This window comes from Pituophis catenifer, unplaced genomic scaffold (assembly GCF_029215685.1).
Source record: "Pituophis catenifer annectens isolate HBS135680 unplaced genomic scaffold, rPitCat1.0.hap2 SCAF_3, whole genome shotgun sequence".
Lineage (NCBI taxonomy): Eukaryota > Metazoa > Chordata > Lepidosauria > Squamata > Colubridae > Pituophis > Pituophis catenifer.
The window spans coordinates 68,944,922-69,017,010 of record NW_027256883.1 but is presented as its reverse complement, the minus strand read 5'-3'; the positions used below and the strand labels follow the sequence as shown (position 1 = coordinate 69,017,010).

The following is a 72,089-nucleotide window of genomic DNA, read 5'->3' as shown; positions in this document are numbered from 1 at the left end:
AAGTATTCCATTCCATTCCTAAATATTTCTTTTTTTACCCACCTGCTACTACTTGTATTTTGGGAAAAAGAAAAGTACAGAGAAAGTTTTTGCTAGATGGATAAGGATCTCACTTCCTAGATGTCCAGTCCTTGGGTAAATGAATATGGAATTTACATAAGATTTCATACTTCTTAGCATAGACTGTAAGCATGAATTACTCAGCCACCAACAAAACACATTTACTCCTTACTTTCTCCTCTGTACCATTCACTCCCTTTTTTGTTTTCCAACTCAGTTGCAAATATACTGTATAGTTATAGCAAAGAACATGTAGCATCATTTACAACAGCAACAATGAAATAATAGGTGACTGAATAGGGAGGACCTCTGTTGAAGAAGTACATTAGTCATAATAGGCTACATTGGATGGTGTATGCCTTCTTACACTGTTTTTATTATTATTGTTATTATTAAACCAAGGATAGGATTGCTGAGCTCCATTTTCCTTTAATGGACTCTGTCTACTATCAATCATGACCTGCTGGCCATGCTGTTTTTAGTAATGGGTAATGGAATCCAATGCTATCTGTAAGATGAGAGATTACTGAACAGCAAAAATATGAAAAACCCAAGACTGCCTTGTCTATTGTCAAGTGTGGTTTTGATTATTTTGAAATCACAGGCAGGTTTTCTGATGATGTCACTTGAGAACAGTTGAGCTTCCTCCCTCTTTTTCCTTTACAGTATTGTAATTCAGTAAGCCTCAGTATGGTCTATAGTATTTTAAAGAAGACAAAGGCAGGAATTCAGAAAAAAAATTACTGCAACCTGAAGCTATTGACCGGAAAGGTTTACTCTTTGATGTCCCTGGAACACAATAGGTCTAGTGACACCTGCCCAGATCTTTAGTAAAACTTACCCAGGCTTTACAAAACTGCAGCTTTGTGATCTGCAGACAGCCTGTCTTTTAGTTGGGCTGCCTATAGGAAATACTATAGGCACTTCTACCATTGTACAACCTCGTTGCATTTTTAGCAAGTCCTGATCCAATTACTCAAGAGCTGACAGGAGTCAGTCAAATGTCTGCCTCAAAAACCAAGCTGCTAACTTTAAAAGAGCCTTGGTAGTACAGTGGTCTAAGGCACCCTGTTATTAAGCTGGTTATTAAGACCAGCTGCCTGCAATTACTGCAGGTTTGAATCTTGCCAAGGCTCAAGGCTGACTCAGCCTTCCATCCTTTCTAAGGTAGATAAATTGAGGACCCAGTTGTGGGGGCAATAAGCTGACTTTGTATAAATATACAAAAGGATGAAGGCTATTGCTGAGCACATTGTAAGCCGCCCTGAGTCTCCGGAGAAGGGCGGCATATAAATCAAATAAAAAAAAAAAAAAAGATTCTGAACTCCCTAGAGCAGTGATGGCTAACCTTTTCCGGACCAAGTGCCCAGAGCGCGTGCCCGAAACCCCCCAAATGTAATGTGCGTGTGGTCCCCACACATGCCCCCCACTCCCCATGCATGCACGTGTGGCCCCACGCATGCCCCCTGTGCATGTGTGCCCTGCCCCTGTGCATGCCTGCATACCTTCCATGCATGCCTGCGCCCTCCCACACCCCCTGCGCATGTGCAGCAGAGACCCGAAGACCAGCTGGCTGGTGAGAGGCCCGTGCGCATGCGCAGCAGAGCTGAACTGGTACAACAGCTTGTGTGCCCACAGAGAAGGTGCTGCGTGCCACCTCTGGCACCGGTGCCATAGGTTCGCCATCACAGCCCTAGAGTATATGAAGCCATATAGGACCAAAGGTATTTTGCAATCACTAGAGAAGGAACCAGGGTCTTGTTTCAGTTTTGCAGGAATGTACAGCAAGGAGAGGAAAACAAGCAAAATTAAAAGGGAAATACTTTTTTAAATTTTTTTGTGTGCAAAGGATATCAACATTCATCCTTTGCAGTCAATAAAATGTGGTGATTGTTTACAGAATATATTCTCTGCCTCTGCATTTTCAACATAAGGATCTATTTACACAGGACTGTTTTAATTAATATGAAGCTGTTAACATTTTGCATCACAATCCCTTCCATACACCATAGCTGATCATAACTGTAAAATTATGTAGAATAAACTGATTGCAGGAAGATGGTTTATAAAGAAATGCCCGAAATGCCAGTTTTATGCTTCTAATTGAGATGTAAATGTGACTCCAAACAGAGTAAGGCTGGGTACTTGTCATTCGCCAAATACCAAATACAACAGTGGATTTCCTGTGGAAACAGCACTATTTTTCTGTTTTTGTTTTTCTAAGGTACACATGCATCCTAGGAAAATGCACTGTATTCACACCTTGCTCCTCTGGTTTTGGTGGCTGTTCTCTGGTTATTTCCAGGATATTTTCTTTAAAAAGTCTGTAAAGTAAGTTTATCTTATGTGCACAATGAGACCTATTCTTTACGTTCAAAATTAAAGTTGGTAGAACTCTGATTTTGGGGTGGGTGGGAGATAAAAGAGATTTGACACACCTCAACTCCTTTATCTATTGCTTATAAACCCTTTTTTGCACCTCTGCTTGGTATTGTTTCAACAAGATGGGTCCAGGAACTATGAGAATGACAGAGTGGTAAAGAGAAAAGTCTTCATTATAAGATCAAGATTATATAGATCAAACTCCTCTTGTTACTTCCTCTAAAATAAAGAGATAATACATATGCCACTACATTTGTGGTTTACTCATTCCCTGATTAATAGATTAGTCCTCCCATGGTTAGTGGATATTACACTTTCCATGGTTAATTGAAAGGAAGAGGATTTTGCTTTATTCTTTTTGTTCTCACTTTTTCTATGGACATTACTGTACATCTCTTGTCTTTCTCTCTATAAACTGCCAAAAAGTGGGTGAAAAGTCAATCGTTCTCCATATATGACAATGAAGAGGGAGATAAGTTTTGGATACTTGAAAATTTCTTAAGATATGTCATGTTCCCCAACAAATAAATAAGTACCATGTAGGGAAACAAGAACATAGCTGAAGGGGAATTTGCAAGAAGTGTTGTATAAGCAAAGAGGGCTAAAACTTTCCTTAAGTTCTGGGGGGAGGGGAAGATAGTACAGGTAGTCCTCACTTACCAATTCCTAGTTCAGTGACCATCTGCAGTTCCAATGGCACTGAAAAAGGAGATTTACAACCTGTTCTTGAACCTGTAGACATCACCGCATCTTTCAGAACTGGCTTCCAACAAGCAAAGCCAACGGGGCAGCCAGCAAGAGGTTTACTCCCCAGAGAACTTTATTTGGAAGAAACATAAATACCACGTCATGAGGGCTATTTTCATTTGGCTTTTAGAAAGCAAGGTTCCCTTTTGTATACATATTAAGCACTTCCATTTACTTCTCTTTCTGATACATCTCACTAAGATGAACACAAAATGATTCCTTCAGATGTGGAAGCCCTTCAGGAAATCAGACATGATCTCCCTCCCTCCCTCCCTCCCTCTCTCTCTCTTTCTCCTCTCTCTCTCCCCCCCCCCCTTTGTGTACACAAAAACACACACACTTTTTGTTTTTCATTTATTTTATACTTTATTCTGACTGGTGTGCATGCGTGACCAGGTATCTATTTGTCTGTATGAGGCTTTTGTATAGGGAAGCAGGGAAAGAAAAGAATACAGGCTAGAATAGAGTGTTGGTGAACCTTTTCAGCACCGAGTGCGCATGCCGCACATGCCGGAAACCAAAAAAGCAGCCACCCAGTGCACATGCCAGCCGGTCTTCGCATGTGCATGCGGGCCAGAAACTGGAAGACCAAGTGGCCGGTGTGCATGCACATGCTGAAAACCGGAAGATTATCTTTCCGGCGCGCGCATGTGCACCAGACAGCTGCTCTTCCGGTTTCTGGAACTCCCATGCATGTGAAGACTAGGTGGACGGCGCGCTGGAAACTGGAAGAGCAATGGGCGACAGTTTGTGTGCCTGGAGAGATGGCTCTGCGTGCCACTGCAAGTGCCATACAGTAGGTTCGCTATCACGGGGCTAGAAGATGAGAAATAGGAATTGATGTTCTTTATGCATATATTTAAAAGTTCAGTTAAATGTTGTCTCCACCCAGTTTTATCCTGCATTGCTCAAGGAGTAGTAATGAAGCCGCCAATGAACAGTCCTAGCAAGATACACTGAAAACGCAATAAAAACTGTCCGACATCTCCAATCCTATATTTCAGGATTGGGGTTTTTTTTAATGATAAAATAAAGTTGCTAAAGAAATAGTATTTGGGGTTGGTTGAGTTCATGTATGCCAATCTTTCTCAACTAAGTACCCTCCAGATGTTTGCGGTTGTTTCAAAGAATTCACTTGCTCTGCCATCAAGATCAGCAGTTTTGATTAGCAGTTTGAAAGTGATTTATAACTTGACAGCTCTCCAACTGTCAGCAAATCATTCTCTGTTGTTTCGGCTAAGGTGGTAAGTGGCACCACCTTCTCAGCTTTAGCACTTCCTCCGGAGTAATTAATACCAACACATTTCCAAACTTAATAGTTACTTCTTTTGTTCCAAGGTGTACAGAGTCTATACTACTAGTGTAGTCAAGCTTTCAGACTCTTTCACCAGGATGAACAGGAAAATAAATGTTAAAAAGTCTTGTGACTCCTTAAAGGTTAACTGATTTTATCACAGCCTGAATGAATCAGAACCTGAAGTAGCGTTTAATACGCTACAAGGCTCTTTCATGTCTGCCAATGCGGACTTAACGTTCCTGGCCCTCTGTAATTTAAAACAGCAAATTCAATATAGCTCTGGTTTTATTCAAGATAATGCTTACCTTCAGAATTTCTACTTAATTCTAAGGCTCTGCTCTGGGACATCACATCTGGAAAAGAAGAAAAATAGCTCTTTCAGAGTGTCCACAACTCTGTGAAAGAAAATAGACCACTTGGCCACCATAGATATAGATTACAGCCTTCCATCAAGCCTAATTAGCTCTTTGCCAGCGAAGTGGGAAGGTATAAAGAACAGAACAGAACAGAACAGAACAGAACAGAACAGAACAGAACAGAACAGAACAGAACAGAACAGAACAGAAATACAGGTAGTCCTCAAGTCACAACCATTAGTTTAGTGACCATTCAAAGCTACAACAGCACTGAAAAAAGTGACTCTTCACATGACCATCGCAGCATCCCCATGGTCACGTGATCAAAATTTGGGCACTTGGCAACTGGCATGTATTCATGATAGTTGAAGTGACCTGGGATCATGTGATCATCTTTTATGACTTTCTGACAGGCAAAGTCAATGGGGGAAGCCAGATTCCCTTAACAACCATGTTACTAACTTAACAACTGCAGTGATTCACTTAACAACTGTGGCAAGAAAGTTGTAAAAAGTTGGGACAAAATTCACTTAACAACTGTCTTGCTTAGCAATGGAAATGTTGGGTTGAATTGTGGTCGTACATCAAGGACTACCTATAATCAAGATTGCCTGTTGTTTATTAGACTAAACAGAGGACGACCAACTGCTTAATACAGTCTATGTTACAAAAACTCAATTGTGCTCTATGATCTTTTAATTATTCCCTAGGACAGTGATGGCTAACCTTTTGGCCATTGCGTGCCAAACGCGGGGGGTTGCCCTCGCGCGTGCCCACACCCATAATTCTATGCGCCCTACCCCCCGCACATGCGCGTATGATACCCCCCCCCGCTTTAGGCATGTGATGGCCCGGTAGGCCCGTTTTTTCGCCCTCCCCAGGCTCCAGAGACTTTCTAGGAGCCTGAGGAGGGCGAAAATGGCCTTCCCAACCTCCCGGAGGTCCTCTGGAGGCTGGAAATGGCCTGTTTCCCGACTTCCAGTGGGCCCAGAAGGCCTGAAAATCAGCTGGCGGAGCTGAGCTCGCGTGCCCAGCAATATGGCTCCACGTGCCACCTGTGGCACGCTTGCCATAGGTTCGCCATCACGGCCCTAGGAACTTGATCTCTTCAAGATCAAGATGTGTGGCATGTACTACTAGAGTTCAGTGATTCCCCCCCCCTTTGTTCTGTCAATTTAGTCTTTTTAGAGAAAGCCGTAAAGATATTCCTTATCAAGAATATCTCTTATTCATTTCATATCTTATTAGCAGGACAAGCTTTGTAACTAACTTCTGAACACCTGTTCTAAAATATGTCAACAAGTACTTTATATCTAAACTATAAACTGTGACCTGCCTGCCATAATAACGGCATTAAAATATTGGACAAAGTCATAATATGGGTCATGTGCAGTTTATAATCTATGCTTTGAGTTTTAGAACAATGTGCGGACAAAGCAAACCGTAGCTTGGTCAATTCATCACAGTAAAATTTATCATAAATTAGAACGGTGCCTTTAGCTTTACTTATATTACCTCATGTTCCCCAAGTCCCTCAATGCAACCTGAACTATTAATAAAAAGGTTGCAGATTGTATCTGGCAATTTTTTTCTGAGTTATACTTGAGGTATTAATGATTCATATTATATTCCCACCTCACAGGATTGTTGTTTTGGGGAAAATAGGAGGAGGGAGGAAGATTAGATACTTGGACTGCCTTAAATTCTACATAAAAAATAATAGAGGTGGGATATAAATTAGATATGCCATAGTAATTGGAATAGTAAATTCTCTGCACAAGCCTTTCTATATGAATTTTTAATGTAGTACATTTAATTCATTTTCCACAACAAAAACACCACGTGAATATTGAAAGCTTACACATTTATCAGATTAGGCTGTGTTCAATATACCAGTGGCAACTGTCATTAAATGCTACTGAGTGTTCACAGAGTTTTGTTATACTAAACCTCTCCACGGTAATGTAATTCATCTAAAATCCAAACATGCTTGATCTAGATTATTAAACGTGGTGTTAAAAAGTCTGCTGGTCTTTTTTTTTTTTTTTAAGGGATGTTCTTGTAATTCAGAGAAATCTAATCTCCCTGAAGCATCCCACCTGAGTTTGTGGCTGACATCACGTTTGAGTATTAACAGATTCATATGAACTAGGCATGATTAGAACTATGTAAATTTTACTAGTGCTTTTTGGAGACCAGTTAGAGGAAAGGCCACTGGAGATTAGAAGTGCAATTCTATACATGTTTATTCAGAAGTAAGACTCATTAGGCTTTGTGAGATTTACTTTCAGAGGAATGCTTTGCAGAGATGGACAGGATGAAGCCGCCAGATGTTTTGAATTATGATTTCCACAGTCCTTTTCCATTGGCCATACTTGCTGGGGCAGATGGAAGCTGAAATCCTAAGCACTTTGGGCATGGATTATAGTGTAGAAGCATTAACAGTCCTGTTCTTGCAACCTTATTGGTCATTGTGCATATATATATATATATATATATATATATATATATATATATATATATATATATATATATATATATATATATATGGTACAAATGAAGGGCAACAGTGATGGTATGATCCATTGTTAACATTTTTCTGGTCTTCCTATCCAAGGCTTTTATTTCTGCTTGTGTTCAGTCCACTATTCTAGCTGTGTATCTAACAACTGGAATTGCCTGTGTGTTAAGAGCTTTGATAGTATTCCTCCACCGAGTCTGAATTTTTATGATCTTCTCTACTCTCATGATATATTCACGCCTAAAGTCTTGATTTCAGTGCTTCATGTGGTCAGCCTGAGGATGATTTCTAGTGATCATCTTCATCCAGACCTGTTGTGGTCCGCCAGCAGCCTGCAGACCTGGCAGGGGAGTCAGACAGTGAGGAGGCTGGGGAGGACAATGGGCCAATGGAGTCAGAGGAAGGCCCGGACGAGGGCTCTGCATCGGAGGCAGAGATGGGGCCAGGGCCATCTGGGAGAGATGCGTGGACTCCAGAGCCTCCAGAGGCAGACAGCAGAGAGGCTGAGGAACAGGAGGAGCCTGTTCCTAATGCACACATGCGAAGAGCTGCCAGAAGGCAAGAGCAGCTGAAGCAAAAAGGATGACTCGGGAGTAAGGCCAGAAGATGATTGGCCACTCCCATAAGGCTTAAAAAAGCAGCAACGAGCCGTTGGGTTCTTTGTAGAAAAACAACGTTGATTCCAGTGCTTCTTGTCAGCGTCTCTTGAACTTTGTGGGGTTTTTGCCAAGAAAAGCCTTTGGCAGGTTGCCAAAGACATCAAAGGTTGGTGATAAGGCTGACAGACTGGTTATAAAGAATTAGTTTTGGACTAAGCTGAGAATGAATTAATTCTCAGCTGTTTTAATAAAATAAGTTTGTTCAGGACTGAATTGTGCTTGGTAATCACTACGTGGGCCTAGGTCACAACAAGACCCTTGATGTTATTTCCATACAGCATCTTAATTCCTTCAGTTTTCATTATTTTCCCCCTGTTGATAATGGAGTACATTTGTCCAGTCCAAACTCTTGGCCATGTTGAGCAACTATTCTATTTCAGATGGCGTTTTTCCATACAATTTCAAATTGTCCACATAAAGGAAGTGGGATAGCCTGGAAGATTTTTGGATGTTTGATAGCCATGGCCTGATTTGTTCAGTATCGTTGACAGAGGAATCAATGCACTAACAAACAGTAGTGCTGAGAGTGAGTCTTCTTGAAAGACTCCTCTCTTGTTATTAACCTCTCCCAGTTTATCCCCATTGACCAGTAACTGTGGTCTTCCATGGTGCCATTGCTCTTTCCGCAAAGTTTCTGATGTTTCTACTGATTAAAACTTGTATGCTCCATCTGCTGTCCACTGTCTACCCAGAATTCTACTTTGCTTTGACCCTTCGCATGACATACATTAAAAATTGGGAGGGGGGTTGCAGTGGTGAAATCCAAATTTGTTTACTACCAGTTCTGTGGGCATGGCTTGGTCGGTGTGGTGTGGCTTGGTAGGCATGGCTTGGTGGGCGTGGCAGGGGAAGTATACTGCAAAATCTCCATTCCCACCCCACTCTGGGGCCAGCCAGAGGTGGTATTTGCCGGTTCTCCAAACTACTCAAAATTTCCGCTACTGGTTCTCCAGAACCTGTCAGAACCTGTTGGATTTCACCCCTGGGTAGGTGAATTTTTGATTGCACAGCTATGACTGCCCCCTTAACTTTTTTGCTCCCCTTCCTCAGTCACTCCAATTTTGTGGCGAAATAGTGCCAATTAGTCTTGCAGGCTTATTTGGAGGGAACCTTTTAGACTAAGTGAGTTTTCATAACTGCGACAGTTGTTATATTATTTCCATCAAACTCTATAGAGTCTCAGCTAGTGGATCTCAAAATGAAACGACACATTCAAAATAATGTTGGAAAAATCAGCTTTGTTGCCCAACAAACAGTACTGGGCAAAATTCTTATCCTCTGATAGTAATGATGGGGAAGGGAAATCCAAATAGCCAAATAAGGACATTGGTTTCTACTTCATGAATGGGGCCTGTGGAAAATCAGTAATTTCCTTCTCAGCTGCTGGGAGCATTTAGTGCCAAGGTGCTTGTCAGTGGCTTACATCAACAACATAAACAAACATTTTAACAAGGGCTGCCAAATTAGGCCTCATCCCCACGTCCCCTTCAATCACTTAATGGAAGAAGACAAAGGTCAAGAAGATTAGATCACACCTTCAAGGAAGGACAGAAATTGTAAGGAAGGAAAGGAATTTGAGAGCATGTTAAGGCTGCTTTAAAAATGCCAGGAATGCAAATTAAAACCATACAGAGGTCTGCAATCAATAAAATAAGTTAAGCACAGTTCCAAAAGGTTTTGTCCTATCAGTAAATTAAACCCCAGGCAAGAGCAGCAAAAACTGTGAGGCATTCAGCAAGAAGGAAATGATGGGGCAGCAACAATGGGAGAATTAAACTTTAATATTTCCCTTATCAAGGAATGGAAATAGCAAGATACAATGTGATCTCAAAAGCTGAGGAGCTACTGATGGTCTATTGATCCTTGAAGTGAAAATAGCCACAAAAGCTGTATAAAAAAAATCTGCTGTGGTAAATAAATTCAAAACCAGAATAAAATAAGATCGTTCATGTCACATTGTGTGAATTCAGTAGAAAGATCTCTGTGGAAATCCAGCCTAATGTGAGATTGCTCATTTTTTAATATTTTTTTTAAAATTTGATTTATATGCCGCCCTTCTCCGGAGACTCAGGGCGGCTTACAATGCGCTAAGCAATATTGAAATTAATGAGACTTATCTCATTAATAAAACACAACAGCAATCAGATAAAGGGGCTACTAGATCTGGACTACAAAACTCTGCTTGGCCACAAGATGGCAGCAAAGATGGATGGAAAAAGCTTTGTTCAGATCCTACAGATTTTGCAGTCCCAATCTAGTAAACCTGAAAAGCTATCAGAGTTTGTGTTCATCCTCCTAGGTGCCACCTTACACATAGCTCATTCAGCTGGAAGCTGAGTGCCGGTTTCTCAGAACAGAGATGTCCGTTCTGTTAATAACAATCAATCATTTAATTCAGTGGCCCCCAACCTTTTGGGCACCAGGGATCAGTTCTGTGGAGAGAGGGTTTTCCACGGACCGGAGGGGGTGTGGCTTTGCATGCTGCCTGCATCCCATAAATGAGGTTTCACTTGTTTGCACGGCCCGGTTTCTGGCATACCCTGGCTTGGTGCTGGTCCATGGCCCAGGGGTTGGGGACCCCTGATCTAACTCCAACATTGAGAAGTACAAGACAAAAAGTCTGATAAGGCATGGGAAAAATGAAAAAGGCACTGGTAGAATAAAATTACAAGCGATATAAGGGGAGACCACACTGTAATACTGTCACATATTGATAGAGGATAAGTTGCTTTTTATGGTGGAAACATCCATCTAGGCAATCAAGCAATAAAAACTGAGTGGCAAGACTGGGAAGCTAAACCTAGAGAAGTCTGACATTAAAGTCTTCGCAAAAAAGTCCCCCCCCACCAAAAAAACCCATTGGCCATAATGAATTTTAAAACAAACTTTAGGCCACAGAATGGAGTCAAAAATTTTGAAACTATTGTTTTACCACCAACTTCTAGTGGTGCAATTACAGGTAGTCCTTGACAATTGAGCCCAAACTTTCTGTTGCTAAATGAAAAGAGTTTTGCCTCATTTTACAACCTTTCTTTCCACAGACTTTGCTTGTCAGATGGTCGCAAAAGTTGATCACATGACCCCAAGACACTGCAACCATCTTAAATCTGAATCAGTTGCCAAGCGTCCAAATTTTGATCACCTATGGGGATGCTGCATCGGTCATAAGTGTGTAAACGGGTCATAAGTCACTTTTTTTGAGTGCAGTCCAATGAACTGTTGTAAGTCGAGGACCTACCAGTATTGATCCCGAGTTGTATGCAAATCACACCCCGTGTTTTCCATTCATCTTTGTTTGCACTAAGAGGTCTGTGAGTTTTAATCTAATAGTATGTGAAAGCTCCAAATCTGTCGGTGCAAATCTTGCATCAACTTGATGTCTGCATATTGCCATCACAATCTAGCACCTCCAGATGTGTGGAAGCTGAGGTTGCAGCTCCCAGAATGTTTCTGGAGGGACTACACTTGCCCACCTCAAAAAAAAAAAAAAAGGGAGATTGGGCTCTTCAGATATTGAGTGGCAAAGACTGGAGCATTTCAGCAGAACTTGTAGCTACTCTGATCCTTGACTTTTGGAGGGAAGGAAAGTTTTCCATTCATCACCCGGCATATTCAGAACACAGCTATGTAGCAGCAGGGAATGGGAAAAGAATTCCTTGTGCAAATAACTCTGAGCACATTTTGCCTCCCTCCTTTATCTCTGAGTCTTGATCCCACAGCCTGTCAAAGGTTAGACTTGGGTAAAAGATTTTTCTCCCTTGTTCCATTTCTTAAGCTTCAATCTCAGGACCCTTCTTTTAGCTAAAGTCAAGGTTTAACCGCATCCTTATATAGAATTAATATTACTATATTAAGATGCTTAGCACAATTATAAAAACAAAACAAAACAAAAAAAAAAGAGTCCCAATCCTTGGAGCAAAGCCTTGCCTGATTGAAAAATGGAAGGAAAAAGTGTTTTCTCACTTAGATTTTCAATATAATGGTTACCAGAAGAAGGATTCTGACTGGGAGTCATAAAAGTGAGCTGTACAGTATTTACAAGAAAAATGCCCAGCACAAACTAGATGCATTGGTATGTTAACTTTCATAGGATGTGAAATTCTGCCATCTGCTGGTATGTTTTGGCATTGCTCATCATAGTCGGAAACCTATTCAGCATGTTCCAATTCCTTCCTCATCTTATATGGCTTAAATAGCTTGTGTGCATGCGTGTGTAATATAATAAATATGTAATATAACTATGTTCCTTATTTTCTTGTTGATAATTATTTTGAACATTGGTGTTCAAAACCAAAGGAGTGCAGTCATCTTAATTCCATATATAGTCATATAATGAAACTGGACCTTAAACTGGAATTCCTTTAGGAAAGCAAATAGTTAAAACAAATCCAAACAATATCTCAGCACTAACCAGGTAAAACCACATAAATTACAAATAATTTGAATTTGGATCACTACAATGATTTGAAACCAGCCTATAGTTTTTTCCCCAATTTGATACCCTACCAATTATTTGTTCTAAAATGCCCATTGTTCTTATTCAGCATGCCCACTCACCATGGTTTAAAACACGGGTGTCAAACTTAAGGCCCATGGGCCAGATCCAGCCTGTGGGGTGCTTAAATCTGGCCCGTGGGGTTGGCCTGGAAATATCAAAGGACCAGCACCTGGTGCTTCTGCCGGCTAAAACGGGCCACGTGGAGACCCCATGCGACCTCCACACGGCCCATTTTCAGCCTTCCCGGCCTCCAGCAGCAGTCTGCTGACCAAAAATAGGCCGCACAGGGCTTTTGCATGGCCCATTTTTAGCCCTCCGAAGTCAAACACAACCCTGATGCATCCTTCAATGAAATCAAGTTTGACACCCCTGGTTTAAAATGTCATGGGAGCTTGAAATACACACACACACCAGTAGTGGGTTTCAATTTCGTTTGCTAACAGTTCGCTCATGGGCGAACCGGTAGCAATCCACCACTGACACACACAAACAATAACCACAGATGCTTCCTTCGCTGTGAATGTAATAGAAGTTGGAGATTGAATTAGGAGAAACGAAGGCACTGGATTAGCTGAATAGGACTCTCATTGAAAACGGATGTGTTGATATGTGACCAATGGCTGTTTCTGCCTTGGTGTTTCCAATTTGATATATTTATATATAGGTAGTCCTTGGCCTGCAGCCAAAACTGAGTCTGGAATTTGATTGTAAGCCGTGCTGGTTCTTAAGCAGGTTTCCAGATGACCATGCCCGATTATATGACCTTATTTACAATGGTTGTTAAACAAATCCATTCTCCTCAATGGGCATTTTCTGCCTGAAAACAGAAGTAAATGCCAGTTTCCAGCAAAAAAAGAAAAGTCATAAATTGCCAATCAGATAACACAGGACACTACAAATGGACATAAATGTGGGCCAATTGTCAAGCGACCAAGATGGGATCACATGACTGTGGTAGGGTGGCCATGAGAACTTTGAATTTGAGCTTTAAGTGGTCCTGGGGAGGTCTGTTGTAAGTTCCAACAGTCACTGAGCAACCAGTTGTAAGATGAGGACTACTGTATCTGAAAATAAATAGCCATAGTTATGCTGATACCAATACTTGCTATTTAATCAAAGACCTGGTTGAAAAACTCAAGCAAAAAATGGGTTTATTCAGCAATCTAGTCAAGCATATTAGACAATTTATATCAGGTGTGTCCAATCTTGCAGCCTGTTGGCTGCATGCAATCCTGGACAGCTAGTAATGCAGCCCCACAAGATCATAAAATTTTAACATGATGTGATTTATATAATTAACTGTATTATATATATGGAACTGTCTCATCTAAAGGAGAACCTTTGTCCCATCTGGGCAGGTCATTTGAGATGAGAGCTTTGATACTTTGAAAGTAAAAATAATAGTTTAGGGAATTACTTTTGCTATTGTGATTGCAGCGTAGAATAGAATAGAATTCTTTATTGGTCAAGTGTGATTGGATACACAAGGAATTTGTCTTGGTGCATATGCTCTCAGTGAACATAAAAGAAAAGATACATTGGTCAAGAATCATAAGGTACAACACTTAATGATAATCATAGGGTACAAATAAGCAAACAAATCATATTAGGAAACAATATAAATCATAAGGATACAAGTAACAAGGTTACAGTCATAGAGTCATAAGTGGGAGGAGATGGGTGATAGGAACGATGAGAAGATTAATATGTAATGCAGATTTAGTAAATAGTTGAATGGCTGTTGAGTGTTGAGGGAATTATTTGTTTAGCAAAGTGATGGTGTTCGGGGGAAAAAACTGTTCTTGTGTCTAGTTGTTCTGGTGTGCAGTGCTCTATAGCGTTGTTTTGAGGGTAGGAGTTGAAACAGTTTGTCCAGGATGTGAAGGGTCAGTAAATATTTTCACAGCCCTCTTTTTGACTCATGCAGTTCCTCAATGGAAGGCAGGTTGGTAGTAATTGTTTTTTCTGCAGTTCTAATTATTCTCTGAAGTCTGTGTCTGTCTTGTTGGGTTGCAGAACCAAACCAGACAGTTATAGAGGTGCAGATGACAGACTCAATAATTCCTCTGTAGAACTGCCTCAGCAGCTCCTTGGGCAGTTTGAGCTTCCTGAGTTGGCGCAGAAAGAATATTCTTTGTTGTGCTTTTTTGATGACATTTTTTACGTTAGGTGTCCGTATTAGATATGGTAGAACCTAGAAATTTGAAGGTCTCTACTGTTGATACTGTGTTGTCTAGTATTGTAAGAAGTTATAGTGTACCATGCAGTTGTGTGAATTTTACGTGCATTTTTAACGTAACAAGAAGCCAAGGAATGCATGGAACTAGAATCTTTTTACAATAATCAGAAAACATACTTTGTGTAAAATAATTCTGAACAGTGTTCATGTTATAGTTTCCAAATGCCATTAGCATATGTGTAGAGCACTAGAGTATGAAAATGTGTAAGAACAATCTTTCCTCTAACATTAGGTACAATTCTGTTCCGGGGTGGGTTCTACTTACCTTTACTACCGGTTTGCAATGGGGCCGCACACGCGTGTTCACTTCACTTGCGCAGAAGCGTTTTGGTGACGTTGGGGTCGGTGGGCGGAGCCTCCTGCTGGTGTTACTACCGGTTCTATAGAACCGGTGCGAACTGGGGGCAACCCACCACTGTTCTGTTCCCTACGGCAATAGTCAAACTATTTGTGAAACTGAGCAGCTCTGTCGATAGGACTCCTTGAGCCATACCGATTTTATGAATATTTTAGTAAGTTCTGTTTCAGAACAGAAATCTTTTTAAAGGAATCTTTTTTAACTGAGTATATAATGTACCTTCAAAAACAAAACAAAACCCAAAGTGTGATGCAACAGTTTTGTTACAGTCAAAACATTTTAACAACCTATTCCCAATTCTAATAATTAATGCAATTTACCTTCTCCCTGCTTTTGGTTTGGGAATTCTTTGTTTATTATTTGTGTCTCACTGGGACCATTAGCTACACAGCGCTGTCTTTCACAAACTCCTGATTACAGACCATCTTCAACTTACACGGACTGGTATTGCTATCAGAAGTTGGTATAGTTGTAAAGTGAGATGTGATGTGACTGCCTGAATTTATAATGGGAATTCTGGCCCTCACAATTTTAGTCTTTAACCAAGAATCATCATTAAGTAGCTATCCACCCCAATCTAAGCCATTCTGGGCTTGGTCTTTCCCAAGTCAGGTAAGGCATGGCCTACAACTCCCCCCCTCTGCCTATTGCCTCCCAATCTTTGTCCTTTGGCTACTCTACATCCTGCCTTGTGAGAAAACAAGCAACCCCAGAACCACACCCCAGAATACCTCACCCACCCCTTTAAGTATCAATCCACCCCAGCATGCATCAATAAGCATTCATTCACCCATCTTCTCTCTCAGTTCCCCATATCAACCCTTCATGTTTTACACCCAACTGCCACAATCAGAGCAGAAGTGCTCTGGTGCCTTTGCTCTCTCCTTTTCGAACCCTTTGACACTATGTTACCCCAGGCAATTCAACTTCTCCAAGCCACAGTACCCATGAAGCCCCAGAAAGTGCCAGAAAACATTCCTTTGCTCAGCTACCTTCTCTCCCAAGTTGGTTGCCCACACCAACCTTTCACTTTTTGCATTTAGCCACCATGGCCAAAGCAGAAGCACCACACTGCTTTGCTTTGCTTCAACCCAGCCGCTTCATTGAACATTTACTTCAGTTGCCTCCCTGACCCGTGCTACTTTGGGAATGCTGTGCTGTGTTCAAAATGCTGAGCTATCTTGTAATCCACAAGAGAGTGACCTAATTTCCCTAGCAACACAGCCATTTCACAGGCTTCAACTCTATGTTGCCAGATCTCCAGGCCAGACGGCAGAGCCACATTTTCAGACCCTTCCAGAAGGCCAGCAGGATTGGATCCAGTCTGATCTCAGTGCAAATGATGTTCCAAAAGGTGGGTGCCACAGCAGAAAAACTGTCCTCATGCATCCCATCAGATAGCATTGCTTTGGGGGTGGGAACTACAACACAGCCTTCTTGCCGTATCTGGAAGCTACATGCTGATTGTGAAATCATAGCTACCCATCCCATTGGCAGTCTCTCAAATAACCTAGCTCCATGCCATGTAAAACTTTATAGTTCATTTTACCAGCACCATCAGTCAGACTTAGAAGCAAACTGGTAGATTGGGAAGTAGAAGCGTAATGTGTGTTGATCTAGATGCACACATCACTGTCTGTGCTACTGAATTTTGTACCAGTTGAAGCTTCCAGACATTTTTCAGGAACAATTTCCTGAGAGCATGTTACAGTAATCCATACAGGTCATAATCAGGCTATAAATAACTGAATGTAGGTCTATGAATCAACACAAGTTTATTAATTTAGTAAACAAATTTATATAGCCATCCGGCTCACACCTAGGTGACTCCAGGCATCTTAAATTGCACAAAGATCCTCTATTCACACCTGCTACCTGCTCATTGCTCTCTAGGCTTCCCAGAATGACTATAAAAAATGAATTTTGTAGTAAACCTGCTTTACATTCCCTAGAATGTTAAAAGAATTTTGGATACTTTTGATATGTAAGAGTTTCAGTGCTATGCATTGTAAGACACTGAACTGATACAAACCCAGCCTGGTACATGTTTTGTAACCATGGTTTATTTTGTTCAACTTTCATACTAAGCCATAATACAGTTTGGTTCAGCATGTTAGTATTCAGTCACTTCTTCGAATCAAAGGGGAAAACCTTTTTTTGTCTAGCTAATCTATACATCACTGGGGAGAGCAACATACTTACATATAGATTTTCCAAATATTACCAATACTGACTATACACATGCAATGTACTGAAGAAAGTTAGCACCTACCCTCCCCACTCCTAGAAGAATGAAATATTTTAGGAAATGTTGGAAAGGGAGAATATTATATTTCCCTGGCTGAGAAAGGGAGAAACATGTTTTAAAGACAAAGCAGCTCCCTGCCCCCCACTTCAGCTCCAGGGTGATAGGATTAAGTCATGGCCCTTAAGACATGATAGAATTAGCCCTCTACCCATTTAGCAACAGAACTCACTGCATGGCACCTGGGAAGATTACATCACCCAGCAAGATTCAACCAAGTTTGGGACTCAAGACACTACAAAGTTACCCCTGCCTGGCCCCATGGGAGTCTGACAACCAATCAGAATACATTTATTTCACAGGAACAGGAAGCTCCAAGGCGGGACCCAAGAGAGGGTATAAATCTCTCTCTCCCATGTGCTCATTTTGCCCAGGACCTCAAACCACGTGGTCCTGTCCACCATTAAATCATCTTTCCAAGCAGTCTCCATGTTTCCGATGTCTTTCTTCACACATGGAACTGAACCCAGATGGACATTTCTTCCAACGGTACTTATCTGCATTCAGGTTCCCCATACACAAGGTATTGGATATGAAGTGTGGCATAATTCTAGTTTTCAAATTTGGGCACAATCATAACTCCATAAAATGATAAACCTCACCCCATCTCTATTAATAAAACAACAGAGTTAACTGGAGTTAGGATTGAACAAGGAATAAACATGCCACTTAATCTGCACAATGTAGGACCTCTTAACTTTTCCAGTGCCACAATTCCCTACTTAAAATTTGATCTGGAAGCTGAGGAGTAAAGCCCAGAGTGAATTCAACATCACTCCTGCTTTGCCTGGACAATATAGTTATGACTTCTGTCAAAACTTACTCTTACTTTGCCTGGTATCTCTGCAGCTAGCCTGAATAGGCTTAGTGGCAAACAAAAATTTAGTCCTTCTACTTTGCCTACATAGGCCCGTTATTTTTTTTTAAAAAAACACCAATATTGTGGCCTTCCTCTAAGATGCTTGCAATCTACCGGTACCTGGAGAGGGCAAGACTAATAAGAGTTTGAAATCCTCTGCATAAGGCATAAGATAATGTGACCTTGTTGTCACATTATCCATTATTTCCCCAAGCATCAACTGGCCTGCCTGCCTATATCTATTAATGTTTCCATTTCCCTCAGTTTGTTAAATTCTCTATGGGTGGACTAAAGTATTTTTGCTATTTGTTTTCAAGCACCCTCGCCCTCCACGAACCAGAGCGCCATGTCAGAGGAAACGGAAACAAAGCCGTACTGGGGGGGGGGGGGGTCCTTGATGGTCTCTGAGCTTGGTTGTTTTCTTGCAGACGTTTCCTTACCCAAACTAGATAACATCATCAGTGCTAGCGACATTACCTAGTTTGGGTAAGGAAACACCTGCAAGAAAACAACCAAGCTCAGGTAGCATTAAGCTTCCCCAATTTCAGCTCTGAGCGAGAAATACTCTTCTTTATATTAAAGCAGTATTGGCAATTGTATAAGAGACGAACATGGCCTTTTCCCTGAAGTGGGAAAAACAAGACGCCGCATCAGAGCTCCGTCGCCTCATAACTGAAGTCTGAGGAAAAGCTTGGGTAAACGATCCTGTGCCCTACCCAACCCCCCACCACGCTGTCACCTCACACTCCAGCTTTGCCTCGCGAACGAGCATCGACCTCCACGCGCCTTGTCGCGCCCCCCCCCCCCGCCCAACTCCCTTACATAGAAGGAACCGCTGCAGGAGCGTCGCCTGTCTTATGGGTCGGGCGCGCGCGCGCGGGAGCGCGTGAGAGCTCCCCCGCCCGCCTCGTGTAGGGAGGTGACTGATTGGAGGTTGGGCCACGCGCGCAATCTTGCCAGGAGCAGCGGTTGGTCCGGCGGCTAGCCGGCCATAGCGGAGGGAAGGCGGTTGCTCGCCGGCCGCGTCTCGTGGGCGACTCCTCCTCCTCCTGCTGCTTTCCCCCCCCCTCCACTTTCTTCGTTGTCGGCGCGAGCTGCTGAGTGGGGGGGCCATGAGGAGGCGGCGGCTTCGAAAGGGGGCGGTGATGGCCATAGCTGCCGCCGCGGCTGCCCGGCACCTACCTCCGCCTCCTTTCCCCTCCTCAGCCCCAGACCGCGGGGCTCTGTGCGCCGGCCAGCCTTAGGAGGGCCGCGGCGTCCATCCACCACCAGCAGCGGTGGGAGGCGGAGAGCGAGCTAGCGCCCCCGCCGCCGCCACCTTGTTTGTCCAGCTGCCGTCCTCGATGTCTCCCCCGCCGGGGGGAGCTCACCCCACCCGCGCCCCTTCGGCCCTTAGAGGCCTCGTGGGAGCCCGGCCTCAGCCTCCCGTTTCCCGAGGCTGCTGCCCAAACCAGACACGACTCCCGAGGCGGCGGCCCAGCAACGACAGAACCGGCCTGGTCGTCTCCCCCGCGGCGACCATGAAGGCGGAGGCGGGAGACCACATGATAAACCTGTCGGTCCAGCAGGTGCTGAGCCTATGGGCTCACGGCACATCGCTTCGGCATCTCACGGGTAAAGGACGGGGACGGCGGGCGCTCGGTGGCTTTAGCGGGACTGGGAGGGAGGGGGGCGGGAGGGAGGGAGGTGATAGAGGGTGATCGGTGGGCAGCCTTTGGAAAGGGAGAGGGGCTTCTTCTCAACTGTAGACAATGTGGCGCTGCCCAGATGTTTAGGATAAGTCCCTAGGGTGCCAGTGCCAGGGGATGATGGGATATGCGACCTAAAAAATGGGAGGAGAGAAGCAGTCACCCACCCGTGCCTACCCATATTCTCAATCTGGCATGTAGCAGGTTTCAGGTTCCCTGGTGAAAAGGTGAGTAGAAGTGGCAGGTTGTGATTTAATAGCTGATGCTAATTTCATTATGGTTGGTATAGAAGCATTTGTGTGGGTTGAGGTGGGATGATTTTTCTCCCTGCCTTCGGCTTCAGTCAGTCAATCTTCCGGAAATTAGAAGGACTAGGTGAAAATTTTCAGGACTGATGTACCATTGCATTCTTCCTTGAGTAAGAGAGCGACTGGTCCAAGGTCACCCAATTGTTTTCCACGCCTAGAGTAAAACTAGAAGTTAGATTCCTGTTCCTAGCCCACCACCTTAGCTGCTAGACCAAACCTGGACTTAGATGGGATGAAATGATACGATTCTTTATAGATCATCATATTCTGTAGGAATATAGACAGAAAATAAGATGCTTTTTTAAGCCAATGTATGTTCAAGAAAAGGAATCTTAAAGCTTAGATCTGTAAAATGTTTCTGATGCCTTTTTTTATGTAGACATAACATTCTGACAATGAATTTTGATTGTATTTTGGTTTTACAATGTGTCCTGTTTACTAAAATATCAAGAGGAAATTATCATATATGTCTTTTGTACATTGGAATGTGAGATCTAATTTTCTGTTTCTTTTAATGCTAGTTAGTTAATAGTGCCTGTGGTATTCATAGCTGATCAGCAAATAGTTAGGAGAAAATAATGAGAAAAATAGCTAAAGATATGAGTTCCTAAAAAGGAAGACCAGAAAATATCAATACAAATAATTTCAGTAAAGGAAAAAAAATGAAAAACATAAAAAACCAGTGTGGTTACACAAAAAGAAAAAAGTGTAACAATGTGAGAAGGAAGAATGATGAAAGAAAAGCATGTGCAGGTAGTCTAGAACGATAAATTTAATATCAGGAAGCTAAAGCTCAGAATTAAATGAGATCATTAAAGGATACTAAGAGCAATGTCTAAGAGAGATACGTTCAAATACATTCAAATTACTAGTTGCTGAGTAAAAGTGGTGAAATTCTAACAAGTAACAAAGAAAAGACAAAGTTTCCCAGTTCTTTAATCCTCTCCACAAAGAATATATGTATGTATTGTATCCCATTAGGAAGTGGCGAAAAGCAAAATAATGGACAGAGTTAAAGCTTAGAGATTGATAGAATAATGGTCAGGAGCTATGTACTTTGAATGAGTTTAAATCTCCAGAGCTACTTAAATCGCATGCATGTTGGAAAATCATTGAATTGACATGACTGGTGATTGGCAAGTATTGTCTCTTATCTCCCAAATTGGGAAAGAGGCTAATCCAGGGAATTATTTATCATTCATTCTGTTGTTGATATCTGAAAACATTTCTAGAGTTCTTTATTCTTTGCATACAGTTAAAACAAAAATACGTACCCTAGAAGCACAAAGATACGTGGAAAGCTTGAACGATATATTGCATCAAGTGATACAGTTTCATAATACAATATCAGGTTGCAGAGCTATACTAAGAGCTTCTGTTTTATAGTAATTGTATTAAATATTATAGTTAAAAAGCTAAGAACCAGTACAAATTAAAAGAATAAAAATAACAAAAAGTATATGAAAGAAAAAGAAAGTACTTATCCTTTATAACAAGTATAAGTAACAGTGACAAATCACTGTCTCTTAAAATTCATCAAATAATCTGTTCTCTCATCTCTTTTCTAATGTCCTATAAAATGTGGTGACTTCTCATTTTTTCCTTGTCCCTTCTCACAATATTCAAAACTGTAACAACTCTCTTATTTATTTATTTATTATTTATTTATTATATTTCTATACCGCCTTTCTCCCGTAGGACTCAAGGCGGTGTACAGTCAAGAAAAATATAGACACACAAACATCATAAAATTGCTAATTAAAATTATTACTTAGTTTGGTCAATTAAATAAAACCCAGAATTAGATAACATTTAAAAAATCATTCACATGTATAACTCTTATAAATTCTTATAAATCCAGTATAAGAAAGTTATGCAGCTCAGTCTTTTGGTTTAGCAAGACATCAACCATTTGAATATCCTGTGTAGTATCTCCTTCCACATCATTCCCATAACCCATCATCTTTAAACCCACTTTTAAATCAGACTCAGTCTCATAAAGTTTGCTCTTTTTCCATATAATCTTCCAAACACAATCTGTATATAATGGCAGACATTTTTAAAATTAACTTCCGGTTCCATTGTTCATTAAAAAAAGTATTTGCTTTGTTCTGTACTAATAAGTCAAATTTAGATATTTTTCTCATTTAATTGTAATCTTTAATTCCTACTGGTTCCCTCTAGTGTCCAGTCTTCAAAATATATATATTTATATATATTTTATTAAGTATTCAAAACAAACAGCATTTTCCCATGAGAAGGATTCTGATAATTAATTCCAGAATATTATTTCAAATCCATTTGGGCCCTTAGCTCCAATGCTCTAGAAACAGCAGAAGAGAAGAGAAAGAACTGGAGAAAATCACAAAATACAAAGACCTACAGATGGAATTAGGATGACTATGACAAAAAAAAGCACAGATAATACCAATCATAATAGGCACCTTGGATGCCATCCCAAAACATCTGGAGCACCTCGTAAACACCATAGATATTGATAAAATCACCATCAGTCAATTGCAAAAGGCAGCTTTACTTGGAACAGCTTACATCGTGCAATGATACCTTTAGCACCATTGAATAACAACATCTGCCTTTCCCAGGTCCTTGGAAAGAACTTAATAGAAAGATAAGAATGCCAAATCCAATCTAATCATCTGGATGATTGTGTGACAAACCATATTTTTAAGTCCTTAAACTTGTATGAAACTTCTTTCATTAAAGATTGAAGATAACTCATGCAGTGTAGTAATACTTGCTTTCATTAAAGTACCTAATATTCAAAAAGTGGTTAACAAGCAATTTCTACTTTTTGAAGCTATTGAACCATGGTTTGGGTTAGGCTGCTTTATTGTTTTATTTATTATTTGCCTCCCATCTTACTATCAAAAGCAACTCTGAGTAGCAACTGTCTGGAGCACTTGGTCCTCTTCGTCCAGAGAGGAATAACAGAGTCTGTCCATTCACTGGCTTTTTATTCCACTACAATTGTCAGATCCACTCTCATGGAACTATCTTTAGTTTGCCATTTCTTCCTCAGAAGAGATGAACTATATGGTAAGAGCTTCTCAATAGTAATGACAGTGGAACAGAATTTGGTCTTAGGCACTGAATTTGACTAATTTAACAGCTGCCTGACATAGGATTTAGAAAATATTGGTCAGATAATGTAAACAGACCACTATTACAGGGATCTCTCGAAGCATCAAAATCAAAACATTTTGTTTCAGCTTTGCTTTTCAACATTTTGCCTATTGAAAAAGCAAAAAACAATATAATATTTACCATTTGTCAGGCTGGAATGGTGAAGAACAAGTATGGCTAAACTAACCTCTATTGGGGAGAGGGAATAGGTTCCTTAATAGAATATGAGAATGCCATAAATATAAAATAACATGATTTTAGCAAAGCATTTGATAAATTCATTCCATTAGGCTTGACATTCTGATTACCAAATTGTTAATTGTGAGCTGGATGACAAATAGATATATACCTGGTTCAAAAATTATATTCAAAAAGTGCTCTTTTATAATTCACCATTAAACTGCAAAGAAATATTGGTCTGGGGCATTGTGCCCTTCAGGATTTTTTTTTCTTGTAATGCTCTTGGTTATTTTGAAGAGGCAGAAGGGATGCTGATCAGATTTTCAGATCAGACAAAATTGAGAAGAATAGCTAAAAATTGAGAAGAGCGAACACAGAAATCAAAATCAAAATGTGGTGATCCATTGGAGAAATAGGCTAAGAATACCCAAATAAAATGTTTATAGTGCTAAGTACAAAAAAATTCTTGAGAAATTAAAATCAAATGCATATGCATAAAATTGGCTTGGTAATCATACTTTGGGGGGGGGAATCTTGAAATTGTTGTTGATTACCCTTTCCCAGTGGTGGGATTTAGCCAGTTCACACCACTTTGGGAGAATCAGTTGTTAACTTTCTGAGCAGTTTGGCAAAGTGGTTGTTGGAAGAAATCATTAGGGCAGAGAACCGGTTGTTAGATTACTTGAATCCAACCACTGCCATTTCCTTTTGTTAATTCAACTTGCAATGTGGCAGAGAGGCAAATGCAATTTTATTTGCATGAACTGAGATGTGTATCAACTGTATTAAAAATATAGTTTTCAAATCATGGGAAGTAATATACCTTGCACTGACTAACTGGTCAGGCCCCTGTTAGAGTACAGTTCTGTGCACCACTTAAGAAATATTAAGATAAATTGGAACATGTTCAGAGAAGAGCAAAAGTATGATTAGAAGGCCAGAAATGATGTCTTGTGAAGAGACATTGTAAATGCTAGACATATTTAGCCTTTGTGATAGCAGTACCTGAAAGGATATCACACACAAAAAAGATCAGAACCTGTTCTTTATTGCTCCAAAGTGCAAGAAAGATAACAATGGATTTTAATGGAAGTCAAATTCCAATCGATGTCAGAAAACATCTTAGACAAAAAGAGTAGTTTGAAATAAAACCAGTTATCCGATTGATAGTGGGCTTTCCTTCTCTGAATGTGAAAAGTTTTTGGGAGTAAATAAATGTGTTCAGCAAAAAGTGGAAAACATCTATTTTTGCACTAAGCAAAAGGAGTTTGTTTTAGTGGAAGGAGCCATTTACCAACTCTATACTTTTATGAGGTTTGGTATCAATTAAACATTTACCACGCCTGACAATGAGTTAGCAATCACTAATATTTTAATATAAAAACATTTTAAATTATAAAAATACATCTAAAAAGCACCATTTTAGAAAATGCATATCATTTCTATTGTTGTACAGTATGTCTGATGGATTGAAGTTTCATCAATAAAGCTGTTCTTCTCTTTAGAATGATTATTTTATACAAATAAAATGCAGAGATTTAATTTTTCAATAAGTAATTTGATGTATTAAATTTATTTAATTAAGTAAGTGATTTAATAATTAAATAATAGAAATGCTATCGAAGTTTTGATTTACCTAAACAAAATTGCAAAGGAGTGTTTTGTAATGGATTCTGAAAGGGGGAAAATGTGGAAGTGGAAAGAATTTTACCTGTATTGCTTTGTCTTTCTAGCTGTTTTTGAATGAACTGTGCAGTACTAATATATTTCTTAGGATAAGTATTTCACTTGCTGCTCTGGCTCTCAGCAATAATACATTCTCAGCACTTTTCTCAGCAGTGTGGGTTCAGAATTTGATTGTTGCCATTAAAATCATACATGGCAAGACATAGAACTTTTCCCTTCCGTTAAATCATGTCCGATTCTCAAAGACTACATGGACAAGTCCCTGCATTTTTCTTGAGATGTGATTTGACATTGCCTTTTTCCTAGGGCTAAGAGAAAGTGAGTAGCCCAAGACCAGCTGGCTTTGTGCCTAAACCAGGAGTAGAACCTAGAGTCTCGTCATTTCTAACCTAATGGCTGCACCACTACACTAAACCAAATCATACATTTCCTGATCAAATGGCCAAAGTGACATTGATGGATTTTCTTCATTGGTTTTCTAATTTGTTTTTCATTGATAATCATATTTTTGGTGGGTGAAGACAATTTTGTATACACTGGTTTTAAATAGTCATTGATTTCCTAAGTTCTTTTGCTAGATGTACTGCCTCAAAAAATGGGAGAATTTTTCTGCTTTTTTTGTTTCTGGTTATTAATATTACATATTAATATGAATAAGAAGAAAGTTTGATATATGAATCTTGGTAGTTATTGTTATGATAAATTAAGCTAACAAATTGTTTGGAAATACAATTATGTTTTTTTTATTCTGAAAATTTCATACATGAAGCCTATTTTTAAAAATTATGATCCTTGTAGAGAGGAGTGTTAAGATGACAATATGTGTCCTCTAGTTCTGATATATAATTATGTGACTATACTAAAAACAATAGGCTTTTTTTTTGAGAAAATCCAGCAAATAGCATCCTGCATCCCTCACTTGAGACCACTTGGGTAGTCTCATAAGTGTGTTTTTATGTCCTCCAATTAATATATTCAAATTTGAAACTTTGAATATTTCTGACCATATAGAAACTTACTGCTTTAAAATACTGGGTGTGTATTTTTGTCTTTTTAGAAATACATTTTTGCCTAGTATTATCAGATTTTACATCTGACATAGATATAAAGTGTGCAGTCCAGGGATTGCATGGAGCCACAAACCTTCCTCATAAATGGGTGAAAACGCTTAGCTTTTTCTTTTCTTTTCTTTAAAAAAAATACTTTGTGGAGGGCTATGAGATGGAAGGAAGCTTGCATAAAGAGAGGCTGCAAAATGTGAAGCCTTTTTGTAAGTGTACATATCGGGAAAACTACAATTGTAATAGATTGAAAAAGTACAGGGAATTTTGCCCCCTTGTCTTCCTGGCCTAGTGTTTCATACCACCATCATTACTGCTACTACTGCTACTACTGCTACTACTGTCATGTTAGGTGCACCAAAGCACTTCCAGATTGAAAGGATTAACCAGTGACATCACCATTGCTCAGGGGATGCCCAGTTAGGTGCTACTTTCATGTCTCTGTTAAGCTGCCCACCAATGTGGTACCCATCTCTCTACTCACAGTTCTGCTTTTGAACTGCTGGGTTGGCAGGAGCTGGAGCAAGTGACGGGAGCTCACCCCTCCTGCAGCATCAACTGGGTCTCAAATGTGAGCCTGTCAATTGCTAGCCCAGCATTCTAACCACATGAGCCAGTGGTGTTGTAGTATTTCATACAGAAGCCAAGCTTCTGGAGGATAGAACTTCTTCCCTGTTCTGTATATTCATAACTGTTCAAGCTCTTCACAAATGGCAGATCTCCTACAAGTGGTAAGCTAAGAACATACTATGTAAAAAGAGATGGAAAGTAAAAGCAGATTACAGAAAAGGAAAAAAAAATCTATGGTATTTAATAGAGTAGGAAGTAGGATGTCACATAAAAGCAGAAACCATATGTTAACAAACTACCATGAATAAATACAGTTATAAAAATTATCTGGAGCATATGTTTAATTAATTAATTAATTAATTAATTAATTAATTAATTGTTTCAATTTATATGCTGCCCTTTTCTGGAGACTCAGGGCGGCTAATTAAGTATTAGAGAAGCAATAAATCTTTACCTTAAGAAAATTTGAGCACTGTCATTGATTCCATGAAGCCTCAAATGGAAACCTTTATGAGTTCTGATCATCTGTTCTGCCTAGGTCAGATCCACCCAAAATGAATTTGTGACATTTCAGGTTGTAAGGCATTAACACCTAACAATCTCCTACTTAAGTTAATTTCTGGCCACTTTCACTTTTGGACTGAAGTCCTTGATATACTGTGCAAAGCCAGTGCCACTGTGGAATTGATGGATTATGTAGTCTGAAAGGCTATAATGTTTAAAATTAAATTTTATGTATTTTACTGGGAAATAAATTCCATTTTGCACAGCTGGACAAACTGCTGTCGGAGAGGTCTTTGGACCAGAACTGTCCTGTAGGGATGGTGAAGAAGGAGAGGTGCCTCGGATGACCAAGAGGAACAGGCAAGTTCCTCGAAAGGTCAGAGGCTGCTCTTCGAACCAGCGGCAGGGGTGGCAGCCATTGAAAAATGACCGCTCTGGAGCTGGGGCAACCGGACTAAGTTTTTTGTGCAGGAGCGGTGTCTGAACGGAGTACTGGTACCGGGGGAGTGATTGGCCAACTCACAGGTAAAAAAGAATTTTTTAAATAACTTTAAAAGGTGTCCCAGAGTGGAAATGAGTGGTTAATTGGCACTTGGGAAAGTTAATGGAGAGAGAAGAACAAAGAGGAGGTTAAAATACCAAAGCCCAAGAAAGAAAATTTTACACCTGGATTTAAAATTGGATCTGGAGAAATTAAAAATAATAAAAGAAACCCGAGGGAAAGTACTTTTTATGTGGATTAAAAATATTTTAGATACCGCACCTGTAAATATTCAATATGACTACATGTTGCCGAACCGTAAAGTTTGAAATGTAATATATTCTTTATTCAATAAAATTTCATTAAAAAAAAATATTTTTGATAGTTTAACATTTGAAGAAGAACAAAGAGGAAGTTAAAATACCAAAGCCCAAGAAAGAAAATTTTATAACTGGATTTAAAATTGAATTTGGAGAAGCTAAAAATAATAAAAGAAAAAGAAACCTGAGGAACAGTATTCTTTATGTGAATTTAAAATATTTTTGACAGCTTTGTCGTCTGAGAATGTTGTGGATTTGAGAGAGACATCTGCTGGCGGAAATTGAGTACTGCAATAGTGATTGGAAGATAGAGAAAATAACATCTGTGACCTTGACCAATAAAAGATAATTCGGAAATGGAGAACTTTTAAGGAGTATCCGTTTTGCTGAACTGCTTGGTTTCGACTCTCAACAGTTGTGGAAGATAACAAAGCTTTAACTTGGAGTGGATTGGATAAATATTTGAATTGGATACTATTTGGAATTAAAAAGAGACTATATGGACTTTAAAATTTTAATTAAATATAAATTAAAAGTTTTAATAATTTTTAAAATTAATATGGAGCCTTGGATGTGTGAGGAATTAATTGAGATGTTTAAAAACGTGTGAATCACTAAAGGGTAATAAAAAGTCAGAAATTTTGCTGGAACACACAGAACAGGAAAAAGAGAGCATAAATGAGCAAGAAAATAATATTGAAGGAAAAGGAATTGAATGCAAAAAGCAGTTAAAATGTTTTTACTGGGATTAACAGTGGCAAAAAAAGAGTGGATGGGGGGGAACATTCGATCCCAAAAAATCAATCAAAGGGAAAAGAAGGAAATAGTGGAAAGAGATTAGGAGAAAGCTTGGGGAGAATTAATTGAGTAATTTATTTATTTATTTTATTTTATTAAATTTCTATACCGCCCTTCTCCCGAAGGACTCAGGGCGGTGAACAGCCAGAAGATAAAACACAGGAAATACAAAATCTAAAATAAATTAAAACAAATTAAATAATTTAGGCTGAATTTTAAAATACCCCATAATTAAACAGATTAAAAATTTATGTTTAAAATTTAAATTTAAAAGAGGAGATGATTTAGGCCAGGCCAGCTTGATGAAATAAAAACGTTTTAAGCGCGCAATGGAAGGTGCGAAGATCCGGGATCCTCCGTATCTCCGGGGGGAGCTCGTTCCAGATCGTAGGTGCCCCCACAGAGAAGGTTCTCCCCCTGGGGGCCGCCAGCCGACATTGTTTGGCCGACGGCACCTGGAGGAGCCCCTCTCTATGGGAGCGTACTGGCCGGTGGGAGGCTATTGGTGGTAGCAGGCGGTCCCGTAGATAACCAGGTCCTAAGCCATGGAGCGCTTTAAAGGTAGTAACCAAAACTTTGAAGAGCACTCGGAAGACCACCGGGAGCCAGTGCAGCTCACGCAGGAGAGGTGTTACATGGGAGCTCCATGTTGCTCCCATAACCACCCATGCGGCCGCACGTAATATATTTAATATATTTAAAAGTGAGAAAAAGGATTCAGGAGAAAAGATATAATAAATACAAAAAGAAAAAGAAGTTAAAAGAATGGGATAAAAAGAGGAAATTATTAAGAAGTGGAATTTTGGAGAGACCAAGAGAAAATGGTTAAAGAGGGGAAAAATAGTGGAAAGGAGGAAGAGAAATAAGATATAGATTAGTATATTTAAGGGAACTGTATTAATATTATTAATTGTGGATGGTCAATTAAATTAAAGGGTTTTAATGTAAGAAGTGAATATGATAATGTATATTGCTAATAGCAAAACAGAATAGCAGATGAAATATGAAATGGCAATTGAGTTTAATTATGAAATCAAGTTAAATTAGGAGACAAAACAAATGTTAAAAAGTGGGATGGGGATTTTGAAAAATATATGCTGTAAATCGGGTGAAATCCAGCAGGTTTTGGAGAACCAGTAGCGGAAATTTTGAGTAGTTCGGAGAACTGGCAAATACCACCTCTGGCTGGCCCCAGAATGGGGTGGGAATGGGGATTTTGCAGTGTCCTTCCCCTGCTACGCCCACCAAGCCACGTCCACAGAACCGGTAGTAAAAAATTTGGATTTCACCACTGCTGTAAATGAAGAAATAAGATAATTGATGTTATTCTAAGAAATTAGGAATTAAGGGCAGATAGTGATACTGTTTATTATGTATTAAGAGATTAAGATAAGATGTGGATGGTTAATTAAGTTAAAGGGTTTCAATGTAAGAATTGAATATGATGAAGTATATTGTGTATAGTTAAAAAGTGGGATGGGGATTTTGAGAAATATATTCTGCAAATGGAGAAATATTATTGTAAGAAATTAGGAATTAATGGGTGGATAGTGATATTGTTTATGTATTATGTATAAGAAGAGATTAAGATAAGATAAAGAAATATGGAAAAAGAATATTATGGCTGAAATTGGAAATATGTAAAATGTACTTGGGAGAAAAAAAGATGAAATAACAAGACGTGAAAAATGATGAATTTGTGATAAAGAATTATATAAAAGGGATGAATATGGAAAAAGCGGGAAGATTGGAATAGATTATAAAAATGAATATATATATAAGATGTATAAGATGTAACCCGGTCAACACTCTGTTCATAAAATATGTATGATGAAAGAAAAAAATTAATAAAACTTGTTTACAAAAAAATAAATAAAACTAATTTAGGTGATTTGGATGGATGGATAGATGGATGGATGGATGGATGGATGGATGGATGGATGGGATAAAATAGATAGGCAGACAGGCAGACCCACTCAATACAATCTCTTGTCTCTGAGGGAAAATGTTAGAATTCAAAAAATATATGGGTTATGTAGAGAGATAGGTTTTTCTATTAAAGATCATAATAAATGTTTTGAAAAAGCATATGTAAAAAAGACAGATAGTCTTCTTACTGTTTCAGATAGTGATAATTCACGGTTTTGACAGTGATGAAAAAGTAACTTTGTGATCAATGCCATCTTATATGACCTTCACAGCATCTCTCTCTTAGTCATATGTGTTGGATATTTATCCTACGGTTGGGTAGGTAATATATAGAAAATCTATGTTTGTGTCTTTAAATGTCATAGGAAGAATGATTGGCTGTGCTATTATCAGGCAGCCATAAAGGAAGACAGGAAGCCTGGGAGCTCCTGCTCCTGCTATTTGATGATTGAACTTCTGAAGAGGGACTGTGTGTGACTGAAGAGAACTGTAAGCAAACTATGTTTTGTGTTGGAGAGTGATTATTCGAAAATGTGTTATCATTGTTTTGAGAAACCAAGTTTGTTTTTTTCACTAAGAATAAAAAATGTTTTTCTTTTTCACTGTTCAGAGTCTGTGAGTATCTGTGTGTTTAACCAGCAACGTATCTCTTTGCTGTCCGGACTGTTGCGTACTATGCAGAGGGAAGTTTTACCCTCAACAATATGTTCACCATTATAGTCAGTAGGCATTGTCCTGTGCTTGACCCTTTTTTTCTTTCCCCAATTAGAGAAACTGTGTGTGACTGAACAACCTTTTTCCACCTCGCTGCTCCGACATTCCACTGATTGGGGATACTCTCAGTCTCACTGGACAGCCTGGGTGCCACTCAAACTTCCTCTACAGCTAGGATACGCCCACACCTCCTGCGCATGTCCAGTCTTTTCACTCAGGCTTAGGTGATCAGACTGGTGTGCCTTTTGCAATCAGTCAAAACTGTCAGATTTGGTGTTTTAGTGAAATGTTAGACCAGATTTGCTATTAGGAGGGTTCCGTTTAAAATAACAAAAGGATTTAGCGCTGAGCGGTTTTCGCGTTTCCTGGCTGGGGTGCTAACCGCTTTGGGATAGATCTATCAGCGCATAAGAAAGCAGACCTAGTAACGGTCTCTAAGCAGCCGTTGGAGCCGCGAGCGGGGAGCTGGTTAACCGGCGCGCCGGGATAACCGCCCTCGTTTTAAAACCCTCCATAGCTTAAATTCAATTGAATCTATTTGTAAGCGGCTTGGGAGTCCCTGCGCTGTAGCAAACTCCGACTATCAGGAGAGTTACCGGCAATAGAAAGAGGCTGCAGTGAGGAGCGTTGCCTGAGGCTCCGATATCTCGCTGTTAATTGTCTGCCGTTTGAAGTGCCTAGCCGCCAATTGACAGAGCGGTCTGAGGGAGTGCCTTCCGCAGGAGCTGTTTTAAAAGGATACTAAGTAACGACCACAGACATTGTGTGTCAATTTCTACTCTCCTGAATTCATTCTTCAAAGGAAAGTAACAATTTATTCTTATTCTCAATTTTATTGTGTGGTTTATATTTATAATTAAAAAAAAAAAATGACAGAGGAGTTTTCCTCAGAACTAGATCAAGCTGTCTCACCTCCAAGAATGCCATCACCTAAGGGTATTAAATCAAAAAAAGGGAAGGCTAGAGCTAGAGAGTTTGTGGACCAACCTATGTCTAGACAGGTGGAAAAGCCTTCAAAAGAAGAACAACGTAGGCATAATGCCCTTGAAAAGCAATTTAATAAGGCCAGAATGGCTACTCAAATTAGACCCCAAAGAGGAGATACTGTTACCTCAAACTAGTGAATCTTTAATTTCTCCATTGGGAGAAGAAGAACAGAGTGTTTGGCAGAAAGATGAGTTTACTTCAGTTACTCAAGACATGCCTTTGTTAGCTAATGATTTGTATTCAAATACCCAGAGCAGGGTAAATGTGGAGACTAGTAAACAACCTTTAATTCAGCATGCTCCTGAAGCTACTTTCACCCCTATGGCCGCTGGCCTCCGTGTGGGAGAAGGGTCAATTCAAGGCCAAAATTTAGATTTTCAGGCCTTACTTTCACAAACCTTTACACGCATATTTCAAGCAGGGCTACAACAGTCTGGGTTCTTAGCAGAACCAATACCATCGACATCCTTTAATGTTCATCAAAATCCAACTCACCATTTGGTGGCTGAGTGTGGACATACTGAGGAGGAACATCCAGAGTTAGATTGTTTGGAAGAATTTGAGTTGTCAGACGATGAGGAGATGGAGGTCGATAAACCTGCCTTTCAAGGTTTATTTAAACCTTCAATGTTTAAATCCCTTCTGCGTAAAGCAAGGATAGCAACAAATATGGAACTGAGTAGTGATAAATCTTTGGATTTAAATTCACATGCCGGAACTTCTAGCAATTTATTTCCAGTTCCGTCTAAGGACTATGATTATGTTCCTTTACCAGAATTGTTTTCTCAAGTCATTAAGAAACCCTGGGAGAGACCTGGATCTATATTAGGTCCTAACTCTTTTGATAAGAAGCTTTATTGTAGTTCACCTGAATTGGAATCCCTTCTTCTGTTACCTTCGGTTGATGAACCAGTGGCTAGCCTTACCTCACCATCAGTGTTGGTTAGTGATGCAGGTGAAGGTCTGAGACTAGAAGACAAACGTGCAGACATGACTTTCACAAAAACTCATCAGGCGGCCGCCTGGGCTATTAAGGCAGCAACGTCTGCGTCATTTTTTAATAGAGCTTCGTTAACTTGGCTTCGACAGTTGAAAGAGAGGGTGTCTCCAAAAGATGCAAGAACCCAACATGATCTAGCAAAGCTAATTGCTACAGCAGAGTATTCGGCTGATGCAGCTTTGGATGCAGCCAAATTTGCATCCAGAGCGTTGGCTTCCGCAATAACATCTCGTATACTACTCTGGTTGAAACAGTGGAAAGCCGATATGAAATCAAAATGGCGTCTTACAGCTGCACCATATCAAGGCCAGTCTTTATTTGGTTCTTCTTTGGATGCAATATTAGTGGAAGGACGTGATAAAAAGAAGGTGCTACCGTCATCATATAGACGTCCAGATCGTCGTTTCTCACCATATCCAAGGCAGCCCTTTCGGCAAGAGCAGGGACCTGGCGGTTCCTATTTTCCTAGATCATCTTTTCAACAATATTCCAATTTTTCGGAAAGAGCAACATTCCGTGATAGAGGAAGACGCCAGACAGGTTTCAAACGTCCATTCAGAGGAACGAGCTTTCACTCATTCCGCAGGGGTAAATGACTCATTGACTCCTCGTCCCATTGGGGGAAAAATCCAGTTGTTTTACCACCAGTGGGAGATTTCGACAAAGGACAACTGGATCATTCGCACAGTATCGGACGGTCTACAACTGGAGTTCACGTCAACTCCTCCAAATTGTTTTATACAATGCCCCTTTCCAAAGCATTTAGACAAACAAAAGCTCATGGATCTGGAAATTCAACATTTACTAAAAATAGAAGCCATAGAATTAGTTCCACCGGACCAGATACAAAAAGGATTTTATTCAATAGTATTTCTTGTGCCCAAGAGCTCGGGAGGATGGAGAGCCATCCTCAACTTGAAGCGGTTGAATCTTCATGTGAGATATCGCCGCTTCAAGATGCACTCCCTCAGGTCGGTATTGGCTTGTATCCGATCCAACGATCTGATGCAATCCATCGACCTGAAGGAGGCGTATCTACATGTACCCATATACCAGGCGCACAGACAATATCTAAGATTCGCTTATGCGAATCGACATTTCCAATACCGCTCTATGCCTTTTGGCCTTTCATCGGCCCCACGAACTTTCACGAAGTTGATGGCAGCGGTTGCAGCAACACTTCGGGAAAAATCAGTAAGGATTGTCTGTTATCTGGACGACATATTGATACTGTCGTCTTCAATAGACCGAGCGAACGAAGACAGAACTGTAGTTCTCAAAACATTGGAGGATCATGGATTAACTATCAATTGGGACAAGAGTCACCTTGTACCAACAACAAGGATTATACATCTGGGAGCAGTAATAGACTCCAGACAGGGCTTAGTATATCTATCGCCAGAGCGCCAATCCAGCATTCGGAGTCTGATAGTTCAGGTTCTATCACAAAAGACTGTTTCATTGATCCTACTGTCTCAACTGCTAGGAAAATTAATCTCTTGTATAAACATAGTGCCTTGGGCCAGACGTCATTCTCGACAACTACAGTGGCTAATGTTGCCTTTCCAAAGGCAGGGCATAGCGGATTCTCAAAACAAAATTGTAGTTCCTCACAAAGTGAGACTATCACTAGAATGGTGGAAGTCTTCTGCAATAAGTGCGGGAACTCTTTTTCTAGAGCCAGTCAGAATCAAGTTGACCACAGATGCCAGTTTAAGTGGATGGGGGGCCCATCTGGGATCTCAAATAGCACAAGGCACTTGGTCTCAGGTGGAGAAACAACAAAGCATAAATTTGTTGGAATTGAGAGCGGTCAGATTGGCGTTAAAGAAATTTCAGAGACAAGTAACAAAAAAACATGTGTTAGTTCTAACAGACAACATGACTACGAAAGCGCATCTGAACAGACAAGGAGGAACAAGATCGAAAATTCTCATGGACGAAACAGAAAGACTAATGGAATGGGCAGAAAAATACGTCCTTTCCATAAAGGCAGAACACATATCAGGATCACTAAATCAACAAGCAGATTGGTTGAGCAGGGGAATCATCGACCAATCGGAGTGGAAGTTGCACCCGAGTTTGTTTCAGCAGATTGTCAAGAGATTCGGAAAACCAGAGGTAGATCTATTTGCAACGGAAAAGAATGCCCAGCTACCGAGATTTTTTTCCCGATTTCAAGTTCCAGGAGCAGAAGCTCTGGATGCGCTGAGAGTTCAATGGCCTCGGGGGCTACTTTATGCATTTCCTCCAATTCCCATCATTCCACATGTCATCAGGAAAATGTTAGAGGAGAAAGCGGATCTGATTTTAATAGCACCATATTGGCCGCGCAGAGAGTGGTTTGCAGACCTGAGGGATTGTTCGATCCAACAGCCATGGAAGCTGCCAGTAAACAAAATGTCACTGAGTCAAGGAGCAATTTATCATCCAGAGCCAGAATGGTTCCAGTTGACCGTCTGGCGCTTGAAAGGATTCATCTAAAAAAAGACCAAATACCAGATGAAGTAATTTATATTATTCAAGCTGCCAGACGACCAGCAACCATACGTATTTATAATGCGTTGTGGAAAAAATTTGCCAGATGGGCTTTGGATCATCATACAGATCCTACTTCGGCGAATGTTCAAGATGTTCTAAAATTTTTACAGTCAGGATTTGACAAAGGTCTGGCTCCAGCTACATTAAAACGTCAGGTAGCAGCACTAGCAACAGTGTTAAATACTGACAAAGGTCATTCTTTATCTCAAGATCCTAGGATTAGATCATTTTTACATGGAGCAGCAAATTTACGACCACCAGTGGTACACAGATATCCAACTTGGGATTTAAACTTGGTACTACAGTCATTAACTTCGGAACCATATGAACCTATTAAAGATACGGACTTACGTCATATTACAATAAAACTAGCCTTTTTACTAGCCATAACATCAGCTCGTAGAGTATCGGAATTGGCAGCATTGTCTATTCGTAAAGATCTATGTATATTTTTTCCAGACAGAGTGGTGATGAGACTGGATCCAGTATTCATACCAAAAATTAATTCGCTATTTCATAGATCTCAAGACATTGTACTACCTAATTTCTGTCCAAATCCTAAACATCAATTAGAGAAGGCTTGGCATACATTAGATGTTCGTAGAGCATTGAAGTGTTATATTACAAGAACAGCATCATTCCGTAAGTCGGAAGCATTGCTGATATCATTTTTACCATCGACGATGGGAAAAAAACTACCTTCAGCTATAATAGGTAGATGGCTTAAGGCTTGCATTGCTTCAGCATATAAAAGGAAAGGTTACCAGGTACCAGGAGGCATAGTACCACATTCTACTAGAAGTGCAGCTACATCAGCTGCTTGGGCCACACAGGCTTCTATAGAAGATATTTGCAAAGCGGCCACATGGTCATCAATATCGTCATTTATTAAACATTACCGAGTGGATGCATATGCTTCAGCGGATGCATCATTCGGTAGAAGAGTTTTGCAATACGTAATTCCCAACAGGGGCCAGGGGATGGATTCAAAACCCTCCCATTAAAGAAAGACTTGGGTATGTCCCAATCAGTGGAATGTCGGAGCAGCGAGGTGGAAAAAGGGACGTTGACTAACCTGAACGTCCGTTTTATCCTGGCTGCGACGACATTCCGTCCCTCCCTGTTGAAGTCCATCGCCTGGCCAAGGTTGGGGGAATTTGTTTTGTTTCCTCTACAGCTACAGTGATGGCAGTCCGAGATAGAATATAGTCTGAAATTGAGGACATAAGCAAGAGATCAAGGATATGAAGATGAAACTTCGTGAAAAGACTGGACATGCGCAGGAGTTGTGGGCGTATCCTAGCTGTAGAGGAAGTTTGAGTGGCACCCAGGCTGTCCAGTGAGACTGAGAGTATCCCCAATCAGTGGAATGTCGTCGCAGCGAGGATAAAACGGACGTTCAGGTTAGTCAACGTCCCTATCTCTTCCTATGCTGCTTTAATCTGGTTCCAAAAATGCTAACCACAAGTTAACAATCTCAGCTCTTTGACCTAAATTAGTTGATTCTAATCTTCTATTGCTGGCTCACCTGTTACAGAATAGGTACAAGACCCTAATAAATTGCACACTGAAGATTTTTTTATTTCTAAACAATCTCTGCTACTCCATTTCTCTGGATATTCCCCAATAAGCAATAATAATAAATTGGTTTAAACAAAACACTGTTATAACAAATTCTGATAAAGCAATTGTTGAATATTGGAAAATGATTAAGAGTGCAATGAAAAGCACAACATTTTGGAAAGAATTTGATGAAAAACAAAAGGAAGATGTAGTGAGAACAATAAAAATGATTCAGATGCAACTCAGAAATATATAGAGATTAACTGCATGGTTTTTGGCTCTAATCTTGACAAGCCTACACTCCAAGCTAGCAACATAACTGAATAACCTTCTGCAAACAACAATAAAATGAAGAATGAAAAAACATTTCTAGTACCAAAAGGCAAGGGGAAAGCAAAAGATAACTCTAGGCCACGTGTGTCAAACTTGATTGCGTCATATGACATATCGTAATGGTTTTTTGCCTTTGTGGAGTTGGGGTGGATGTGGTCTGCGTGTGACGCATCCAGCCTGTAGGCTGCCAGTTTGACAGGCCTGCTCTAGGCCTATAAATTGCTGGCTCACAACCCTGAAATTGTTAAATAGGATTATGAAAAATCTACACAAGTTTATTTGAAATAAACAATAGAACAAAAGAGGTTTCAAAAATACATGTAGCACAAAATAGCTACCAATTGATAAAATGATCCTTCAGTTGCCAAAAAAAGAGAGAGAAACTTGTATAGATTTTCTAAAAAGCATTAAAATCATTGCTCCTAGACCATATGATGGCTAACCTTTTTGCCATTGCGTGCCAGGAGGGGCACAACCTGTTTCCCTATTTCTGGTGGGCCCAGAAGACCTGAAAATCAGCTGGCCGGCATGCACATGCGCGCCACAGCTGAGCTCGTGTGCCCACTGATATGGCTACGTGTGCCACCTGTGGCATGCGTGCCATAGGTTCGCTATCACAGTCCTAGACATTGAAGGAAGAAAGCTGTGTTAATGTATGGTAGCCAAAAATCAGGAGATTGGTAGCAACTTTTCTGACTAATAAATTTTATTAAAAGACAAGCTTTTGTAAGCTGCAGCTCACTTTATCAGATGCATAGAGTGAAATACAGGAGTAAGAGATGTGCTAGTTTGGCACTTAATGAAGATAAGAATAGAAGATGGGTTACAGCTAAGGAATGGAAATGCCATTAGACACATGGAACCTGAAGGATATCAATACTGACTATTAATGAAAACTTCTGATTTACTGCATGACTGAGATTTAAAAGTCTGCTAGTTTGCATTATACGAAAATAAATCCATTTGCTAAACTTAATATTTAGTTCTAATACTTTCCAAAATAAATAACGCCCACTAATATAGCATTTTATTCTATTTAGGTATTAGTATGCTGTCTCATAAATTCTCTGACTTATGATCAACAAAAATAATTTGATTAAAAATAGAATAGTATAAAATAAATAACATGAAATATGGTGGAACAAAACTCCAAACCACATGCTGCATTAATTAATTTTAATTCCTGGTTGAACAGAAAGTTCTTCATCCTGATGAGCCAGTATCCAGCTTTTCCTTTTTAGGGGAAAAATGTGGTTGTGTAGCAGCTTCAGAGGAATTTGAATGAAGCAGATTATCTTAATCCTTTTCAGTCAGATTTATATTTGAATATGGTATGGAAATGGCGACGGTCACACTTTTGGATGGTCTTTGATGTGGGCAGGATAGTTACGGTGTGTCATCCTTGCATTAGTTGACATCTTGGTGGTTTTCAATGCCGTCAACCATGATAACCTTCTGGACTGACTCGGAGGATTGGGGTGGGTAGTATTGGCATGATCTTGTGCTAGTTCACCTCCTTTCTACTGGTCAGTTCCAGTTAGTGATGATTGGGGAAAAGAGATTTCAGCTTCTACTATGTGGAGTGCCACAGGGGCCATTACTCTTCCCTCTTTCATTTGCTTATCCTACTGGATCCAGCAGTGGGAGGCATGTTACAGATTCTGTTGCCTAGAGATCAATACTTAATGGGTCTTAAGCAGTGGCCTTTTATGCTATGGAATCTTCTCTCTGCTGAGATGAGATTGTTTTTATTATTGTTGAGCTTCTAGAACAGGGGTGTCAAACTCAAGGCCCGGGGCCAGATCTGGCCTGCAGGGTGTTTAGATCTAGCCCACGGGACCGCCCTGGAAACAGCAAAGGACCAGCCTGGACCAGCGGTGCCTCTCCCAGGGAAAATGGAGCTCTGTTTTCGCTGGCAAAGGGTTGCAGGAGGCCGTCGCAGCCAAAAACGAAGCTCGGGGCGCCACAGGCGCCCCTGACACATGTGATGTCAACCTGGCCACACCCACCCAGGCCCCCTGAGGTCAAACAATCCTGATGCAGCCCTCAATGAAACTGAGTTTGACATCTGTGTTCTAGAAGTCCCTCAAGAACTGGTTATGGTAACAGGTGAACTGTGAAGTGGCTCTGTTACGTTTAACATTCCTTTGTCTATTATTCTTTATTTTATTTTGGTTTTTATACTTTTTAATGTATTTATTAACTGTTTTAGCTCTCCTGTAAGCCACCCATTTACTGTTGTGAGATCAGTGGTTATATAAATGAGTTTAATACCATAACCAGATCTTGAGGGCCTTATGAAAAATCAAGAGGGATGGGGCCAAACGAATTTCAGTGAAAGGATGTTCCATAAGGTAGGCACTACACAGTGAAGGCAAGCTTCCTGGGATTCACCAGATGTAGATCCCTAGCCGATGATACCGGTATTACATTCTCTGCAAAATGTAATGGGGTAGACTGATACAACCAGGGAGAGACAGACCCTCAGATAGCATGGTGCCATGCCATGAAGCACTTTAAAAAAGATTTTAAAAGCACCTTGAATTAGACTTGGAAACAGATTGGCAACAAATGCAGCTCATGGAGCAGACTCTTAAGAGATCCCCAGATTGTTCACTGGGTCTGTCTCAGGGAGTGCAATCCCATACAATACCAAAGATGGCATGGTATCCAGGCTCATTTGTACAGTGGCACCAAGTGACCAAAGTTGTTTATATGATGGTCATAAAATGAGTCAACACAGACATTAAACAAATCACTTATTAAGTGAATCACATAGTCATTAAATAAAGTTAGCATGTCCAATAGACATCTTTGTTCCATTTCCCACCAGAAAACGGGAAAATGTCACAAATTGTGCCAAGTGACCTTGGAATGCTGCAACTGCTCAGAAATGCAAGCTAGTTACCAAGAGTCCAAAATAGGATCACATGGGGGGGGGCAATTTCAATTTTGATGATGGATTATAAATAGCTTTTGTAATGTCCATCAAAACTTTGAATGGTCAAACTATTGTAAGTTGAGAACTTATATTGTTATTGGATTCTGGTTTAGTTGCATAGATTTATATGATTCAATATATGTCTCTTTAAATGAAGGAATGTTTTCAAATTAGTGATGAAAATTAAAAACAATAAAGCATACTGTGGTATTGCACTGTAAAACAGCAGTTTTTGGAAATGAATGTTTGTATGATAGAAGTATATTTTATTAAAGCACTATAACTAGTATGTGTGGTGAAATTCTATGGTTTAAAATATTATATTTTTGAATAATCCTACATCTGCATACCAAGTTAATTCCATAAATTTAAAGATTTGTTTTATTTACTTGAGTATTTAACATCTCTAAATAAACAGAATTTTAATATAACATAAAGCATTGAGCAATTCAAAAAATTAATATTCTGTTATTTTACATATCTCAGTCCTATGTAGCAGACATTCAGTCCTCAAATAATAAGAAACCTCAGTCTATAAGCATCCAGAAGCAATGTATTGATAACTGAAATAATATTAGCTTCATTAGGGGGAAACCCATCATTTTGCATATTGCCCATTTAAGCAAAGCAAATACCTTAAATACTTTGAACAGTTAGTATTCTGTATTTTGGTTCCCTTAAATTACATTCTTATTTTAGCTCTCAGAGTATTTTAAAAATAGAGTGTGTGACTTTGTATGAGAGATATTTATATGCACACACACACACATATGTACAGTATGTACCCACATACATACAAAATAGATATCATAGACACAGTAGCATAACTGAAGTTTGTTTTAATATTTAATTTTTCATATAATTGTTTTGCAACCTGTTAACAAAAAAAGTCTTTTTGGTAGCTTACAGAAAAGGAAAGGAAACAAAATCTAATACAGATGTATGCACAACCCTATTGAAAATGGGTAGTGGCAGAATAATAAAATGAACTGGTACTGTTATGTGATTATGTTATTTCCATGACATAATATTTACTTTTTTATATAATTTGCATATTCCCCACTGACAAAAATTGTCCACTAGGTAGTTTTTAGGAAAAGGGGAAAAAAAATAAAAACATTGAGGTGTACATAATATTTTTAAAAATGGATAGTGGACAAGATAATAAAATTAACTTGTAAGTGAGTTACTTTTGTGCATGCATTTATATCTCTATCAATTTTCAAATACTTTAGTATATATATATTTGTTGTAATCAGAAAGAAATAAGAAATATTAACCTGCTGTTTGATTACTTTTTTCCAGAAATGTGGTACTGGGTTTTCCTATGGGCTCTCTTCTCTTCTCTCTTTGTCCACGGTGCTGCAGGAGTGTTAATGTTTGTCATGCTGCAAAGGCATAGGCAAGGGAGAGTAATCTCTGTCATTGTGGTCAGCATTGGATTTCTGGGTTCTGTAACTGGAGCTATGATAACCAGTAAGTCTTACATGTTCAAATATAGTTGTGGTTCTTTTTGAAGATTATTACTAGCAATTGTAATAAATGTTCATGTATTGCTTCTGTTCATATTTTTGGAATTTTATATTGGCTTGCTATTTATTCTCTGAAAGAAAAAAAATCACGTAAGAGATTGTAGCTATTATATTATTATAATAATATCCTAGGCATAATTCTCTTCCAGTGCCATTATCTGATAAATGACTGCAGAGATAACCACAGTTCTTATTCTCAAGTTACATAATGGCTTTATATACATATTTTGTGAATTTCTGATAATATACTTGGATCATTTGTGTGCCAGGTCTGTTCCTTAACCTGTCCTTTTATCCTAGTATGGTTTTAAAAACTCTGCATTTTGAAGTCTAAAGTAGGTGTGCCCATTTCCACGAGTCAAACTGATAATAAAAATCTGGATCTTTAAAAAAAGGGTTCTATATTACCTTCTTATTGCCATTCTAGCTTTGGTGAAAATAGCAATAGCTATTTTTTTAACCTTCCCTTATAAAAGATGTCTAGTGCAACTATGGCAATAAAGGATGGGAGATTATGACAATGCTTTGTAAAGCACTGAAAGATCATCTGTGATATACTGGAATTCTGGATAAATAATAATAGCATAACCTTCACATTGTATAGTAAGTTTTAAGTTGCCAGCAGAACAAATTTGCATAAATTGCTGGTCCACGTTAATGCAATGAAGCACGTTAATTGCAGTGAAGTTTAGTAAATAGCAACTAAAATCTGGCATTTTTATATGTTAATGCATGTTTCTTATTGTATTAAAGATAATGAAGGTTCTAAAGAACCATTTAATAACTTGACAATGAGACTTTGTCCAATAAAGATATTGTCTGTGTATTCTTAAGACAATTTTGCACTTTTGCAATTAAGACAATCTGTTGCACTTACATTCTCTTCAAGATTTTGCTACAATCTAAAGTACTTTAGGAGATAGCTACTGAAATAGTTATAACTAATAAGAATAGCTTCTCAAAAGAAAAAATGTTATCTGACCCTTTATAGAATAGGTGCACTATTTTGCTTATCATAGCAAATTAAGTTTATCTTATTTCAATTCAACAAATTGTTTTTTATATATAAATGTCAGAAATATATATGTGTCACTCTGACCCAAAAAACCAAAAAAGCACAATTGCTTAATGAATGTGGAAGGTACTGTACTGTGGTTCTCTCTTGGGTCAAGTTAGACACTTGCTGCATCATTAGCTTCTTTCCATGACTTCCAGATTCCTAAAAGATATACTAATGGCATATGAAAAGGAGCATTGTTTGGAGTTGTCAACCTAGTGCTTAGTGATTACAGGAGATGCTCAGTCATCCCTCATAAAACAATTGGGATCTCATGAGTTTTTTACAATCATTTTTTGGGGAAAGCAATGCTTGGACCCATATATGAGAATGTATGATTTTGTGTGTGTCTGTACCTGTGTGGTAGATTTATATTCCCTATAGAAATTTTCATAAAGTTGTTAGGAGCAACAATCTATGGAATGCCTTTGTAACCATTTTGTACAGTATAACTTGCTGTATAGATATTAGCTTTATTAACTGTAGATGGTAGAATTTTTTCATTATGATATAGTTATGATTTATTTAGTATTGGGTTTTCCCCTATGCACAGATTTTGATACATTCTTTGAGATATCCACAGAAATGTAAAAAATACTTTATAACATAACTTTAAGCAAGCTATTAATGTGCAGTCTTTTTGCTTTCGGGATTTTTGTCTTCTACTGATTTGGAGTTGTGATATTTTGGTTTAATAAATTAAGCCATCAATTAGATTTGATATGAAATCAGTTCTGTCTTTGCAGTACAAAAGAATGATGCATTTAGTTTGTTATAGGAGTCATTTCATTAACCAAGATTTGTTCTTATTATTTTTATACTTGACTTGTATGGTTCTCTTACAAAAATTAGAATGATAAAAATGAACACATTTGATTTAATTAAATAATTATGTACACATACACACACACGGTAGCTTTAATATAAAGACTATCAGATCTACACTACCTTATGAGGACCCACATATTATGATTAATGCTACTGCCAGCTGTTGTTTTAAATAGGAAGCGGTGTCTGCTTTAAAAAATAACCAGTACATACAGGATTTTATTTACATATAATAAACTTTCTATATTTTTAAAATCTTCATATCAAAAAATAAGCTTAAATCAGAACATAAACACCTTATAGAAAGAGTTAGGTAAGGTAGAGTAGAGAAAGATGGTAGATTAATTTTATGCTAATGATAGAATAATTTATGGAATAATTTATGGAAGTTTTCTGTAAGGAATTATCTGAAAACTATTTTTCAGATAATTGAACACTAACTATTAGAATGAACCCTATTTCTTTAAGAAAAAAAATCAATAAAATATTCATTTTTCTGTGGGGGGGAAATCAGTTTATTTCAAGTAGAATACAGCTAGTCCTCAATTTACAACTACAGTTGGGATTGGAGTTTCGGTTGCTTAGAAATGTAGTTGTTAAGTTAAATAAGTCATTATGTGACTGAACCTGATTTTCTGACCGTTTTTATAACAATCATTAAGCGAATCACATGGTTGTTAAGCAAGTCGTGCGATTGTTAAGCAAATCCTGCTTCCCAGGTTGATGTTGTTTGTCAGAAACTGACTGGGAAAGTTGCAGATTGCAATCATGTGACTGCAGGAGGCTGCAATTAGTTGTAAATGTGAGCTAGTTGCCAAGTACCCAAATTGGATCATATGACCATGGGGGTGTGTGTGCATCAATTGCAAATTTGAGGACAGGTTATAAATCATTTTTTTCTGAGGCTGTTGTAAGTTTGAGCCATTATTAAATGAAATGTCATAAATCAGGAACTATCTATAGTTTGGTTACCAGCTTTGAACCAAACTACGGTCTAAAGTTGCTTTTGTGATTCTTCCTTGATTTAAAGTTTTTTTTCTGCTCAGTTGAAATAGGAAACTGATTAAATTGAAATACTTCTCACAGTTCCAATTCATTGCAAAAGGTGAGAGTAGAGGTCAGTGCATGCCCTGTTGAACTAAGCTATAAGTGGAATAGGATTCAATTGGAGCAGGTGGTTTACTTTGCCCCTGTCCTCTAGGCAGAATGCTTGATAAGGTTTAAACATTTGAAACAATTAGACAGTGGATCAAAATTCAAAGGAAATTGGTCTAGACTGTATATAAATAAAGAATTCTTACAACAGTATCATTGCAGAATTGAGTTCTATTTTAGGATGTTTCATCAGCAGTCAACAATCAGAAATTAAACCTTTATATTATTTGATTACCGGTCTTGTGTAGGCTTTTAATTATTAGTTTCTTACATGGGTTGGGAACTTTTAAGTCTCACTGAATGGGGAAGCTGAACACATATTTAGATCTCTCCCCAAATGAATGGGAAAGAAATGTTTGACTTTTGCTGGATCATTCCTTAAATATCCTTAAGAAGAGTGTCCATTTACATTTTAGTAAATTATAGAATTATACTGTACTTGCTATCCAGTGTGATAAGAGTGGTAAAATAAATTGTGTATGGAGCAAGGGAACATTACATATTGACTATGGTGATTTTTGAATAAAAATCTTTGGTTCTAATTATAGTTGTCTTGTCCCTTTCAGGTGCAGCAGTAGCTGGAATTTACAGAGTGGCTGGGAAAAGCATGGCTCCCATGGAAGCATTGGTGTTTGGAGTTGGGCAGACTGTACTGACAATAATTATTTCATTTTCAAGGATTCTTGCAACACTTTGAATCTTCTTGCTACACTTTGAATTTTTTACAAAAGTGCTGTGCATAAAAGGAAGCAGTCTGCAGTGAAGCTTTCCAGAAATGGCTTCAGTAGCTGATGGATTGGAATTACCAGGGAAATGCATGGTATGTGGACTGCAAACTAGAGGTTCTATCCATTTGGAAAATGCTTTCCTCTAGAGTCCAAAAATGACACCCTACTGCACTGTACCTAATGTGCCTCTGTCATAGGCAAGGTGTGACCCATTAAGGAGAAGCTTGAGATAAACCACCTTGTGAAGCTGCTAATCAGTCAAACAGTTGGTGTTGTGATCATTGTTTGTGATGGTATTGAACAAAATACAGGGGCATTTCTGAAGAATGAATAAATGTGCCAAATGTGAAATTGATTAAAAAAAAGATTTATAATGTGACCATTTAGATGTGTAGTAATTGAATGCTGCAGACATAGTTTTAAAAATTCAGCAGCTAGATATTTGCTTATTAATTGAATCCCATTCAGTACAGAATATTAGCATGGCCGTGGGAACAAAACAATTGTGAACTGATATTATATGTGAGCAGATTCAGTAGCTGAAGCAAAGCTCTAATAAGGATATGAATGCTATTGATTCAAAATGAGAGCATTTTATGAAGGGTTTTATTAAGATGCATTGTATTCACTAAAGCCAGTTTCAGTTATTTATTTTTATACATTTCAGACCTTATAATTTATGGTACATGCTGTAGTCACACTACAGATTTTGAAAAGTTGTATAGGTCAAATAATACAAAATGAAATGTCTTTAATGAAATGATCCATTACAAAGCCAATTTTAATGTTCTCTAAAATTAAGGATTCGCTAATATCATTAAGACCAGTGGAAACCATAGGTTTTGAAAAACTCATGTTTACCAGATTATACTGTGACAGATACAAAGAAAAGAAAGAAAGAAAAACTTTTTTGTATGTGATTCAGAACAAAATTATTCTAGTAAACACTTATAATTTTTAAAACAGGACAGTTTAATTTCCTTTTCAATTTCCTAATTTTTATCCTAAAGGTGCTTTTCAAAAGGTATCTGGACTTTCTTGGGGTTTTCAAGGAAAAAAGAAACCCAAGAAAGGCCAGTTGCCTTATGAAAAGCACCTTCGGGACAGCCATGATCTGGATAATTGAGAATCTCCATAGAATTTTCCCAATTTTTAGATAGCTTGGGAGCAATTATATGTGACTTTTATCAACTTAGCTTTGAATAGATACATTCTGTTTGTGTGCTTCAACAAAAGCAATAGTGGTGTGACTGCAGCTGTCTTTATTATAAAATGTTATGAAATGAATACCAAGAACAGAAAGTACCTTAATGGGCCAATGTGAGTATTAGGAAGAAGTGACTAAATTGTATTTTATCCTAACTCATAGGTCTCCTATGCAGTCAAGCGTGCACTGCATGTGCTGGTATTTCAAAAAACTTTTGGAAGCAAATACAAGTAACAATGGCTGAAAAATACACTGTTTTACCATAGAAGCTTAGGTACTTTCATTGCCCAACTGATTCATCATTCATTCATGCTCCTTCCTTAAAAAGTGGGATTTCTAGCTAGAAATTGGAACAAACAACCCTGATATATTAACAGTGGAAGTCTGTATGTGTGTGTTTTCCTCCATTAAGGAAGTACCGTGTGAATTTAATCTTAAAACTAAGATTAAAGTAGGTATTGTGCCTATATATAAATCTTTTTAAGAAAGATTAAAAGACAGCCACATTGTCATGATAATAGAATCATACCCATAGCAATAATAATTAGACAGTACAATTCTTTGCTCCAGAGCTTTTCTAAATGTTGTGGTAAAAATCTCAATTTATATTCATATGTATTAATATATTGATTATCAAGGTTATCTTGCTCTAAAAGAGTTTAAAAGAGATTTATTGTTTATCTTTTTGTCATTCTTATAATCGCAATGGTAGGCAGTTCCAGCAAGAATGAATCAATCTATATGGAACTACTTCGTCATTTGACAGCAGAGCTCTCTCCGCAGTAGCCACAAATATAAATTTTGTGCTCATCCTGCACTCTGAATCAAGGTCATAAGGCAGTGGAAATAGCATTAATACTGAGAATTTAATAAAATATATTTTGTTGCAGCTAATTTAAAGTTAAATACCAAGGTACATTTATTTATTTATTTATCTATTTATTTATTTATTTATGTATATATGTATTTATTTACTAAATAGACAGTAGTATAAAATGATTTCCGGGGCGGTAGTGCCTTGAGTATATATTAGAACTAATTTTTTAGTTTCTCCCTTTTTCTGCTGTTCTGTGTCTATTGATGGATTACTGCTTGGCAATGTTGTAATGGATGTGGTAAGGAAGTTCTTATTAAAAAGACAATAACAAACACAATTGAAGAATATTACCCCAATTCAAGCCATGAGGATTTTTTAAAGAAAATTAGTTCAGTTTGAGAAAGATTATTTCTTCAATATTTTATCATAAGAATCCTGCATCTTAATTTCCATATTTTATTGAGCACCAAACATGGTATATGTAATGCTGTTGTGTTTATATGTAAACTGGTTTAATATTTAGTGTTACTGTACAAAACTAATGGTTTTACAAAACAAACGTTCTCAGGCCCCAGAACTAAAGACAGTTATATAGATTGTATTTGTAAATTACTAATTATAAAGATTTTAGGGCTATATGAAGAAAGATTGTTATGCTGGAAACTCAGATGCTTCTTATGTTTGTGATTGCCTCATCAGATGAAACTACCAACAGTTTTCACAAAACAAATTCTATTGATATTAAAACTAGGCTGGGAATAATTTATATGATAGAAATGCACTTTTTGTTAAAATACTGCAATACATTTATTGTCCTCAGAATATGTTACATATTATTGTAACATTGCCATCTAAAAATGGATCTACTGAGAAAAACAAGCAAAATTACAACAGGAGGCAATCATAGATAACCCCTAGTAAGATTAAACTGATGAAGTGTTTTGTAGATAAATCACTGTATATGATTATTATTATTATTATTTTGTATAAAAGAATGGTGGATAGAACTTCTTACTGTTCTTGTTTAGTAATGGATATTTAAATACACATTTGAACAGACAATAGATACCATTTAGTGAAGACATCTCTGGCCTCCCATGCCTTTGAACAGAATACATCAAACTTGTATTTTAAAGTGACTGCAGTGATAGTTATTTATTGCTTTTAAAAATGGATTTATATATTAAAAACAGGAATGAAGTAACCAAGGAAGTGTGTTTTATAGCAATATTCTTTTATATTCAGTCTTGAAAATAATATATAAGGAAAATGCTTATATACTAGGACAAATTATCTTCTAAAAAGGTTGAGTGTGTATGAATTCCTGTAAGTTTATGTTAGAGTGCTGTAGTTCAGGGTGAAATGTTTTTTGTATGAGTGGTATTATAATTTTTCCCGCTGCTAAAATAAGTCAAAGAACTATCTTTGATGTTCTTCAAAAATGTCTTTGGACAATTGTTTCAACTTGGACCAAGCATTCTTAAGAAAAAAATGCAGTGTAACTTTTCAGCAGTACCAGTATTTGAACATGAACAGAGTTATTAACAACAATTGGAGAACAATTGAAAAATTCATAGAATTCAAAATAAAACTCTTCCAGGCCTTCCTTTTTTAAAGTAAATAACATAGCTTAAGTTTAAAGAAATAGTATCTAATGGCATTCTAGATATTCTCTTTAATATTCCTTAGATTAACAGGTTAAGTTGGTTTGTTTTATAAACATATGGACCAAAGAGGTGATTCAGTCTTTGTTGTATTTATTTGTAATATAGCATTTTAAATATATTTTTCTTGAGTAATTTGAGGAAAGCAGCAGTGTTTCCTCTTTAGTTTGCACTTTGCTATATTTTGTTCCAGTATGATAAACTTATTTCTACTTGAAGCTTGCATATTTTTGTTGTACTATAGTAAAACCAAGCAATCAGCTTTTGGTATAATTAAACGGATTTTTAAAATTAGTTATGGTTGAATTTTGTTATCCATTTAGGTGACTCCATGTCTCTTTTCCCTCCCCAAAAATGGTTTAAAATTAACATTTTAAGACATTAATTTTGTATATGTTATCAGAATCTTGCATCATTGCATAAAATATTCAGAGGGACCAAGCTTGTTTACTTCAGTAAAGGTTTTTTTATCTCCATTTTCTGGTAAAGTAATGTGCCTCCAAGCCTCGCTTTTACTTTCAACTTGTGTTGCAAGGGTAAGGATTATATAGATTTCATGAATCCATAGCTGGATTTAATTTATGATTTTGTTAGAGACATGTGGGAGAGGAGTTTTTAAAGAGCAAAACAATTGTGTTAAAGCCCACAAAACCTTAATACAAATTTCATTTCTACTTTTGGGAAAAGAAGGAAAGTTAGCAATTGCTCCTGAATTTTAACAACACAATTTGTGGCTGCTTTGGAGTAAGAAAACAGTATTAGAAATGACAATTCAGCTATGAATTGAACTATGAACTTCAGATGCAAATACAGTCATAGAAAATAAAAGTTGCTCAGTATTTTTTAAAAAATGTGTTTTTGTAGGGGGTCTGGCGAAAATGTTTTTCTTTTTCATTAAGAATTAACTGAAAAGAATAGGATTAACATATGGGAAGGTGCTGTTTCTCCTTTTATTATAAAATTTGGAGATTAAAATTGTAGAAACCATTGAAGATCCAGCAAATTGTAGGATTTCCCTCTCACATACAATTCAAATTAGTACCTCATAGAATTACAGTAAATGAGAGCAGGGCCTCAGTGCTTACACAAATGTCTGGCCAGATGAGTGATATTTTGCTTTTGATTAATGCCATTTAAAGTTTAAGATCTTCAGTTAAAAAATTGAAAGTCAAAACCAAAAAATTATCCATGAGAAGGCTACATCATTAGATTTTGCCTAGATGTTTTTAGATTTTTTTTAAAAAAAATCTGTTTTGAAGATGTTCTAGATTACACGGTTAGTCATTATAGAAATATTAATTTATTTCTCAGAAACATTCCTTTGTATAAGTGTAGGTACATTTTCCATTTTGTTTATTTGCACATTCATACAATGTGCTCCTGGAAAAGATAAGAGAACCTTGTAACTTGTTTTTGAGAGACACAGATTATCTTAATAGCTTCAGAAGTTGTTGTTTGTGCACTATAATTTCTGCCACCTTTATGTTTACATAACTGCTTGTTCAGTTTCTTAAAGCACAAATAATGGAAGATTCTCTAGCCAACTGCAAGTTCTTTATAGTGTATGATAGTATGAAGAAAATCTGTGATCTGAATTGTAACCTGGAAGATTCCTGTTGGTATTGCATGGGAATGATAGTCCTCAACCCCTATTATATAGGGTACTCTCTCCACTCCTATTTAACTCTACATAAAGTGGTTGGGTGAGATAATCTGTTGCCGTAATACGTACTCAGTTGTATATCTCCACCCTAAGCAATGTACTAAGCATTGCTGTTGATGTTCTGTCTTGATGCTTGGAGATTGTGGGTCTGGATGGGGAACAACAGACATTAACTGAACCCTGGCAATACTGACCAGTTTTGAGTCTTGGGGTTTTCCAAATCTGGAGATTTACCATCTTTGGGGCACTGCCTCAAACAGACCCCGGGCACAATGTCAGGGTCCTCCTGGATTCACAATTCCTGCCCAAAGAGCATGTGGCAGTCATGGCTAAGAGACCCTTTGTGCAACTTTGTATTGTGTGCTAGTTGCAGCAGTTCCTTGATCAGGAGGTTCCACTGTCAGTTACTCATGGCATGTTCACCTCCAGGAACAGTATCTGAAAGCTTCAGCTTGTACAAAATACAATGGTGTGGCAGTTATGTCTGCTCCTAGAATGCTACACATTACATTTCTTGTCTGCATTAGCTGCCAGTCTGTTTCCGGGTTCAACTCAAGATTAAAACCCTATATGGCATGTGGCTGGGTTCTGTATACCTGTCCCATCAAGGGCAGCAGGACCTAGGGATCAAGCTTCTCCGCTGTGGGACCAAGCCTTTGGAACATCATTTCCTCTGAAGCTTCAGTTCTATTGACCTTCCAGAAATCCCTTGAAACCTGTTTTTGTCAGCAGACTTGAGGATCCCAGGGAAATAAGAGTCCTGCAAAATGGCTACATTGTTTGTAAGTTCTTGAATATGGTCTCCCATAATTTATATTTCATGGTTTTTATTGTGTATGTTGCCCAGAGTTGTGTGTGAAATGGGAAGCTATATAAATTTTATTAGGAAACAAATAAATCATACATACATACATTCATTCAACTTGGTGCTGTCCAGAGCCAATTGACTCTAGGTAATTCATAACATAAAAACAAAGCAACAACATACAGAATACAGTACAATACACAATACAGATAGTCCTTGAGTTACAACAGTGATGGAGTCATAAAGCACAACACAATGTCATTTCATCATTTAACAACAGCAATCCTGGGAGTCCTCATTGCCTTCATTAACCAAATTCCACTGGTCGTTTTCACTACACGTCTAGACTTGGTGAGCATCTTGAGAACTTTTTGGAGAGATGTAAAAACTGGAATGATTCATATAATTGATGGTAAAATAGGACAGTATCAAGACAGTATGAGCATAGTTCAGGGCATTGATAGATCTAGCCTTCGAGACCGACTTCTGCCACCAACAGCCTCCCACCGACCAGTCCGCTCCCACAGAGAGGGTCTCCTCAGGGTGCCATCGGCCAAGTTATGTCGGCTGGCGACACCCAGGGGGAGGGCCTTCTCTGTGGGAGCCCCAGCCCTGTGGAATGAACTGCCCCCGGAAATACGTAAGATCTCCGACCTCCGGGTGTTTCGCTGCGCACTGAAGACCCTGTTGTTCCGCCAGGCAGGGCTATCAATATAATAATTTTAATTTGGGGTATTTTAAATTTCCGGGATTTTAATTGGAGCCTAATTATTTAATGATTTTAAATTTTAATCGTTGTTTTGTTTTGTGTTTTTAAATAGGCTGTAAACCTCCCTGAGTCCTTCGGGAGAAGGGCGGTATAGAAATAAAATTATTATTATTATTATTATTATTATTATTATTATTATTATTATTATTAGCCCTCAGAGTGATCTATTTAATCGTGATTATAACTTATGATGGAGAACCAGTTTGGTGTAGTGTTGAAGGTATCAGGCTAAAAACTGGGAGACTCTGAATTCTGGTCCTGCCTTGAGCACAAAGCCAGCCAGATGGCCTTGGGCTAGAGCTAGACACTCAGCGCTAGAAAAGAGGCAATGGCAAACCACCTCTGGAAAACTGCAAGGACATGTCCAGGCAGTCTCCAAGAATCTGACACAATTGAACAGAAGGGGAAAAAATAGTTTAAGTTACATTTCCTTTCTTTACAAAAGTTTAGAACCCATTCCTTATTACACAGATTAGATCAGATCCATATGTGTTTAAGGGAATTTCCCCCCCCCTCAAGTATCAGCGCAAAGAGAGTGGTTCCCTGCAGAAACCTGGGCAATCCTCTCAAACATGGAAAGGTAGGGTTAGAGATAGAGAGTGGGAGGATAATAATAATAACTTTATTGTCACTGTACGTATATACACAATATAATCATACAACGAAATTCACTTAACATCCAAAGACCAGGTCCAACACACATAACAATCCCCAAACACACCCCCACCCATCACAAATTCCCCACCCCTAAACCAGGATACTTGCAGTGGCAGCAATTCTCTCTGAAAGTCCTAAAAGCCCTATTAAGGGAGACTGGATAGAACCATGCCCACTATCTCCTAATCAATGCTTCTGAAATTATTTGTAAATTGTCTTGTGGCCTAAATTTGTGTATTATGTAAAATATTCTTTTCTTAACTGTCAGTGATCCAATGACTCTGTAGCACAATCATTGTGTTCAAAGAATAAATCTCGACAAAGGACCTGATAATCCAATCCCAAACCCCACTATCTGTTAGATGTATTCTTGTTTTAAATGTTCTTCATCAGTGAGGAATATCTTTGGTACAGAGGTAGATTGCGAGTTCAATTTTAATATATCAGATAATCAACATTATGACTGCAGGATATCTGTTTAGGAACAGTTCATTTTTTATACACAAAGACCAAGTATAAAGCGAAGTCCTTTCCATTTTTTGTCTGTCTGTGTGTGTGTGTGTGTGTGTGTGTGTGTGTGTGTGTGTTAAGTTACAGTGTATCTTATGCACTGATGCAATATGCATTTTCCTTCAGGAAAGTGATTTTTGTTTTTTAATGTGAAGAAGTTGTGTACAAAAAGCTTTAAATGGAGATTGTCCATTACTAATACTTTAATGTAAGGTGTTTCCATTATCTGTTCCAGCTAAAAGAATTAATGAAGTTAAATTAATCTCTTTTGCTTCTTCTGTTAATGCTATAAAGTGGATAATAAAAGGTAGTGTGTACTATTTAGAAATATTTTAGTTTGTTTTTTTCAACCCAGTTTTGTTGGGGGTTTTTCACCTTTGCTTAAAAGGTATTTGATCCATTTCAGTGGAAAGAGTAGTATTAAAAGTTTAAATATTGCAGTTGCCAATGCAAACATGCAACTATGAACAAGATAATTTTTCTATATAAACTGACTTGATTATTCAAGAGTCCTGTGGTCAGTGGGAATATTTATGCTCTATATTGAGCAAAGTTAATGTGCTTATTAAGCTCTATGTTACTTAATGCATTATACTGCATGTTTTATTAATAAATTTAGATTGGAGGGAAAAGATAAGACATTTGTATATAATATGTAAATAATGTGTACCATTTTCATTTTATATAAACTGCTTTACAATTTCTCAAATTATGTACAAAACCCACTGTAAATTACTTGTACAATAAATGTTTTCATTGAAATAATTGATTTTTCAAATCAGGGGAGCAGCTTTTATATATTTTTCCATAGTGCTGCATTTCAACTGCAATCCTATATATAATTCACTGGACACCTAATTCATTTCATTGGAATATTAATTTGCATTGTTACGTGTATTTGTCCTGAAAGTCTCTGCATGAAAGTTGATTCAGAAGCTCAGCATCCTTTCAAAGTTAACTTTATTGGCAATATAAATCTGACTACTACTCCTCTTCATCCTTACCCTGAGGAGTGTGTAACAGCCTATTATTTATTGCAGGGATCATTTTAGTAGCCTCCCCAAGGCTTTCCAGAACAACTAAGTCTTAGCAACTGTCCTAAATGCCAGCAAGTAGTGCAGATCTGCTCTTGAGTAGGCACTTAAGAGGGCCTTAGGACTTGATCTCTCCCCACCAACCCCAGTAACTGGAAGAAGAAGAACCACTGCAACACAGAAACCTCTCTCACCCCAATGGCTGGAAAGAAATATACCATCAATCAAAAGACCAGAAGGGCTGAGTTACTACTATCATAGTCACAGGATTAATCTAAATATTAGAGTAGGATTCACATTCTAATACAGAAGATTCTTAAAAGTAAATGTAAAGCTAAAACCAAAAACGTTTCTTTTGAGTTTCATGGAAAAAAGACTTGGGGAAAAATTGGAACTTTGATGTTATATATGTTGATGGCAATAAGATTATTTTTTGCACAAAAATGGAAGGATGCTTCAATCCCTACAATGGATGAATGGTTACAAAAGCTGATGGAGTTAGCAGAGATGGCTAAACTGACTGCTTTGATAAAAGAAAAAAACACTACTTTTGTTTGTACTAGGAAACCGCATCTGGACATTGTGCTTGATGTGGAAAAAAATGAAACCTATGATTTTAGGTTTTACTGATTAGATACGGTAGATCTGTCATTATAGAAATGGCTAGTTTATACTATTATGTAAAAATAAAAAGTTGAGGTTTGACTATTTTATTCTACTGCACCAAAGGGAGTCGGAAGTCAATGCCTTTTCTTTTTTCCCTTCTTTTCTACACTTTTCCCTTTTTCCTCCCCTACTCTCCCTATTTGTTTTTATATTGTATATTATAAACTAATAAAAAGGAGTTATTAAATATTCTCAGTGCCATTATCATACCTGAATGCAGTTTCAAATATATGTAGATAATCTAGCTCAGGGATGTCAAACTCGCATCATCAGGGCGGCGTCACAACATATCGCGGCTTCCCCCCCCTTCGCTAAACCGGGCTTGGGCATGGCCAGCGCGTGATGCAACTGGCCCATGGGCTGGGAGTTTGACAGCCCTGGTCTAGCTTCTCCAGGATCCTCTTAACTGCAACCTTCCCTTTAAAGGAGACATTGGAAAAGGCCTTTATTTATCTAATATACCTGGGTCAATAACTTTGTTATTTTTTGAGCAGGGGGTGCACCAACATCTTTTTCAGGTGTTCACCTTTATTACTTATTGTCCCAGCTACCTGTCCCTTCCCTGGAGCCAGGAGAGGCAGAAATTTAATCCATAAGTGGCAGAAAGGTTCTTCTCTACTTCATTAGGATTAACATTCAAATTCATCCCAGATAAGCCTGAGAGATGATAAGGCCTGCCCAGATAGTGTCAACCTTTCAGTGAATCTGAATTATTTTATTTTAGGATGCATTGCAAATTCTTCACACCAGCCTCCTATATATAATTCATATATTCTTCCTCCCTCAGAGGTTCTGGGTCACTTTGAAAATGGCTGCTGGGTGACAATTTTTCTGTTCTAATGACTTTGATGTAGACCTGAACTTGCGGTCATAACCTGTTTTTATAAAGACTCGCCTTTGTCTTCCACCTACATCACTTAATTTGTATTCCACCTTTATTATTTTTACAAAAAAACTCAAGGTAGCACCAGTTTCCTCCTCCTATTTTCTCTACAGCAACAATTTTATCCAAAGTCACAGGTGCCTCTTGATTCCAGCAAGTTAACAATGTTTGGACACATCTGCTATTTCAGATGGGAAAAAAATATACATCCTCTTCAAACCAAGCAGATGGTTCAGCACTGAGGTAAACCAATTGACTAAAATCCTCCCCACTCTGGAGAGAGGAGGCATTAATCAGCTCCATAGCAGTCAGAGATAATGATTTGGCCAGGCAGAGGACAGACATTAATATCCTTCATCCTCACATCACATGGTATATTTGAAACAAACCTCAGGTTTAATGCATTAGTCCTTTAATAATCTAAGACAAACCTATGCATTGACTATGAACATCTAAATTGCCTCTGAACCCATCTCTAGGGAAGGTAAATTGAAATCAACAGTTGTAAGACTGGGGAACTCTAGCAACAAAAGGTAAAATCCAGGAATTTAAGAGGAGACATTGCTGTGCAGTGGGGGAACAGTACAAAAGCTGCAGTCCTGGCTTAGACCCCAACTTCAGAAACGAATCCTGTACCCACTTACCCATAGATGAATGCTTCTGGTTGCCACCCAACTGGCATTTTTTCCTCTGCCTTCTGTTTATGGATGGTGCCAAATCTGGAACCCGGATGGGAGAGGGAAACATCTTTCTCTAAGGTGTTTTTTCAAGAAGCAACTGGACTTTCATGTTTTTCTTTGAAGGTATTTCGCTTCTCATTCAAGAAGCTTCTTCAGCTCTGACCACCATCCAATCAGAGCTGAAGAAGCTTCTTGGATGAGAAACGAAACGTCTTCGAAGAAAAACACAGAAGTCGAGTTGTCTCTTGAAAAAGCGTCTTTGGGGCAACCATGACCTGGATGACTGACAATCTCCATAGAAACATCTTTCCCTCCATCCAGCCACCCACTTTTATTAGTTTTGCCTTATCTATTGTTGATAAAGGATGAAGAGAGGTATGAATAACAAGCAGACCTGGCATTTGTGAACCCAGGCATCCAAATACCTGATGAGCTGCTTCTTGGGATGAGTGCAGTGGATCAAAAGTAAAAATTGGTCTCAATCCCTATTCCCGAAGAGCAGCCCATCATCTTCTGCCTCTTGCCATATTTCCCTATTTCTTCTTCAGACTTCATCCAGAATCCCCATCTCCTAATCGTAAATGAGACATCATCTCTTTTATCCACATCTCTGCTTACAAGCTATGGATTTAAGGTAAGTTTCACCCCTTGTTGCTTTGGTAACAGAGCTTGCATAAATCCATCAAGGTTATCACCCTTGTTCTCTATGATCTTACCATTCTTGAGATCTATCAGCCTAATAATCTTCAGCATCTGGCCAAGTGCCTCTTTGCCTCAGCAATCATTCAGTCAGTTCTTTCCTACAATTCCATTCTTTTCAACTTCTAGTTGATACAAAATGCACGCACTACTGTAATTTCTTTCAGTAGAGGGAAGGGGAGGCAAAGGCAGCAATAATCTAGAAGTCCTATCACCAAGGAGGTCAGTCAGTTCAGGACTGAAGAACCGAGGCTTAGAAGACCACAAATAAAGCAACATGGAGTCAAGGATGACACTTTTATTCTCAGTGAAGATGCTTGTTGCTGGCAGGAGTTCCAATAGAGGCTGATCACAGGTGGAGCTCCCCAATGTATCCTAGTGTTGGGTGATTTTTCAGCTGATTCTTCTCACTGTGCTCCAGATGATTGATGTGGTTGGCCTCTAACCTAACCTAGGTTAGATTGCTAACCTAATCCTGAAGCTTCTTATCAGCTGCTGGAGTAGGCCCTTCAACTTCTGACTCTTCCAAACCAGCTGGTAATTTTGAATAACATTTTACCAAGCTAACCCTTAAGGTTAGCTTGGTAAAATAAGTGGAGTAAACTGCTCATTGAAGTCATGAGGTATTTTTATAATCTGATCTTGATGCAAATTTCATTTTAATATACAGAGTGATACCAACTATGATTAGTGGGGTTTAGGAGGTGGGGAAAGCTGTTGCTTTACTAATTAACCATAGAAGAAATTATGTGCTATCAGAACTATTGCAGTTTACTTTCAGAAAACCAACCAAAATAGGAGGTTCCCAAAATTTTCCCAAAAAATTCTGCTAAGGATACAGAATACCAACTTGAAAGACATTAATTGGTGGATAATGAGCCACCTGCAGAGTAGAGGATGGGCCACTAGATGGCGGCCTTTACCCATTCATTTCATACTGTGAGATGATTCCAAAGCAAACAAGATGCTCAGTTTTATAGTTTGCCTGATATTAAGTGGAGTAGCAGTAACAGTCGCACTGAATTCAGAGACAAATTCAGTTCTCCCTTTTCCGTAAGATTCGTATCTCTGATATTTTTAATGTTGCCACATCAATGTGTTACGAAATTATATTCAGAAATCTGCGGGTTTAGTGTTGATGTAGAGAAGTGATCATGTTTTCCGTAGATGTGGATTCAATGCAATGGTGAAATTCAGCCGGTTCTATTTGGATCATGTGATCCAGTAGCACTGGCGGCAGGAGACTCCGCCCACCCACCCGGACATTATCACGTCCCATTTTTGACCCTCTGCGCATGCGCAAGTGCGCATACACTCGCGCTCACATTTGCGAACCGGTAGCGAAAGTAAGTGAATTCCACCCCTGGTTCAATGAAATATATTGTTCAAACACTTTCTTTGTGTGCAGTGTGATACATCAACTAGTCTCTGCCATTGAAGTCACCTGCTCCAATGGCAATTTACAACATTATGTTTATTTTTCAGCTTGGCAAAGGAATATGGTGTGCAATCCATTCTGTTTCTTGAGATTACATTACATCCTTCTATCAAATTTAGGTACTGAGGACTTGTTGTTGCTCTTGATATTTGTAAAATTTTTAATGAATAACCCTGTCAGTGTGTAACTACTAATTGAGTTGGTTTGCAAAATTTTCCATTTTAGCTATGTCCTGGGAATGCTACGTAACATTTGTCAACTTGGAACCTATCTGAATTGACTCCAGATCATCATTTTCCTTTTGAAAATGCACATACCTCACGGAGTAAGACTCCACACAGGTCAGGATATTCTTACAAATCTCTCAAAAGAAGGAAGAATAGCTTAACCTATTTCTTCAGAAATGACTGAAAAATAGCAAAATTTTGGTCCTAACTTTTTGAACAGGACAGACTGCAAAATTCACTCAGTAAATAGCAATAAAATTATCAATAGAAACTACCAAAAGGAATCCAGAATGATAGGAGTAATTCTTACTGTGACAACAAATAGTAAACTATTCAGAAGGATTCGCACATAACTATTCCTGGAGTATTCAGAACAAAATTTTCGAGAACTTGGGAAATGCAAGATTTACACATGCTTAGAATGTTCAACGAGATTTTGATCGTGGAAAGATGGAACTAAAGAGAAGAACAAGATAACCAGCAACAAAATGAATGGATTCACAGTGGTAATCAGTGCACCATTGGAAGACCAGGTTAGGGATAGATTGTTGAGGCGAAAATCTATCTATGTCAGGGCTGTCAAATTCCTGGCCCATGAGCCGGATGCGTCATGCACTGGCCACGCCCACAACTGGTTTAGCAAAGGGGGGAGTCCTGATACGTCACGTGATGCCGCCGTGACAACGTGAGTTTGACACAGTGGCGGAATTCAAATTTTTTTACTACCGGTTCTGTGGGTGTGGCTTGGTGGGCATGGTGTGGGTTGGTGGGCATGGCAGGGGAAGGATATTGCAAAATCTCCATTCCCACCCCACTCCAGGGGAAGGATATTGCAAAATCTCCATTCCCACCCCACATTGGGGCCAGCCAGAGGTGGTATTTGCCGGTTCTCCGAACTACTCAAAATTTCCGCTACAGGTTCTCCAGAACCTATCAGAACCTGCTGAATTTCACCCCTGGTTTGACACCCCTGATCTATGTGGTTACAAGTTGACAACATGAAAACATGTTGATGAGATATAATCAGTCAGTCAATGTTAATAGAAATCTCAAAAACAGAATGATTGTATAAAATGAAAGAAGCATTGAAAATAAGGCACCTTTACCTAGTTAAAAATAATCGTAGCTTTTATAAATATTACACTCTCCTTCTGTTTCTATAAACAAAATATTTGTTGAGAAATGTATCTTACCCACAGGCCAGGGGTGAAGTGCTCCCAGTTTGGACAGGATCACCCGATCCGGTAGCGATGGCGGGTGGTTCGGAGAACCGGTAGCAAAAATCCCTGCCCCCCCCATGCCCAACTGAGCCCCGCGATCATCAGATGCTTTTTAAAAAAAATTTAAAAGCATTTTTTCTACACCCTCTTTGGCCGAAAAATTGTTTTTAAAAGTGAAAAAAAAAGCCTCTGATGTTCATGCAGCTCAGCTGGGATCGTTAGAGGCTTTTAAAAGCATTTTTTCTACAACCTCTTCGAAGAGGTTGTAGGGGGAAAAATGCCTTTAAAAACCTCTGACGATCCCAGCTGAGTTGCCTGATCGGCAGAGGCTTTTTTTTCTTTTAAAAGCCTCTGACAATCCCAGCTGAGTTGCCTAATCGTCAGAGCCTTTTAAAAACATTTTTTTACAACCTCTTCGGCCGAAGAGGTGGTAGAAAAAATGGTTTTAAAGGTTTAAAAAAAAAAAGTTGGCCATGCCCACCCAGTCACATTACCCCCCCACACACCAAGCCACGCCCACAGAACAGGTAGTAACAAATTTTAGATTTCACCACTGCCACAGGCCGTTTAAACCTGCTTATTTCCATTCAAAGTAGATTGCACTAATTTGAAAACAGTTAATGATTTATAAAGTGTATAACTTCATTTTTGGCTGGTTTTCCACACAAAGTTATTTTTCATCTCATGGTACGAAAAGATATACGGTGATGTGAATTTGACATAAAAAAGCTGTGAAGCCAAATTTGAACTAAACAACCAGGCCTTTTTCAGGAAGTAACCTGTAGTTTGGCCATGCCATTAATGCGAAGTTGTTTTGCTGTTCTAACTCAAAATGCATATATAATAAAAGTGTTTCCTGTGCCGAACACTTTCTGTCAGGGGATTTCAAAGCTGACTGTTCAGATTTCAGTCAGCTTCTTCCATAGTAAAAGGGAAGCAGCAACAGCTGGTTGGGCACCTGTGTGAAAGTATAGATTGCTGGTAACACTAGCCGCCTAATTACTAGCTGCAAACAGGAGATGGGTCATGAGCAGGTTAAATCAATTGATCTTTTTCCTGACAGTTATAGAAGGGGAAACTGAAAACTTAGCTTCTTTTTCCATTTTAAATCCCCAAAAATGTCACTTGGGAATGATGTGGTTGATTATGCCATCTTCTCCTGTCATGTGCCAAGGATGCTTCAGAAACATGTTTGCCCCAGGAATTTAGTGGCATGCAGGAGCTTACAGCAAGCTTAAATATTTACTGTAAGGCACAAAGGGTGCGGTGGGGGGAAGCATTGCTTAAAATTATCCATTAGCTACTGATGCTCAAAATTTATTCCTATAGAACCTAAAGAATCTATTCCTATAGATTCATCTATAATAAAAAATAGATTGCAATGGAGAATAATAATAAAAGAAATGTAAGTATAGTTAGAAACACTGAGTCCTACAGCAGAGCAGCCCATCGATCTATCTATGGAGATAATTCTCAGTGTTCTGAATAAAATCCAATGGAAAGCTGCCCCATTAATATTTTTATTGGAATGTGTAACTCTTATCGAATCTGAAATGCAAAAATCAGGAGTTCCAGTAGATGGTAGTAAAACAGAGGTGGCTCTGTCTCTTTGCTGCCATCTAGAAGTTTGTATACATTCTTGTTATGATAAGCATATCTGCCACCCACACGTTCACCACACAAATCTGCCGATCCCACTCTAATGGCCTCCCAAGTGTTTTAGGTCTGCAGTGCCCAGGTTCCTCAAGACAGCCATTGGAGGATGCTGACACGAAACACCATAGAAGCACTTGAACAACTTATTTGGGGAATAGATTGTTATTTTAAATATATATGCAGTATTTATAACACTGGTGCATAAAGCATCTAGCCTAGATAATATAGACTGGTTCTACATCATGTTTAATTTTAGAACCAAAGCAAAGTCCTAGTCACATTGTTTCCTATAATGGGCATCCTGATTTTTTCTGGAAGCTTATAGCTTATAGACATGAAGGGAATCGACCGTACTTTCCCTGCAGATGATGCTCAAATGGCTAATATTCCTTCCTAGGTTATCACCCCATTCCTTTGTCTTTTGTGGCAAGCATTCCTTCAATACTCTTCCATGGTTTTAATGAGGAGAGGGAATCTGTTTTTTAAACTCTATAAATCAAGAATCTTCTGGTACTTTTCTTGCTGATTTTGGATGTAGGCCCACCACTGAGACCACTTAAGTTATAAATCCTTATCTTAAATACTTAACATAAGTCATGTCCGTGATTTGTAATTCTGGAAAAGGAACTGTCCTCTTTCGGAGGAGCCATTAATTATTACATACACTAAGCATATCTTCTTAGTGTAGTGTATTATAGGCTTAGCCTATAAATCTAACCTTACATCAGGCAAAGTAAATGAACCAGCTCCATGATTCAGAAACGGATCAGTTTGTTGCTTTTTAAAATAAAACACAGAATTAATTAACTAAAGCTGACTAAACCTACATCTGAGAAGAGTCCAACACAATTGGACTCAAAGTTGGCAGATAAGGAAAATAAAACAACCCTGAGAACAAGCATTCTTGAAGGCACTCTAGTCATTCTATAAGCAGCCTGAAGACCAAGCAAACATTTGTAAATTTATTTTTGTGCAAGTCTGCTCACTTGAGTGAGTAGAAATTTGAAGTGACCGATAAATAAGGAAACCCTATCAAACAGTCTCTACTGATTCTTGCCCATATTCTACCTATTTAGTAAGTAGCTGACTCATTGTGAGGGCATCAAGTCTCATATTCAAAAGTTGTTTAAAATATGGCACCAACAACTTTTTATCTTCTAGAAAAGAGAGCATGACCTCCAATTTTCTCATTAGAAAATATATGATCGCATAGTATCAGGTATCTGGCTTGGTGGGGGTTATGGGACTAAACGGAGTAGCCTGCCTTACACTGCTTGAGGCTCTTCCAAAGAAGATAATGTTCCATAGATCAGGGGTCTCCAACTTTGGTCACTTTAAGACTTGTGGACTTCAACCCCCAAAGTTCAGTTCTGGGAGTTGAAGTCCACAAGTCTTAAAGTAGCCAAGGTTGGAAACCGCTGCCATAGATGAGGAACCCAGGAATATGTAGATGCTTTTATCCTGATCTACAAGAGCTCTCCTTTCTTTTGTTCCCAGATGCTTTAGAAATAGTATCAACTGTAAGGTGAGTTGATAAGTATGCAAAAAATCAAGCAATGATGCATTGAACATAGTCTTTGTCTAGGCTGAGCTCTGTGACCTTGCATCTAAGTGTGTAAGGATGCACTATTTCGTTGGTGAATGTTGTCAACTTATTTAAATTTTGAAAGGCTTTCTTTAAAATTAATAAGAGACAACTTCCGTCCTTGGTACACATAGCAGAAGTTGCTTTTTGTCATGTCAGAAAAACATGTGGAATGTTGCATGTTGGAAAGATTTGCGGTTGACCTGCAGTTTTCAATGTTCTCTTCCTCAGTTCCCCCAGTGTTAATTGTTTCTTCATGTCCTGATGACTAAGGAAATCCCTTTATCGATTTCTTGTATGCTAATCATTCTCAGTAAGCATTCAGAGCTCTTCAAGAAATCATATTTGTGTTATGTTGAATGGATTTGACTATTCACCCGGGTGCAGAAACAAACCAGGGGCTTAGCCATTTTACTTTGGAAAATGAATCTCCTCAAATAAAAATGCTAGTGCTCTCTTGATGGAGGAAATGGCTAATAATAAAAATAAAAGGCAAAATACCACTGAAGTGCTTAGCAATAATTCAGTTCTCCCAGTAGGGCAATAGAAGAGGTTTTAATGCAATCTTCCATCTGCAGCCTGGAGAATAATAGAATGCGGGAATGTTTTTCAATTTGTTATTATAATGTTTTGTGTCACATAGATGAGCCAATAATACTAACACAAGATTAGAGAAATAATTAGAGTGATGCAAGAATACTTCATCTTCAGAATCTTTTAATCAGAATAGATTTTCCAGAATATTAAAGTTCTTCTGGACAACATGCTTCTTTACTAGCTAAGGCCCATGAACTTATAATATTCCTAGATAATTATTAAAGAATGTAATCACCAGAGATGGTATTCAGCCGGTTCGGATTAGTTCGTCCGAACCGGTAGCGGAAATCGCAGGTGGGCCCTCCACCCACCCACCCACCCACCCCAGCTCTATCCAATCCTATTTAGGCACATTTTTGAGGCCGGGCGCATGTGAGGAAGGTGTACACACAAGCAGAGCACATGCCTGGAAGGCTGGGAGGATGCATGGAAGGCAGGCGCGCGTGGGTGTGCGCACATACAGAGAACCGGTAGTAACATAATGTGAAACCCAATGCTAGTAATCACCTTAGGAGCATGATTTTGACACACCTCCATAGAGTACATCTAATGATACATATTTAATAGAAACATTAACACTATAGTTCAGAGTTCTCCAACCTCCCCGGCTTTGTGGACTGGCGGAAGAAAGGGGAAATAAGGGATGGTTCTGCACGAGTGGCTGGCAAGCGAGCACATACCTCCATTTGCACGAGTGGTGTGCACGCATATCCCCTGCTCACGCAAATGGAGCACACACACACACACACACACACACACACACACACACACACACACGCCATTTCGGCAGCCTGGTTGCAAATGGCTCACAGCCCACTAGTCAACTGCGGCCCAGAGGTTTGGGACTCCTGCTATAGTCTATTTTTCTGAGACATGAAAATGTAAAGAGTGATTAGAATTGGACTCCTATTTGTTACAGTTATGTCCTGAGTTTGGTAGTCTTCCAAACCAACAGTTACATTCTGTTTTGCTGGGATTAAGTCAAGATCATAACCCATCCAATTCCTCACAGCCTCCGGACCGAAACTAAATCTATATACCTTCCAATTCCTTTGAAAATCATCATGACTAGAGATCACACATCAAATGTAGTCTGGTTAAAAAAAAAAAGCTCAAAGGATATAATATACAAAATAGCAGGTGCTGGTTAAAACGCAAAACCCCAAACCAGCAAATAAGGCCTGTGCAGGTTGTAATTCCTCTTCCAAAGTGAGAGAAGCTCAACAATTGATTTTTTTAAAAAAGACATTCAGGCAATCTAGTGTTTGTTGGTACATTGGTGCCCCAGATTCCCCCATTGGTACACTACTTAGTATACTCAGTCTTCTTAATCAGATTCTTTTATTTCTAAATACAATAAATTCTGGCATGCTAAAAAGGAAAATGCCAATCTCTATATTTACTATTCCTGTTTTGTGTATGCCTTATTCAAGCCTTCTCCGTGAAGGCTATCATTCTGCAAGTGAATGCAAAATGCCTTAAAACAATAATAATAACTGAGACCAACCATAATAATAACAAATGCATATAAAGCCAGAATGGAGAAGACAGCAGCAGACAGCAAATGCCATCTCTTCAAAGAAGCTGAAGAAACATGGACTGCCTAGTTCGCTCCTGCAAGAGTATCACACAGATGGACTACAAATAACAGCATGACAAAGTAACAACAATGGTGCATTGGAATATCTGCAAGAATTACCACTTGCCTGCAAGCAAGAACTGGTGAGACCCCAAAATAGACAAAGTTATAGAAAAGGAAGAAGCTAAAGTGCTCTGAACCCTTTAGACTTCAAACAGACAAGCACTTGCCATACAATATCCCAGACTTGTTGATTAAAAAAGACAAAAAAAATGCCTGCAAACAACAGACGAGCAAGAACTGGAGAAAATAACAAAATACAAAGACCTGCAAATAGAAGTAGAACAATTGTGGTAAAAGAAAGCAAAGCTAGTACCAATAGTAATAGGTGCCTTGGGTGCAATTCTAAAACATCTGGAGCACCACTCCACAGCCATAAGCTTTGAGAAAAATCACCACCAGTCAATTGTAAAAGGCAGCTTTACTTGGAACAGCTTATATCCTTTAATACCTTTAATATCATTGAACAACAACATTTGTTTACCCCAGGTTCTGGAGAGGGATTTGATAAAGGGACAAAAATGCCAAATTCAGTCTAAACATCTGGCTGACTATGCAATCAGCTATAATAATAATCTGTACATTGACAAAATTTCCACCTGTCAATTACAAAAAGCCCAATAGTTGGATCTGCACATATTCTATGCTGATATGTCCTAAATTCTTGGGAAGAATTCATTGCAAATGAAGGCCAGCACCAGCTAAAGAACTGACAGCTGTGATGTCATGCTATTGTATATAACAATATATATTTAATTAAAAATGCCTTAGCACCATCCCACTTGGATAATTGCAATATACTTTGGCTGCCTTTGAAAACCACTGGATGCTGCAACTGGCTTAAAATGCAGTGGAGCAGATATTTATGGGCAAGCTTTGTTATGATCATACTACCTCATTAATACTCATTTCTGGCTACTATGGTTACTTGTTGGCTTCTGGGTGCGATTTAAGTTGCTGATTCTTACTTATAAAACCCTTTACAGCTTAGGGCCACTTTATTGGACTGCCTGTCTCCTGAAGGTCTGCTTGTTCCACTGGATCCCACCAGAATTGGCATTCTTAGTGGTCCTTCCATCAAGTGATGCCAAGTGATGAGGCCCAGCAAACAGGCCTTCTCTATCACAGTACCCACCCTGTGGAACAGATTGACATTTGAAATTTGGATAGCCCTGACTTGATTGGTCTTTCATAAAGTTTTAAGGACCAGGCTGTTTCCATAGGCATGTGGTCAGTGTTGAATACGCCCACCTGTAGGCGACAAGCAACTTCAGTTGCTGGTTTGTTCTGCTGTTTTGATATGGGATTTTTTTGTTTTGATTCGTTCTACTGATCATTTTTAAATTATGCGGCACCTAGAATTGCTTCATTCAAACTTCAGGCATTTGAATCAGGCTAGTTTTACTCTGACCTCAAATCATTTCACCCATAAGTGAAATTCGATTACTTTGTTAAGTTGGTATTTAAATGCTCATTTAAGTTTGGTATTACATTTTGCTATACTTTTTTGAGCAGATGACAAAGAATGTTTCCTTGCTCCAGGAAGGAAGTAGACTCCAGAGCAAAGGTATGTTGATAGAAAGGGCTTCTTTGCCCCTCTGTGTGTTCTGAAGCCACATATATTTCCATCACAGAAAAGAGTGGGAGGAAACTGCATAAATTGTAGCTGCAAGATGAGACAAGAATACAGGTATGTCTCTCCAAGAATATGGGGAAAACTGAAGATTTCCAGCAGTTCCAACAATGAACTTAATCCCGAATGAAGAAAAAATTCTAACCTTGGAAGAGCAGGGTATATTGGTTTGCATTGGAATATCTCAAGTTTTCTCTTTAGTTTGTATGTTTGCTGGGAAAAAATTAAATCTCCTTCAGACATATACACTGCTTAAAAAAATAAAGGGAACACAAGCAGAAGACATCCGAGATCTGAATGAATGAAATAGCCTTATTAAATACTTTGTTCGTTACATACAGTAGTTTTGTGTTCCCTTTAGTTCATCAAAATTTAAATCCAAGCATTCCGAGGGCATCATATTTATCTCTGGGACAGAACACTGCAGGTGGTTGGATTTGATTTTGGTAAGATGCACACAGTACATAGTCTTGATGCATGGTGTGAATTTCATGAGTTGGTGCACAGTAGGTGTGACAATGGAGAGGCTACAGTTTGTAGTCAAATAATCATGTATGTACATACATATGTGGTTTTTTTATTCTCTTGATTAAATTGACAAAAGAATAACAATTTGCAATAAATATTTTCCACATGCCACATAGGAGTTGCTACATGTAAAAAAGATGTAACTTGCCAACTATCTGGTTTGGTCCTATGACTATCCAACAAAGCATTAAGAAATAGTGAGAGGAGGGGTGTGTATCTTCCTTTCTCTGTAGCATTTGTTTTTGGCCCTTCTGGAATGTGACCCATTGTTATTGCAGTTGCTTAAATCAAGCCTTTGGTTTATCGTATAGTCCAGGCTTATGAATAATTTCCCTGGGGGATGGGGCGGCATTCTTCATTTGCACGGCGTCTCTTGGTCAGCCGGCAGCATTTAAGTTCTTGTCCGCTTAGTATCCTGTTGTGATATATGACCTTCTGTTCGCCCCTCTCAGATTCAGGCTGCTGTTGAACAAAATGCCTTAGCTCAGGAAAGTCTTATGTGGCGCCTGGAACGGGGAAAAAAAACAGCGCTGGTGTTGGGATATGTTAATTATATTTGTGGTGCATACACATTCACACATACATTCGCAAATATGTGCTCCTGCTTGAGCAAGAGGAAAGTGGACTCTGTTCCTGTTTTGGAAGGTTTGATGATCCAGAAGAATTTTACACACACACAGAATGTGACAGGTGGAAGAAAAGCACCTGCGCAAAGAGGAAAGGTGCAAGCATATTCTCTTGAAACCTGCCCTGAAAACCTTCAGCTGAAATGAATAAAAATTAAAGTTAGCTTGAGAGAGATCTAGATAGATAGATCTAGATCATGGGTGTCAAACTTGCAGTGTCACGTTGCCATCACGTGATGTATCGTGATGTTTTTTCCCCTTCACGGAGCTGGGGTGGACGTGGCCTGCATGTGATGCATCCGGATTGTGGGCCACCAGTTTGACACCCCTGAGACAGAGGGAGAGGGAGCGGGGCAAACAGAATTGTGGTCTGTGTTCAAATCAGTTAAATTAGATCATATAACATAAAATATAAATACTAATAATGAGAAATAGCATAATGACCAATATATAAGCAGCAGTATCCATAATAACAAATATTGTTATTTGTTATGCTTTTGCTTCTCTGGAACAGGGTCTTGGTCTGTTTTATGAATAGTTGCTATCTACCAGTTTTACCACTACTTTCCCAATTTTAAAAAATAACCCTAACCCTTAGATCTCCAGCCTCAGAATTTTTCCTTAGTATCATCATTTGTCACGAATGCAAATTCCCTTTTCTGCATAGTTGCTGACTCCTGAAGTCATTAAACTAGAAACTCAGTGAAGCTTATTTTGTCACAGGCAGTATACTCATGCACACAATATATACATCAGTATACACACAAACAGGCCTACAAAATTCCTAGATGTGGGGTGTTCCCTGGAATCCTTATTTTAACTCCTTATATTTAAAAACATTTATAATAAAGAGATAACAATTGTATGTCTAATAATAATAATAATAATAATAATAATAATAATAATAATAATAATAATAATAATAATAATCCCCAAGAAAAATATAGGTTCCCAAAGGGAGGGTTTGGAATCTGATATCAGGGAATGCCGACCAACAGGACAGGAAAGCTTTGCGTGGATCTAGCATGCTTTTTGCAAGAGTGAATCAGGCAAAAGGGGAGGGGGGAAAAACAGGACTGCCCCACAGAGCAGAGCTTAGCATTTCTCAAGTTGTGTGTTTGATCCAGATGAAGCCTCCTTGTTTGGTTATCCCACTTGCTTGAAAGAGAAGTTGGAAGCAAATGGTCTGGAGATACTGTATGTTGAAGAAGTTACAGTTTAAAGAGGGATGTAATGGAGGAGGGGGAAAATATATTGGTTGCCCTGTTCCAGGGGTGAAATCCAGCAGGTTCTGAACCTTGGATAATCAAAGGTTGTTAAACTTGGAGGGACATGACCTGATGAAGGGTTGGCATGCCTTTATTTGGAACACCGGGAATAAAATATATAAACACTTTAATAACCACACTATTAGGAAATCTTTAATTAATACATGGCAACAAATCCAACACAAACATTACATGAAAATATCTGGCTGGCTATCGACAATAGAAGCAATAACCCATCCCAATATACTATCCAAACAAAAAATATTAAGATATAGAGAAATACTAGATAGACAGGGGAATCTGAAAACTAGAGAAGAATTAAAGAAACAAGGAATAGCAATAGACTGGTGGCCATACTCACAAATAAAGATAAGATATAGGAAGGATCAGGAGGAGGGAGGAATAGATTTAAAACAAAACCGATTAAACAAATTATTAGAATCCAAAGAAGGGAAATTAATTTCGAAAATTTATAAATATTTACTCGAATATGATCTGGCAGAAGAATTGGTTAAAGGGCAGATGATAGCCTGGGCGAGGAACATCGGACACAGTATACAATTAGAAGAATGGGAAAGAGTGTGGGAAAATAACTATACCATGACAAAATTGGTAGCCTACAAAGAAAATCATTATAAAATGTGGTATCGATGGTATCTGGCCCCCACACCGTTAGCAAAAATGTACCCAAATGTAAATCCGACCTGTTGGAAGTGTAAAAAAGCACAGGGAACTTTTTATCACGCTTGGTGGCTCTGCCCAGAAATTAAGAAATATTGGAACAAGATTAAAACATGGATAGCAGAAATAACAGATTATGAAATTGAATTAGAAACTGAAATTTTTTTATTAGGTATGATTAAAAAGAACATTAGGAATGACATAAAATATTTAATACTTCACATAATAACGGCGGCTAGACTAGCAGTAGCACAACTTTGGAAAACAAATAGATTGCCAACTGATCAGGAGCTAATACAAAAGATATACACATGCGCAGAAATGGACAAATTAACCTTAGAGTTCAGGATAAGGAGGACTCAAAATATTTTATAATATGGAATAGATGGTACCAGTGGATAAATCAGAGGAGGCCAAATGGGTTGAGATGAAATTTAGAGGAAATTATCATAATTTAAAAAAATGCACTGTCAGATAGATAGAAAATGAAATATGTCACTGTAAGTTTGTATATATGTATATATAATAATAGAAATTAGTAGTTGAAGTTGTTTATTGTCTATGTATATGCAAATTTGTTTCTTGATTAAGTTAACTTTTAACTTAAT

General features: G+C 38.5%; 1 protein-coding gene across 1 annotated transcript; it reads left to right on the top strand.

The window, feature by feature from the left end:
- The first annotated feature begins 19,450 nt into the window (after nucleotides 1-19,450).
- On the top strand, nucleotides 19,451-46,298 carry TMEM170B (transmembrane protein 170B). The gene is made up of 3 exons (XM_070942507.1): nucleotides 19,451-19,895; nucleotides 42,335-42,505; nucleotides 46,168-46,298. Exons 1-3 carry the CDS (start codon nucleotides 19,625-19,627, stop codon nucleotides 46,296-46,298), a joined length of 573 nt encoding a protein of 190 aa, XP_070798608.1. The 5' UTR covers nucleotides 19,451-19,624.
- Nucleotides 46,299-72,089: the final 25,791 nt, after the last annotated feature.

Excerpts from the sequence above, each read along its gene's own strand:
- TMEM170B (XM_070942507.1), top strand. The coding sequence starts at position 19,625 with ATGTCTCCCCCGCCGGGGGGAGCTCACCCCACCCGCGCCCCTTCGGCC. Across the intron at positions 19,896-42,334 it reads ATCGCTTCGGCATCTCACGG|AAATGTGGTACTGGGTTTTC; the intron begins GTAAAGGACGGG and ends ACTTTTTTCCAG. Across the intron at positions 42,506-46,167 it reads AACTGGAGCTATGATAACCA|GTGCAGCAGTAGCTGGAATT; the intron begins GTAAGTCTTACA and ends TGTCCCTTTCAG.